This window comes from Silene latifolia, chromosome 3, assembly GCF_048544455.1.
Source record: "Silene latifolia isolate original U9 population chromosome 3, ASM4854445v1, whole genome shotgun sequence".
NCBI lineage: Eukaryota > Viridiplantae > Streptophyta > Magnoliopsida > Caryophyllales > Caryophyllaceae > Silene > Silene latifolia.
The window spans coordinates 44,881,170-44,953,258 of NC_133528.1; the positions used below are offsets into that span (position 1 = coordinate 44,881,170).

Here is a 72,089-nt window from a genome sequence, read left to right on the forward strand (position 1 = left end):
GCTGCGTTCCATTCGGATTATCTTAGCGATTTCCGCTTTTCATGACTATGAAATTTGGCAGATGGATGTGAAAACCGCCTTCTTAAACGGTTTTTTGGAGGAAGAGTTGTACATGGTACAACCCGAAGGTTTCATCGATCCTGAACATCCTAAGAAAGTATGCAAGCTTAAGCGTTCCATTTATGGACTTAAGCAAGCATCTCGGAGTTGGAATCATCGCTTCGACCAAGTGATAAAAGAAAATGGATTTACTCGATCGGTCGAGGAACCATGTCTATATATCAAGTCGAGTGGGAGCAAGATTGTCTTCCTAATATTGTATGTTGACGACATACTTCTGATTGGGAATGACATACCTCTCTTAACTTCGGTAAAAGTATGGTTGAAGAACCATTTCCAGATGAAAGATCTGGGTGAGGCGCAAAGAATTTTGGGCATCCGTATCCATCGAGATAGATCGCGTCGGATGTTATCTCTCAGTCAGGAGTCTTACATAGACAAGATCCTAGAGAGATTCAGCATGACTAACTCCAAAAAGGGGTTTCTTCCTATGGCTCCAGGGGTGCATTTGAGCAAGTCTCGGCACCGAGACACAGAAGAGAAAGAGCGCATGACACGGATTCCTTATGCCTCGGCTATAGGATCAATCATGTATGCCATGATATGCACACGTCCGGACGTGGCATATGCATTGAGTATGACAAGTCGATTCCAACAGCATCCAGGTGAATCACATTGGATGGCTGTCAAGAACATTCTTAAGTACCTACGGAGGACTAAAGATTGGGCATTAACTTATGGAGGCGAACAAAAGCTATGCGCAACCGGTTCTGTGAGATGCTAGCTTCCAAACGGATCGAGATGACTCGAAATCTCGTCCTGGATTCGTTTTTACTCTTAATGGCGCCGCTGATCGGTGGAAGAGTTCCAAACAAAGTGTTACAAACAGATTCTACGACCGAGTCCGAGTACTATGCCGCGTCGAAGCCGCAAAGGAAGCGATATGGATGCGTCAATTCTTACAAGGACTATCCGTAGTGCCTAGTTCGAATGACCCGATCACCATCTATTGCGACAATAGAGGTGCCATCTTCCAAGCTAAGGAGCCTAAGTCTAGCAACAAGTCTAGACATGTACAACGGAAAGCTCATCTAATCCGAGATTACGTGGAGCAAAAGGAAGTAGTGATAGAAAAGATTGCTCTGAGATGATAATATAGCGAGATCCTCTCACTAAACCATTACGACAAGATAAGCATGAAGGGCATGTTAATTCCATGGGAATTAAACGTGTTCCTAAGTTGTAGTACTCTTTTATGGATTAGATTCATTCTCTTTTGTACTCTATACGACATCATCGTTTTGATATTTATATATTCTTTTTTTCATGTGGTATTGTACGACAATTTTTGAACACCACAAAGTGAATCGAACAAACATTATATTTTGGTCCTTAATTGCCCACATGAGCTGATAACTCGGCAATTATTTTGTGACGTTGGTTGATGGTGGGTTCAACGAGCCATAAGTCAAACGGTTGGTGACCAATCACGAGAGGCGAGTTATACGGATATCTCGTAGGACACAATTGTGACATCGACGTGGAGTCCTAAATGTTTTATAGCATTCGGTGCCAGGTCGTGGATAGGACCTCCATGGTGATCCTAAGAGTCGATTCTTTTGACTATCGACTGTCTCTTGAGATTAAGGCAGATTTTGGGTGACTTTGGTTTCTTTCTCACGGTCATCCGTAACAGGGGGCCAAGTAGATTTTTTCGGGTCATTTCATCTTTGTGCTTATATCGGCGGGGGTCGAGTTGAAGGAAATATTCAGCCTTTATCGGTACTCGATATTTCTCGGGGCCACTCGAGGAGTCAGAACTAAAATGCATGGCCATGCTCGAATACGAATTCGTTTTATCAGTTAAGTTACTCTCTAGTCGGGGAAACCACTCTTGATACAGATCGATTGTAAAATACGACCTTTGCGGATCCGGATCTGCAAATTGTTTTACATTGAGTGGAGAAATTTTTAAATGAATATGAGAATCGGTTATCGCACATACACTTGTACGGACAAGTGGGAGTTTGTTGGAGCTGTGTCCTCCAGTTAGTGCGGATAACGTTATTACACATACACTTGTACGGACAAGTGGGAGCTTGTTGGGGCTGGTGTCCTCTACAGTTAGTGCAATAACATTTAAATCTCTAAAAGGATCAAAGGGTATACTTTTGTATTACTATCAGTTGGTCCACGTTTATCAATAACGGTTGGCTTGCTAGATAAGTTTGATGTTATTGTCATACAGATGGCGGTGATCAACTGGTCCCTAAAAGTCACACCTATAGGATACGTTTGAGAGATGTGACGGTATGAAAATACAATCATGTTGATGCCCAAGTTGACTAAACAGTTAGTCAGAGTTATTGACTAGTAATTAGTCAAACGTGATGATTGAGATATTTATTTAATACGGATTAAATAATAATGGCTAAGGCGAATTAAGCAGTTAATTCGTAAATTAAATATAGACGATTATATTTAATTAATGTATATTGAATTCATTATACAATATTGTCTTTGTCGGACATGTATTAATATGTCGACTAATCCTTGTTACTAGTCGATATTTTAATTACCGATAACCGATGACGATTTATAATAAAACCGCGTCATATACATTTTAGCAATTTCGTGTCGGACCATGAGTTAAAAATAAAGAGGAAGTGAAAGCCCACTTCCCTTAAGCAAACCCACGATTTGGCCGAGCTCAACAAAAGGAGAGCAACTCTCTCCTTTTGCCCTAACTGATTCATTTGAAACAAAACTAGGGTTTTGAGAGTATTTTCCTCTGAAACCTAGATCTCACATCTAGCAAAACTCACACAAAATTCTCTCAATATTGCAAGGCAATTAGAGAATACTTTCTAGCACAAGGGGCATAGTCTCAGACGGTCTTGGGTGCAACGATTAGGAGGAAATCTACTTTGATTTCTGTTCTTAGGCTGCATTCACAAGGACCCGAGGTTGATTCTTATACCTTTATCGTTTCTATTGTATTTTCGTTTATGACCATATTCACATGTTAAATTTGCGTTATAATCCTTAATTATAAGGGAATTTTACGGATATTTCCCTACACAAATTACCAATCGTAACCAGTAATCCACGCCGCCAGTGGGGAGCCGCAACTGTACTGGTTTGGCGGTATTTGTGTGTGCTTAGTCGTTATCGCTACCAACCAAAACAATATTTATATCTTCACAAACTACTCTTAGTAGAGTGGTAAGTAAAGGTCAGATCCCAAGGGACGGGTATCGATTTAAGATTTTCAATTGCAAGTAGTTATGTCTTAGGGTGTCACAAATTGGGTTGAGATGAGATGTGGTCTAAACTAATCAACAAGATGAATGTAAATTAATGAAAACAAAGTAAAGCAATTAAAGGGAATTGTAAACAATTGATTAAAGGCACTAGGGTGTCATGGGTTCATAAGGGAATCATGGAAATAGATCATACAAACATGTTCTCAAATATAAGCAAGCACTTATTGTTGTGATAGAATCGAGTTAGTGTATGTCTTACAATTCCTAGGAAGATTTAGGTCCCGGAGCCGAGTCGATTAAGACTTTACAACACCTACAAGTTGACTTAGTATCTTCCTATTCAACTCTATGCATGGTCTAATAAGGCTTGAGTTGGTTTATATCTTACAAGCCTCATTGAAAAGATGATAGATGGGTAAAAAATACAAGGTTTCATAGTTTAGCATTTCATCAAACATAACATGTGCATAAGTTGAAATCACAACAAGCAAGCAATTAATTATGAAAGAATATTAATTTAAGCATATATCTAATCCCATGATTGGTTCCCCTAATTCCCCACTAACCCTAGCTAAAGGACTACTCACTCATGATCAAGTTTAGGATGCTAATAAGGTTGTCAATCATACTAACAAAGCAAAACATGATGAACAAATGATGCGATTAACAATAATTAAACAAAGGTAAAAGGGATTATACCTACTTGAGATGATCCAAATAATAAAGCAAAGAATAATAGAAGTAAACTTGATGATTGATGGAAGGTTGTCAATCCTGCAATAAACCCCAAGTAATCTTCTAATTACCCAACTAAAACTAAGAACAATTAAGAGATTAATGAAAGATTAAGATGTGATTAATATTGAAAATGTGTAGTACAACTTTGATTAAGACTAAATTAAGAGATTTATTATGATATGATGTAATGAGATGCTAATCTAGGTAGTACAATAAGGTATTTATACTAAAATTAAGTACAAGGATTAGGGTTACTAAGGATTTAAATGGCGATTAAGACCGTTGAAGAGTCTATTAATCCAAAATACTCAAAGAGGGGGGGGGTTGAATTGATGATTAAAACTTTTTAAAGCTTTTTCGATTGTATGAATATAATTAATTATTTAAAGTTTATTGATTAAACTTTAACTAATTAACTAATGAATGAACAGAAACAAAATAAACAAACGAACGAAGGAGAGAGACACACTGTTTTTGAAGTGGTTCAGTTTCACAAATCGAAACCTACGTCCACTATTCTCGATTAATAAATTTAGTATCTTTCTACGGATTACAAATTTACTAACCCAACTTGTACAACTAACTCTAGCTGTAACTCAATGAGTACCATTAAATACTCGAGTTACTAACTTACGCTAATAAGAAAGCACTAATGATTCTTGCAAAGGTTCACGTTAATGAACAAGTAAGAAATCTATTGAGCACTATTATCTTATAACGATAACTTAACAAATGAACATAAGAGTTTTAAAACACACGACCTTTTGAAAATAGCAAATCGGTTTTCTTGCTTGAAACACACGGTTTTGGTTTGAAAAATTAAATCAATTTTTATGCTTAAGGTCTCTAACTTAAAGTTGCAAAAGCAAAGTATTTATTGAAGAGGAGAGAGCAAGGCTAGTCGGTTTTCACGAAACCCTAATCGCCGAAATAAGAGATATGTAAACAAATCATATCTTCTATTATTTCTTTCCTTAAAGCCTTAAAGATAATAAAGAATATTCCAAAAGATAGCATATAAATTATTCTATTATTATCTTTTCCATAAATTCTAAGATATGATAAGATTTTCCATAACAAGAATATCTTTATCATAAATAATAATATCAAGTAAGATATAAAAGATATGTAAAGATATTCCTAAGGAATAAAATCTTTACAAAATATACCTTAGGTCACACGAGATATCACGGCTCATATGCCTCGTGACTCGTGTAAACCCTAGCTTAATATTAGGTTAGAATTTAGGTTTTAGGAGTAGCTATATCAAAATCCTAATTAGTAATATGGTCCAACTCATAAGTTGACCCAAAACGATTACTAACTAACGTTTAACATATAACCAAACTCCGCACTAAATCGGGCTTTATTTAATAAATACTTTTACTAAAACATTTAAAATAAACAAAAATGTTTTTCAAAAACAATTTTGAAACAATTCAAGTCGTGTAATAAAAACTCAGCATCTCAATGTTATAGTAGAAGAGCTATAACATTGAGCTCTTTTACTAGTAATGTTATAGCTGCAAAGCTATAACTTTACCAATACAAGAAATTCACTCTTAGTTACCATTACGAGATAATCACCTATACTATTATAATCTTCATAGGAGATCTTCTAGCATAGGCCACTTCATCATCCAAGCTTGATTAATCTTTAGACGGACTTCGTCTTCTTATAATACTTGAATGATTCTTAGAAAATTTTGATCTTCAATTGAGGCTTGATCACGATATACTTCCATCATAATTCTTCTTTATTGCTTGTAATAAATAAGTCTAATCTAAAAGACTTAACAAACGATTACGCGCAACGAGTATATAAATTATAAAGCACTCTTGGCATCAACAAAACATAAACATATATATCTATATGGTTCAACAAATTCCCCCTTTTTGATGATGACAAGTCTCCTACAATTGTGACTAAGTATAAAGTTCCCCCTCAATATAATACCGTCATCTTAATAATAAAGATTAACGCAAGATCAAGACGATTAACATAAATCAAAACTTAAAGTAACTTTAAGAGACAATAGGTCTTGACAAGGAGCAAGCTTACGCAAATACTAAAACATGGTCATTTCTTCCCTCTCTTGACATCATCGAAAAGACGAGAACAGACATAAAACGACTAGAATGATATCAACCGAGGCAAGAAATATATGTAAACCAAAGCATATATTATAGCATAAGAACGACTTCAACATAAGCAAGTCCTACATATAAAGTGTGTAATACAAACCAAGTTTAGTACAGATTTTGTAGGAGAGAAGGGAAGTAGTCACTCACCTAACTATGACCTACAAAAGCATGCATGCAATCTAACATGATAGATATCTCTAGTGACCGTATATATACACTCCTACCAAGCGAGGTGCAAAACACATGCCGAGGACTTACAAAGTAATGTGAGGTGAGGTAATTGGGTAAGAAGGGGCAAAATAATTTGGATATGTGGAGGTAAAAGCCAAGCTAGCACCGATCACAACCAAAAGTAACCATATTCCACTTTTCAACCCAACATGAAAGATGATGCACCATGCCAAGTATGGCACAAACTCACTTACATCAACAAATACTTCTCCTCAAGTAATATGGAAATGAATAAGAATAGGAGTAATAAGAGATTTTTGCCTTTCCATCTTTTATAGTATCACTTTTCTCCTTTTATTTTTTATTTTTTATTTTTGTTTCATTCCATCTTTTTCTTCTTCCTTCCAATATCCATCACAAAATCAACAAAATTGACCACAACAAGACTTCCAAACTTACCAACAAGACTAGCTTGACAAGGGTAGGCCATATGGAATGTAGTAGAATAAATAGGTAAAAATAAGGCAAATTTGGCTAATGTGAGGTTAGTAGGTAAAACGTAAAGGAAGGGTCGTCTCTCCACATGTGTCACCACCACAAACCGAGTGTATACAAGTAATAAGAGACAAGGGCGTGAAGCCACTCCCGCAAGTGACTCCACTCAGCCGAGGGCACACCTCGCGAACCATAGACAAATACACAACCAATTATACAACACCAACAACACCAACATCATATCAAATACAAACAACCACTACAACCGACATAATAGACAACCAACAATACTGAGTAAGAAAAACCTACCTCTAGTAAACCGCAGCGATTCCGCACATGACCATAAGACAACAAGTAACCACCATAACCACCTATAACAACCAGTATAACCATCTATTACTACTACCACAATCACAAACAAAACCAAGGAAGACGATGATGATGATGACAACATACCTATACATAGCACTCTGGCGACAAGACCGCTACCCGACTTATGCTTCCCATACCTATGGTGTCTCCACTCTCAAAAGCTCCAAAAAGATGAATCATGGTGAAGGAGAAAGGATATGATGACATCTAGGTTTAGAGGAAAGGAAAAAAAATGATTTGGGTTTCACGATATCATGATTTATATTTCCTCGCTGAACTCCCGTTACTCGATCGAGTAAGCAACTTACTCGATCGATTGACTAAGCTACTCGATCGAGTAGCCTCCGCTAGATCGAGTTACTAGAACTCAAAGGGTTAAACGTTACAAGGTTAGCGCGTAAGGTTTCCGAAGGTCTAGATAGGTGTCTAAGGTCAGTCAATGACGATTAATGGGTCTCTAAAAGGACGGGTATAACAATATCTAAGTCCCGCAACCACTCAGCTGCATTATCTCTCAAAGAGAAAGGAAAGAGAGTTTGTTTCACTTGGTCTTGAGTCACCCTAGCTGTCAAAGGAATAGAACAACAATAAGTAACAAACTTCTTCATATGCTTTGCGGGGTCCTCTCCAGCTCTTCCTCCAAACATATTTCTCTCTACTAAGTTTATGTAGGAAGGCTTGATCTCAAAAGTTCCCTTATCAGTGGTAGGGAGCTGAAGCCTTTAGGAATAGAAGCAACCGTGGGTTCGGAATGACTTGTCAATGTCGGCATCTTTGATGTTGTAGAAACCACAGGTTCAGAAATAAGGATGTCCTCTTCTAAGGACGAATCTTCTGCAAAAGTATACCGCTCGTAGTCAACTGTACTCAAGTCTTCCACCTGACTTACTTCTCTTTGACATTTTCGTCTGTAACGAAAAGTCTTTTCTGGCTCGGGATCGAAAGGTATAATCTCTAACCTGTTATACCTGGACATACACGAAAACAACAAGAAAAGATAAAACTGTCTCCAGGAACTGATACTCCCTGAGACAAAAGACAGAAATAAACAAAAACAAACAAGAAAACTGTTGCCTCCCCGGCAACGACGCCAAATTTGATAGTGCTAAAGTCGTATTACCTTAATCAAAGTAAACCTAAATTACTACTAACTAATAGCTAGCGGTAAGAAGGGTCGAATCCACATAGAGGCGAGGTAATTATTCTAGTTTGTTAATATTTAAGTCTGTCAAGTAACCAATTTTGGGAGTTTTGATTGTTTGATTTCTAGCAACTAATACCAATGTAGATAAATAAGACGAATTCAATAATATTAAAAGGTCTAGGGATTAGGTTGATTGATACGTGCATTTTATATAGTCCTTTTAGCCTATTTTATGCACGTATTTCTATGCTTTTATCGTGGTTTTATGCTACGAAATGCCCCGAATATGCTACTTTGGGTTACTTTGTCTTAATTGCAGGAATGAATCCAAAAGTAGTGAAAACAAGCCTAAAACATGTCCCTACGCATGCATTTAGGAGATGAGTTGAGTCGGAGCTTGGAAAGTACTATTTTGAGATGCGCATTGGAGTAAGGAAGTTAGGCGAGCTAAGAGAGTGCTTCAATTTGCTAGTTCCTGCTTGTAAGAGCCATATCTCGATTTCTACAACTGATATTCAGGTGATTCCAATTGGAGATGAAAGTTTGTCCTTTTAGCTTTCCAATGCCACTGGAATCACCCTGTTTGACCAAGTAACGAAGAAATGGCAGCCGTTTGAAGTTCAGTGCGCGAAGCAGGAATTACGCGCTGAGAAGTGCTCGATCGAGAACTACTTCTATTCGATCGAGAGCCAATTTGCTCGATCGAGAGCTACCTATTCTTGATCGAGTGATTTAAGGGAAAGAAGTCCTCGATCGAGAGGAATTGTTCTCGATCGAGAGGAATGCTAAGGAATACCACTCGATCGAGTGCCTTAGTTAGTCGATCGAGTGGATTTAGCTGACGGGTTGGGCTTTTTGCTCTAATTCCGTCATTAGGTTTAATAAGCCCTATTTTCTTATAAATAGGGAGTCATTATGTCGATGTACGACACACTCTATACTCTCCTTTTCTCTCTGGTTCGAATACATTGCTACTCTTTCTACTGTTACTTTTGTTCATTTTCCGGATCTCTTTAATTCAGTAATTCTTTCTTCCTTTCTCTCCTTTTAATGTTTATTATTCTTATTTCCTTTAATTTTGTTTCCCTTATTTCCATGAGTAGCTAATCCCCCCTAGTATGTTAGGATTAGGGAAGCCGTGGTAGCGATGCTTTAACTGTATTAAATAGATTAGCCTTGCGATAGGAATTGTATTAGGCAATTTAATTGTTATCCAGTCGAATGTATGCATGCAGGAGACCAATAAATTTAGTTAACCCCGACCTAGATCGAAAGATTGGAAGGGAAGGCTTGCTTAATTACAATAGAGTATTGCAGTGAGGGCGAAAGTTAAGCTGTTTACACTCTAGGGCGGTTTAAGGACCGAAAGGTGACGACCATAGCTCTTCTTATCAATAGTCTAATCGCCTTAGTATTCCCGATAGTATAAGATCTGATAGCTGCCACGGTAGACCGACTCCTAGCATACTTCCTTTTCTCTTACTGTTAATTTCTCTCATCTTTTTCCCTCGCTTTAGTCTTTAGTTTAGTCAACACAATCAATTCAACCCCCAATTGTGACATCAGACGGATAGAATAGACAAATAGATAGTACACCGCCTCCCTGTGGAGATCGACCCTACTTACTACTAGCTATTAGTTAGTTGTACTTAGGTATTTATTTTTGGTCCCCGACGACGGTATCATTGATCACTAGGTAGTTATTCGGGGATGAGATTTAACTTGTTGATAGAGCAATTTATATTATTTAAGGTCATAAGATCGGTCGATTCTAATATGTCCTTTAGATCTAATCTAACATGCAATCGCTATTATTAAATTAGTTCTATTCAGTTGTCGTAGCCTTTACTAGTCTTAACCCAATCAGTGAAAATCCTAGTTTATGGAATACTAATTAATTAACCCTGCAGAAGCTAATCAACTTGATTCAAACCAACAAACTGAACAACAATAAAGAGCACTTTAACTATTTCATTAATTTAATCCCCCTTCTAACAACCTAGATCCCCATTCACCCTAGATAAGAGAATTAGCTACTCATATTAAAAGGAATAACAACAATAATAATAATAATAAGAAACATGATGAACAATAATAAAGGGTGAATAAAGATTGTGACACCCCCATACTCCAAGTGCCTTACCAGGACCACTCAGGTATAGGAACGTCACCATCTCGGTTACCCGAGGCAATGAATATCATAAGACAATAAAGAAACGTACTTTAAAAGTAAATATAATTTAAGTGATTACATGTCTCAAACCAAACTGTAAAGTGAAATACAGCCAAACCAGAACTGTCTACTGATAAAACTGAATAACTAAAGGACATCGTCTGACACAGCGGAAGACTCTTCTAACTGCAAGTGATGACTCATCTCAGCTAGCCCATATGCATCATATCAAACCTGCTCAATAACTGCTCACCATCCCGAATGGATCACCACGATTTTACAAAACAAACAACGGGTCGAGTACTAATTACACAATACAAATCACGATAAAACAATGCCAAACAGCTCAATCGTCACATCAAACCCCAAACTCCATAATCAACCTCCACACAACTGACTACACACTAAAGTGTGTAGTCCTGCCAGAGTACCCATCGCAACAGATACTCCACACCGCCAGTGGGGGACCGCAGCCGTTCTCACCTAAGCCCCGCTCATCTCCATCGAGCAATAAACCCATGCTCCTTAATGTGCACATCCCATCTGTGGCGGGTTCCACAGAAGGCGGATCAAGGGCGTGAAGCCACTCCCGCAAGTTACTCCACTCAGCCAGAGACGCACCCCGAAGATCACAGACAGATAAACAGTAATCACAACACAAAATCAACAACCGTCTGAATCAATCAATAATACGAAACACCGTCTGAATCAATCAACAATCACTAACTACAGCACAATCACCACACATTATGTAATTAATACTGAGTAGGGAAACCCTACCTGGAATGCAATCACAAATCAGACGATCTAGCAGCTGTCTCAAAATCTCTCCTCTACGAATCCTCCTCCTATACATATATTCATACAATTACTACCTTCACCATATAAAACATAAAAACCCCCAAATCCCTAAATTAGGGTTTAACCAACACCAACCAAATGCTATAAAAGTGGTACGTAGAACTTACCCTTGACGCAAGGATCACAATGATATAAAGAACAAAGGAAACCGACTCCTCTAGCTCCAGGATTTGTCAATAAAGCGGAAGAACAAAGCAACGTAACTTAAAATCTCTCTTAATCAGTAAATTAGGTTCTGTAAAAGTGTTTAAGGAAGATGACGAAATTTATTATATACTAATCCGCCTTATTAACAAAACCCGTCAAATAACGCCCGATAACCGACTTACTCGATCGAGTAAGACACGTACTCGATCGGGTGCCACTTACTCGATCGAGTGCCAAGGCTACTCGATCGAGTACCCTACAGGCAGACTATTGTTTCGTATACCAAACATACTTACTCGACAGAGTAAGCCCTACTCGATAGAGTACCCACAGACTCATAAAACCGTAGTATTAAAAAGATTAAATAATAATAATTGAAGAAAGACTAGAACAATACCGTAGCTTAGATCCGGAAGTAAGAACAATAATTAAACTAAACTAAGTATTCTAAGAGATTTTTAGAGGAAATTCTACGAAACTAACGGAAAATAATACGTCCATAAACTAGGGTACGATATTAGGTATTTATAATAAAAACATAACCGACTTAAGAAAATTTGCGGAAATTACTGGAAACATTGGTTCCTCGATCGAGTGATGAGTCATAATTATATACATATTTATGCCTCCCCTTAATTACTTTTGATACGGTTTTCGTGCTAGTTTATATCATTTACATGCCTTTTATGTTAGAATGTTGATACTTCCGCCTTTTGATGTTTAATGCAGGAATGATGCATTTGAGGAGCAAAGTAATGAATTGGGCATCGCGGAGTGAGCATGAAGGGATACACGAAGCATGGCACGAGAATCCATAAGAATAAGGAAGAGAAGTTAAGAAGAAAACACGAAGAAAAGAGCTTCTTATTACAAGTGCCTCCTTTGAAGAGCCATATCTCGAGTTCTACAACATATTTTCAAGTGATTCCAATTGGAGGTGAAAGCTTATCTTCTTAGCTTTCCAACGCCGCAAAAATCGCTTGTTTCTGACAAGTAACGAAGAAATGGCGGTCGTTTGAAGTTCAGTGCGCGAAGCAGGAAATTGGTGCCTCGATCGAGTCAACATTGACTCGATCGAGGAACTTCATGCTCGATCGAGTCACTCTCGACTCGATCGAGGAACCAACCTAATCAACTAAATTTCGCAATGTCGAGAGTTGGGTGTTCTTGAACTTTGGTGCCTCGATCGAGTCACCCTTGGCTCGATCGAGGAACCTTCCAGTTTTATAATTCCCGCAACTTTCCTTAAGTCGGTTATGTATTGCTATAAATACCAAAACTCGTACCCTAGGTTATTTTATGCTTTATTTTCAGTAGGTTTAATATAGCTACCTTAGAAAACTCTCTAAAATACTTAGTTTAGTTTATTTATTGTTCTTACTTCCGGATCTAGCTATTTACGGTATTGTTCTTAATCTTTCCTTTATTATTAGTCATTTATTTCATTGTTCATCTTTTATGCTTGCAATCATGTTTCTTATTAATGTTATTGTTGTTTTTCTTTCTATTATGCGTAGCTAAATCTCTTATCTAGGGTGAAAGGGGATCTAGGTTGTTAGAAAAGGGATTATTATGAATTGATTGTTAAATTGCTCTTAATTGTTGTTTGATTATCGTATTACTTCCAATTAGTTAATTACTGATCAGAATTGATTAATTAGTCTTGCATAAACTAGGATTATCACCGACCGGGTTAAGACTAGTATAGGCCACGATAATTGAATTAGACCAACTTAATGATAGCGACCGCATGTTAGGTTAGATCTAAAAAGACATATTAGAATCGACCGATCATATGACTTTCGACAATATAAATTGCTCAATCAATGAATTAAATCCTACCCTTTGATCACTACCTAGTGAACCCAAATCCCTAGACTTTTTAATATTATTGTTATTCATCTTTTATTTACTTGCAATTAGTTGATTAGCATACAAACAATCAAACCCCCAAAATTGGTTACCTTAAGACGGAATTAAATATAAACAAACTAGATAATCACCGCCTCCCTGTGGATTCGACCCTAACTTACCACTAGCTATTTTGTTAGTAGTAGTATAGGATTTATTTTGATTAAGGTGATACGACTTTAGCCTTATCATCGAGCCTTGAGCTACTCGATCGAGTCACCTCTTCCTCGATCGAGCCCGGATCAAGTTGATCGAAGCATCACTTGTTTCTGCTCTTTTCTTCGTGTTTTCTTCTTAACTTCTCTTCCTTCATTCTTATGGATTTCCGTGCCATGCTTCGTGTGTTCCATCATGCCTACCCCACGATGCCCATTTCATTCCTTTGCTCCTCAAATGCATATTCCTACATTAAACATCAAATGGCGGAAGTATCACCGTTCTAACATAAAAGGCATGTAAATGATATAATTTAGTACGAAAACCGTATCAAAAGCAATTAAGGGGAGGCATAAATATGTATATAATTATGACTCATCACTAGGTTCACTATTCAATTAAATTAGAGAGAAAGAATTAATTACTAAATCAAATATCAATTTAACTATTTAGGCTAAGAGCACTTCATGTTATATCTTATGTCAATCTTAGGATCAATTCTATGTGGTCGCTACTTACCAGATTATTTACTTAGTCAAGCGGTCGCACTCGGGTTTTGGGTTCTTAAACGATCAACTAGTTCAACACCTCAAACTAATTGAAGGACAATGAAAAACAAGTAATAAAGAAATATAGATTAATTAACTAAGCATAATTACAATTCCCCCAATTTAATTAGGGTGTTGCTCTTTCACATACGCATTTTACTCTTTCACATACACAAATTACATTTTCTACCACTTTCATTTTTAAATTTTTCTCTCATCCCTATTTCTTAGAATGCATATATTAATAATAATTTAAAAAATCAATCCACCACCAACCACCTCTATGACCAACGATCCCGCCCACCGACAATCCACCTACCATAGACTGATCAGAGACACCCGCCGTTTTCCACATCTATCGACCGCAGACACAACTCCTCCAACAAACCAACCGTCACGCAACCCGTCAATCCCAATACAATGACCACCCACCAGTCCACCACCATGTGTAACACTACGGATTTTCCTTGGTGACTACTCGACCGAGTAGAGCCTACTCGGCCGAGTAGTGCTTTGGCTGTGGGTTATTTTGGTTCTGCCGAGGAATACTCGGCCGAGTATAGTGAATACTCGACCGAGTATTGGACACTCGGCCGAGTATGCACTTACTCGACCGAGTGTCCGGTTTGGCGGAGTGTTATTTCGACGGTTTGATTAGGGAATGTTTAGGGTATTTTATATTTCCGCGTCAGTTTCTAATATCATTTCAAAAGCTTTATCATTTCTACGTTACCCTAATCACACCCAAATCATTCCCTAATCCTTCTCTTAAGCATTTCGTGGCGTCATTGTGTGGGTAATCGTCGTGATTCTTGCGTATAAGTTCTCGTTTAATTGTTGGTAAGTTCTATCTTCGTGATTATTTGTACTTTTGTGGGTTACTGTACATTTATATGAGAATAAGATTTTGGGAATTGTACAAAGTGTAATCGTGTTGCATGATCATTGTATAGGAGAAGACTTCGTAGAGGAGCCTTTTTAATTGTTCGTGTTGCATCTCTTTGTTGATTGCTAAGGTAGAGTTTCCCTACTCGGTTCTTCGTGCTTTGCATGACATGTTGTTGTAATTATCGTGGTCTGTTGATCATCGTAGTATGGAGGTTTTTGTGACAGTGTTGGTGTGAGGGGATTGAGATGACTGTGATGTCATGTGATTGTGATTGTGGTGGAGTCACTTGCGAGAGTGGCTTCACACCCTAGTTCGCCCTCCGTGGAACCCGCCACGGGAGGGGATGTGCACATTAAGGGACAGGGATCGTTGTCGCTCGTTGAGGAGCGGACTAGGTGGGATCGGCTGCGGTCACCCATTGGCGGCGAGGATTACCTGTTGCGATGGGTAATCTGGCAGGGCTACACACTTTGGTGTGTAGTCGGTTACTATGTGAGCTTGGATGTTTGGGAATTGGTGATGATCAGACGATTATTGCATTTGTTTGTCTTATTTGTTGAGTAATACTGACCCCGTTGTTATTTGTGGAATCTGCGGTGATCCATTCGGGGATGGTGAGCAGGCTTGACATGCATTGCTAGTGAGAGCTTGGGGATTATCTTGGGAGATTTGCCACCACGAGTCATAGCATCACCGTCTGAGTCTTAGTGGATTTTCCTTTAATGTTAAGACTTTGAAGTTGTATTTTGTTAAACAGCATTTGGTTTTGGATATTGTAAACTTTACATTTCACAGTACTTTAATAATAGTGCTCAATTCAGACGCTTTTGGTATGTACTAACCTCGGGCAACCGAGATGGTAACGCACTTTCATGGTAGGGTGGTCCTGGTAAGGCACCTTGGTATGAGGGAGTGTTACAAAGTGGTATCAGAGCCGAAGATTCCGGCACCTAAACAAATGAATTTAATGAACCTAGGGAGTCTAAATAAAATGAACCCGGGGAGAGTTGTTTGGAGCTACCGCAAAGACTCGGGAGACGTCCCGGAGTCGCACATTGGCCCTTACTAACTCGAGCCGGTAACATGGGGGAGTGTGATGAGAACTAGGCTTTGTATGTGCACGTATGTGAAGATGCATGTTGGTAAAAGTCGATAGTTGCATATATGTGTGATGAAGTTCTTAATTGTTGTGATGGGAGGAGTGGTAGATGAAACGGGTTGTGATTTCAACGTTGGATTTAGCATATGTGCAAATTGGATGTTGATATGGTTACAATATGGTATTAAAGTTTTAATATATGCGTTGCATGCTGACGTGATTATAACATGGTTTTTAAGTCCTTACGTATTTGCTGCGGGAATAGTGAGCATGATAGGGGAATCGTAATCTGTAAACCTGTTTATAGCGTAACTCGGCCGAGCAGGGCAGGTACTCGACCGAGTATGGAGTACTCGGCCGAGTAGCCAAGAACTCGACCGAGTGTTGTTTGATGGAAAGTAGCAGTCGCTACTGTTTGTGATAACTCGACCGAGTATGAACGTATACTCGACCGAGTAGTGTTCACTCGGCCGAGTGTTGTTACACTCGACCGAGTGTTGTTTTTGTGTTTTGACGTTCGCTTCTGGAGTCGATACTCGACCGAGTATCTGGGAGGATACTCGACCGAGTTATCTTTACTCGACCGAGTATGATGTATACTCGGCCGAGTGTTCTTATGGCGGAAGAGTGTTAAATTTTGAGCATGTGTTTACATTTCTTTCATTCTTATCAGCTCAAAATGCCGCCCAAAAGAACTCCCGCGCAGATCCAAGCTTCAGAGATGACTCTTGATGAGGTTGCTCGCATGATTGAGCAACAAGAGGCTCTCCTTAAAGCTCTCAAAAATGTGGGAAAAGGGAACGAGAAGACGATGGATGCAACCTTGACTTAGCATCAACATTGCTCGTTTCCACCCTCCCACATATGACGGGGTAGGTGAACCAAAGCTGCTCGAGAAGTGGCACCGTGAGATTGAAGCTCTCATGGAAATGGTTAAGTGCCCCGAGGACATGATTGTTGAGCAGGTAGTGTACTACCTAAGAGGAGAAGGCTGAGTTTGGTGGCGAGAATGTCAAGGATGATGCTAGAGCTTACTACCGGGCGGAAGGGGCTATTCCGTGGTGCAGGTTGAAGAGTGCTATGAGAGAGCGGTTTGTGCGAGCATATCCGACACAAGATGAGATCCGACTTTGATTCTTTCACCATGACTGAGGAGATGACAGTCACTGATTACTATCATCGGTTTTTGGAGCTATCTCGTTATGTTGAGGATATGCAGCTCGGGCAAAGAGGTTTGGCTCTCTGCTTTGAGAGGGGTTTATCTGCTAAGATCGTGAGTCGTATGCCGGCTGGGGTTGCTACTGACCTCAAGGAAGTGTATCTGAGAGCGGGTCAAGCTGAGAGAATGGTGGATCTCTCAAGGGAGATCGAGAGAGGATCGCTTTCTGAGAAAGAGGAAGGCCGATAGCGGGAACAACAATCACCAACCAACAAGAAAGGGAATTTCAACCATGCTAAGGCTTTTTCTAGTGGAGCCTGGTTTCTCCGGGAGGTTCTCGTGGTGGGGAAAGAATGGAGGTCGGGTGTAAGTGACAACACCAACCTTACGTGCTTCAATTTGTGGTGGGATAGGCCACAAAAGGCGGGAATGCACGAGCTACAAGCCCGGCAATGGTTCAGGAGCTCGATCAGGAAATTTTTCTCAGGGGCCGACTCAGAGTTTTGCTAGCAACCGACCGGGAGGTTCATGGGGCAACAGAGGTGGACAGGGTAACCAGGGCGGTTACAACCGCGGTGGTGGTGGATCTTATCAGCGCGAGAATAACAAGCGTCACCCAGATTGGCGGCTAAGCCAAGTACCTCCAATGCTTGATTCGGGGTGGAGGACAAAAAAAAGTGGAAAGCTCTTCATGATGGACAAGCGGGAAGCACAAGATGATGCTCATGTAGTTACCGGTACCTTTCTTGTTAATAATGTACCGTCCTTTGTTTTGTTTGATTCCGGGGCTACACATTCTTTTGTGTCTAAAAGTCATGCGGTGTCTATGGGTTTGGGAAAGTTTGAGGTTGTAAAAGATGATGTGTTCATACCTTCGGGGGAGTTTGTGTCGTGTCTCAAGTTATATAAGGGCATATCTATGGTGATTGGAGGGGTAGATTTACCAAAGAGACTGTTAGAGTTTCCTAAGGATGGGTTCGAGGTGATTGTCGGGATGGATTGGCTAGGTAAGTATGATGCCAGGATAGATTGTAGACAAAAGAGAGTGTCTTTAAAGGGTCCCAAGGGTGTTAGGGTGTCCTATAGAGGGTTTGTGGTAAAGCCTAAGTGTAGGTTTATAGCAGTTATGACCTTAAAGTCATGTTTAAGGAAGAAGTGTCCCTTAATTCTTTGTCATGTGAGAGATCACCGAGTAGAGCCGCCGACGCCTTCCGAGATTTCGTGGTGAAAGAATTCGAAGATGTCTTTCCTGAGGAAATACCGAGTTTGCCTCCTAAGAGGGATGTCGATTTCAGCGTGGAGCTTAAGCCGGGAACGGGTCCTATATCTAAAGCACCTTACCGTATGGCACCTAAAGAGTTGGCAGAGTTGAAGAAGCAGATACATGAGTTGTTAGGCAAGGGTTATATCAGGCCTAGTGTGTCACCGTGGGGAGCTCCAGTTCTTTTTGTAAAGAAGAAATATGGGAGTATGAGACTGTGCATTGATTACAGAGAGCTCAATCGGGTCACAGTGAAGAATAAGTATCCGTTGCCGAGGATTGATGATTTGTTCGATCAGCTAAGTGGAGTGGTGTGTTCTCTAAGATTGATGCGAGGTCGGGGTATCATCGGTGAGGATAGCAGATGAGGATATTCCTAAAACAAACATTCCGATCTCGTTATGGTCACTACGAGTACGTGGTGATGCCTTTTGGGTTGACCAATGCGCCAGCAGCTTTTATGGATTTGATGAACCGGATCTTCACACCGTTTTTGGATAGGTTTGTGGTTGTTTTAATCGACGATATCCTAGTTTATTCTAAGACTAAGGAAGAGCATGAAGAGCACTTGAGGATAGTTGCAGGACCTTGAGAGAAAATCGGCTCTATGCCAAGTTGTCCAAGTGTGAGTTCTGGTTAGAGGAAGTGGCTTTTCTAGGTCATGTAATATCTAAGAAGGGGGTATCTGTGGATCCTAGTAAGATTGAGGCCGTTACCAAGTGGGAATCGCCGAAGAATGTTGCTGAGATTCGGAGTTTCTTAGGCCTTGCCGGCTACTACAGGAGATTTGTGAAAGATTTCTCTACCATAGCGCGGCCTATGACATCCTTGATGAGGAAGGAAGTCAGATTTGTTTGGGATGAGAGTTGTGAAAGGCGTTTCGAGACCTTAAAGGAACGCTTGACCACAGCTCATATCCTAGCCTTGCCAGAGGGTTGTGAGAACTTTGAGGTCTATACCGACGCTTCAAAGAACGGTCTTGGTTGTGTCTTGATGCAGGGAGGGAGAGTGATAGCTTATGCTTCGAGGCAGCTGAAGCAATATGAGGAGAACTACCCTACTCATGATCCGGAGTGGGTGCGATTGTGTTCGCTCTTAAGATTTGGAGGCACTACCTTTATGGCGCAACTTTTAAGGTGTTCTCTGATCATAAGAGTTTAAAGTATATCTACACTCAGAAGGAGCTTAACATGCGACAGAGACGGTGGATGGAGCTGATTGGAGATTATGATATGGAGATCATCTATCACGAGGGTAAAGCTAATGTTGTTGCAGATGCATTGAGTAGGAAGAGCGTTCATTCGCTATGTACAGCTATGTCCTTGCTGAAGTTGAGAGATGAGATGTCTAGTTTGGGGATCTTTATGATTCGAGAGGGGGATACCATCGGGGATTTGACGATCGAGCCAGAGTTGTATGAAAACATCAAAAGTAGGCAAGAGCTTGATCCTAAGATCCAGGAGTGGAAGTCTAAGGTAGAGAGTGGAGCAGCTTCTAGGTTCTCTATACATCCAGATGGGAGTGTTCGTTTTGATGGGAGATGGTGTGTTCCTGACGATGCAGAGTTAAGGAGAATGATCTTGTCAGAGGCTCATTGCACTCCTTATTCAATTCACCCGGGTGGTGACAAGCTTTGAGAGACCTTAAGAAGACTTTTTGGTGGCCGAACATAAAGAGGGATGTAGCTGAGTTTGTGGCTAGATGTTTGACCCGCCAAAGGGTCAAAGGTGAACAAGGGAGACCCCAAGGTAAGGTTGGTCTTTTGAGTGTGCCGAGTGGAAGTGGGAGTCGATCTCCATGGACTTTATTGTGGGGTTACCTAGGTCACAACAAGGTAACAACATGATTTGGGTGATTGTGGATCGGTTGACCAAGTCAGCCCATTTCGTTCCCATGAAGGATACTTGGTCTAAGATGCAGCTGGCTTTGGGTTACAGAAAGCATGTGGTTCGGTTACATGGTATCCCGAAAGATATCGTTTCTGATCGTGATGCGAGATTCATATCAAAGTTTTGGCAAGAACTGCGAGAGTTGATGGGTACAACGTTGAAAATGAGTACTGACTTTTCATCCGCAACCGATGGTCGACAGTGAAACGGACCATCAAGACCTTAGAAGACATGCTAAGGGCATGTGTTATGGACTTTGGGGGCAGTTGGGAAGACAGACTTGATTTGATCGAGTTTTCATACAATAATAGTTATCATACAAGCATTGGGATGGCACCTTTTGAAGCTTTGTATGGCCGAAAATGCCGAAGTCCAGTTTGTTGGGATGATAGTTCCGAGGCGGTGGTTTTAGGGCCACAACTGGTTCAAGATATGGTTGAGCAAATCCAGTTGATTCGCCAAAAGATGAGAGCGACTCAAGATCGCGAGAAGCTAGCTACGCCGACTTACACCGCAGGACATTGAGTTTGCGGTAGGTGACAAGGTTCTTTTGAAAGTGTCACCTATGCGAGGTGTTATGAGGTTTGGGAAAAAGGGTAAGCTAAGCCAAAAGTTTATAGGTCCTTATGAAATTTTGGACCGCGTTGGCGAGGTAGCCTACAGGTTAGCTTTACCACCAGCTTTGGATAGAGTGCACAATGTTTTTCATGTATCTCAACTCCGGAAGTATGTGAGTGATCCGTCGCATATCCTCGAGATGGAGAACATCGAACTTGATGAATCCTTGTCCTATGCCGAGATTCCTAAGGAGATTCTTGATCGCAAGGTTCGTAAGACCCGGAATGGTGAGACGGTCTTACTCAAGGTCCTTTGGTCTAATCATAATGTGGAGGAAGCCACATGGGAACCTGAGGAAGCTATGCGAGAACGTTTTCCTAACCTTTTTGATCAGGTATGTTTGGTTACGGGGACGTAACCGTTGTCTTTTTAGGGGGGTAGGAGATGGTCGCGATGGTGTTTTGTTTTGTTTTTCTTTGTTTGGTTCGAGTCGGGATATGATTTTGTGGTAACTTGTTGTGGTGCTTGTATAGTTCCTTGGAGTTGTCTTATGTAATTGGTATAGTCTTGTGACGTAGTGTTGTGCTTGCTTGTATAGTAGAGTGTGAACTACGAGACGAAGTTCTTTTTTAGGGGGAAAGATTGTAACACTACGGATTTTCCTTGGTGACTACTCGACCGAGTAGAGCCTACTCGGCCGAGTAGTGCTTTGGCTGTGGGTTATTTTGGTTCTGCCGAGGAATACTCGGCCGAGTATAGTGAATACTCGACCGAGTATTGGACACTCGGCCGAGTATGCACTTACTCGACCGAGTGTCCGGTTTGGCGGAGTGTTATTTCGACGGTTTGATTAGGGAATGTTTAGGGTATTTTATATTTCCGCGTCAGTTTCTAATATCATTTCAAAAGCTTTATCATTTCTACGTTACCCTAATCACACCCAAATCATTCCCTAATCCTTCTCTTAAGCATTTCGTGGCGTCATTGTGTGGGTAATCGTCGTGATTCTTGCGTATAAGTTCTCGTTAATTGTTGGTAAGTTCTATCTTCGTGATTATTTGTACTTTTGTGGGTTCTTGTACATTTATATGAGAATAAGATTTTGGGAATTGTACAAAGTGTAATCGTGTTGCATGATCATTGTATAGGAGAAGACTTCGTAGAGGAGCCTTTTTGATTGTTCGTGTTGCATCTCTTTGTTGATTGCTAAGGTAGGGTTTCCCTACTCAGTTTACTGTGCTTTGCATGACATGTTGTTGTAATTATCGTGGTCTGTTGATCATCGTAGTATGGAGGTTTTTGTGACAGTGTTGGTGTGAGGGGATTTAGATGACTGTGATGTCATGTGATTGTGATTGTGGTGGAGTCACTTGCGGGAGTGGCTTCACACCCTAGTTCGCCCTCCGTGGAACCCGCCACGGGAGGGGATGTGCACATTAAGGGACAGGGATCGTTGTCGCTCGTTGAGGAGCTGGACTAGGTGGGATCGGCTGCGGTAATTTTCGAAAACCCTAAATCTCCATTTCAATTTAGGGGTAAATTTTACTTCAGATTCTGGGTGGTTGTGGAATGGCGGTGTTATTATGGCTGTCAGAATGGATGCACAGGGGTGAGCTGCGCTAAGTACAGTCAATTAAGAGGGGAATTTATGGCACTGCCCTGGAAATGCCATGAGACTGTGAAAGGAGGGGAGTGAATTTTCTTTGGCAGAGGGCTTATTCAGTTTGGAAAAGTGAGGGGTCGGGCTTTGGGAAGTTACTACTTTGAGCAACAAACTTCATAGGTAGTCATATCGTAATTACTGCATCACTGGGTCGTGAATTCGAGATAGGTGGTCGTGGATAATGGTGGTGGTGGTGGTGATATAGTGAGAGAGACCATTACCGGTTACTTGTATGAATTTTGTGAGGTATAAAACTTAGATGTAAATGGAGGATACCTTATTTGTTTGTGTTGATGAGGGTTCTTGGGTAGTAGCTTATTATTGATTTAAATGATATCTTACTTGAGATTATTGATTAACAATTAAGGCTGGAGTTAATAAATGAATATGAAAATGGAGGAAAAATTAAGGAGAAAGGAGAGAGGGGAAAGTTGCAGGTATTGAGGAGGAAGATGAAAAAAATTAGAAAGGGGTAAAAGTGGGACCGATGTAATGGAGAGGTAAAGGGGAGGGGATGAAATTTTAAATAAACAAAAATAAAAAAATAGGCCCCACGTCATGGTTACCTGCTGCATCAGGTAAAATAAAGGGGGATTCTGTTTTAAGAAAAGTGGTACAATAGTTGGTGATATTCTTAGTTAATCTATAGGTCATAGTATTTTAAGAAGGGCCACCATAGATCATAGTATTCCTATTAAATAACCCTATTTTATAGATATATTGTATAGATAGATATGTATAGGGAGTGACATTGCTTTGTGACGTGGCATTTTCATAATGCCAAGTGGCATTATCTATGTGGCCTTTTTTAACTACCCTTTTAATAATATTGTATAGATAATTAGAAAAAATAATTAAAGAAGAGATTAGAAATATCGAACAATGATTAAATTAGAGATCGATCTTGTAGCAAATAACATGAGAGAATTTCTTGAGAGGCAAACTAAATTAGAATAAAAGCCAGGTTTGTAACAAATGAAAAGCGTATATAAAATAAAGTCGAAATTTAAATATTTATACTTAATAATGGGCCGAAATAGAAAAAACCCGTAGAATTGATAAAACCGATCAGTTCTTTGCAATGCCGACCGGTTCATAACAAAAACGACCGGTTCTCAAGAATACTGATAAGTATTTTCCCTATGACAGCAACCACATATTTTCACTAGTAGAAAACCCCCTACGATGGCGGTTATAAAAGACCTTTTGTGGCGGTTTTTAGAGATTTAGGGTCCGTCGTTTATCACGGCGTCGTATAAACTTTACGGCGGTTGTAGGCGGTTGTTGAACCGTCACAATAGCTCTCCTACAATGGCGGTGGTAAATAAAAACCGCCACCATAGTCTTACCTAAAACGACAATTGTTGGTAAAGAAACGCCACTCTAGGTTTTTCAATATGAACATTATAACACAAAACCGCCACTAAAAGTTACTTATAACGTCGGTTGTAGATACATAACCGCCACTAAAAGTTACCCATAACGTCAGTTATGGGTTAGGAACCGCCACTAAAGGTACTTATAACGTTGGTTTTAGGTAAAGAACTGCCATTAAAAGCGGACTAATTTTCGTAATATAGGGTAAAATAGTTGACCCTTTGACGACGTTTTTAGAGAAACCGTCGTAATAGGTCAATATATTTTTTTCATAAAAATAAATATTTGCAACCAAAATATCAACAGCACCTCCCCATAAATTTGATAATTCCGAATATTATAGATGAACAACTAAGACCAATAAATAAAAATGCAACTACCAAAATACTATTCTAAACAATACAAGCCTAAAAAACTTACATCGATCATATCCTTATTCATCAGATTAATGAAACTCCCAATTATACTCATAAAAATAACGTACAATTTCGACAACTCTTATATATACAATACCAGTTTGCACACTCCAATTTTCATATAAAGCTTCCGCACAACTACAAACAGGCAGCTCACACCATGGTCTGCTCGCCGCATCTCCTCCAAGCACCATCACCGTGACAATATATAAAGGCTCTCCAAATCCTCGTGACAAGCAAGATAGCTCCAAATACGATCCAAAATCGCTAATTCTTGCAAAACATAAACAAACTACCGCACATAGCAAATAATGGGAAAAAGCTAGTGAAATGGCATCCTAAAACATATAACTAATTTAAATCAAGGCGAGATATGGGGCTATAATTGCATATAAAATACACTTATCAAAGTCATATTTCATCATAAATTCTCTTTTAAAATGGAAGGATCCGATTTAAGAATGAAACGGGTCATACACCTCCAGTTTTTGTGCACATGAGTCGTCTTAAATGAGAATTCGTGTTAACATTGTCCTACAATCCTGTTAGTTGGATCCGCCCCTGATGGTGCTATAACAACATATTAAAAATTAGTAGATTTTGACAAATTTGCTATCACAAATATGTCATTTACCAAAAATATGAAATTAGTAGATTGATTAATTAATGTCGAAGTCTTAATTTCACTTATATGTTGTTTACTAAACGAGTCAACCTAATACGATATACTCCCTCCACTTTTTAATATATGACGTTTTGCTTTTTCGAGGCGAGCCTTTGACTTTAATATTTACAACAAAATATTTGGTAAAAAATTATAAAAATTATACCATTAGATTACTTATGAAAAACTCTTTCATATGAGTATACATATCACTATATTTAAGTATATAATTTGAGAGATATTGAAGAGAGAAGTGTGTGTCTCGAAATGTGAGAAAGTCATATAAAGAAAAATAGAGGGAGTATATAATCCGGAAACTAAGAGAATTCAACGTAATTACATAAATTATCCAAATTCATTATACTATATAATTTAGGGTTATTTAATAACAATAATCTATCCTAAGCCTCTCTTTCCCCATTTAATCCATCCTATCGATTATCCCATATTAATCTTATCTTTACTGGCCCTGTTTGGTACTTAGCAGATTAATAATAGCAGAAGCAGATTGGTCAAGCAGATTATAAATGACAGATTGGATTGACATGTTTGACCAGTATGTTTCAATTAGCAGATTCAATAAAAGTGTTTGGTAATTAGCGGATTTAGGTTAATAGATTGTTGTATCTATATGTAAATGGTTGACATATTCAATTTTCCCAATCTACTAATATGAATATGCTGGGTGGAGCAGCATATTGGAAAACAATAGGTTGAAGCTCAATCTACTGTTTCAATATGCTATTTACCAAACACGTAAATTAGTAGATTGGTGAGTCAAATATGCTAAAAGGCTTGAATATGCTGAAAATTCACCAATCTACTGATTACCAAACACCCCCACTATCATTTAACTCTTTTAATTGACATTCTAAGTTAATATTTAACATTTATTTAAATATGTAAGTTTAATATAATTAGATAATCAACTGATTTAAAAAATAAATTTGATAAATTAATAAGTAATAGAATGATTTAATGCAAAAATAACTCTGTTTGTAATAAAAAACAGCAAGTCTTCCTTGTGACGGGTATATCCGTCACAAGCTTGCGACGGATCAAATACTACCCACATGGAGTAAATAAGACAAAATAGAATGCTACTCCATAGGAACTTTGCTTTTGTCTTATCTTCCCATGTGAGTATTATTTGACCTATCGCAAGTTTGCGACGGATATGCCGTCACAAATGAGAATTTGTGGAAAATAATTGTAGTAATATTGGATGTTGTAAATATGATAATAATCACTAGTCATCTAGTCATATTAGTAGTAGTAACAATAATAGTTGTGGGATTAGTGAAAGTAACAATAATAGCCGCAAAAGTAGTGAAAGTAATACTAGCAACAATGAGAGTAGTGAAATTAACATTATTAATGCAGCGTAGTGAAAATAACAATAATGGCCACTGGAGTAGTGAAGGTAACACTATTAACAACAAATGTAGTGAAAGTAAAATAATATGTACAATGGAAGAAAGTATGAACAATTAGCTAACCAAACGACTTAAACAAAATATTTTATTTATTGAAATATATAAGTTTGATAAAATTAACGGGAGTGGTCAATTTAACCATAAAAATTGCGAGATTATTGAAAGAAACAATAGTATTCGCGGGAGTAGTGAACATAATAGTATTAAGTATTAACAATGAATATCGAGAAAATAATAATGTTAACGAGGGGAGTGTAGTGAATACTACCTCTTTTCTAGTTTTCTACCGATTATATTTTTCCATTAACTAACGTTATAACAGGATTGATGATTTGAAATAGGATGATTATTTAGGGATATAGATTGACCGTGTCATGGTTGTTGCGGTCTGCATGGGAAAGAAACAAGGTTGCGCTCTGCATGGGTAAATTTGTATTTGGATCCTACTTGAAAGCCGTGAATCTCTCATCTTGTTTATTTATTCAACTCCTTTGTATTTCACCTTGTTTTATTTTTTTACTTTTTTTGAGAAAATGTACACCGCTTAATTATTTTACCATACACACTGTTATCACTAAGCTAGTTCAAAACAAAGAGCGTATGTTATTAGAGAGATAAAAGGGTACTCTAACAGTCAGTAAATTATAATGAGGGTTTTGGTTGTTTATTTCCTCGTCTTTCTAAGCCTTGGTACTACACAGATTCAAGGATCCAACGACAATGAAAGGAAGGTAATACGCGACAATAATAATATTCCGTCTATAATATACATATATATCGATCAAATTAATTCAAATATGGATCATTTGTTGTATAGACATATTGTGATGTTGTTGTTGCAAAACATTTCTAGACACAATATTTTAAATGTAAATTTTATAATAATGTGTCATCTTCAAACTATTTTATATTTTCAATAAAAGAAAAATTCCGTTTTAAGTTCAGTCCGAATCTGTATAAAGTATGATTCCAAGAGCGAACATTCCCCCACAAAATTTAACAGAGACGTACTCGAATGAATCTAACTCAATATAGATGCATTGAATTGTTGTTTAAATTACAAAATACTAATTATAAAAGTAACAAGATTTAATGTTTTGTTGGAATTTTGTGGTTATAATGCAACAGCCATACATTGTATACATGGGGGAGAAATCACCACAAATTCAACAACTAGCCAGGGTTCAGCATCATCACTTGTTGCTTGTAGACGCCATTGGAGAGTATGTATATAATTTCCACCTCCATTTTATTACTATTTATTTATTTATTACTCGTCGTCATTTTTATTATTCCTGATATTACATCGCTTATCTAATCGGATCATTATATTTTTCTAATAATAATAATGCAGTCTAAGTATAGCAAAGGAAGCAAGAATACATAGCTATGGAAGGAGTTTTAACGGATTTGCGGCTAATTTATTGCCTAGTGAAGCTGTCAGATTATCAGGTCTTACAAAACATTTTGGGTACATTCAGTAATTCAGTTACATATTTAAAACAATTTTACACAAATACTAATGTATTAGGTACATGTTCAGCTGCACTTAATTAATCAAAATGTTACATTATGGATTATGGATACAATGTCTTTGTATTATACAGTTGGTTGTTTTTTAAGACAAACATATTTATCTTAAAATTAAAACGGAAAAATAATAGCTCAAATTAATTTGTAAAATGCAGAGAAGAGTGGTGTTGTATCAGTATTTCCAAGCACTATAAGGCAAGTTGTTACGACAAGATCTTGGGATTTTATGGGAATGCCGGAAAACTTGGTTAAAAGAAACCATAAAATAGAAAGCGACACCATTATAGGTGTATTGGATACTGGTAAATATATTTACTCTGTTTTTGAAGTACTTCCCATCTCAATTACAAGTATTTGTTTACCTTCTATATTCTTTGTGATGATATTTTAATTGAAGGTAAACAAATGATTGAAACATAGGGAATACACTAGTGTACTACGATTACGGAGTACATACAACATTGATTTCAAAGAATGATCAGCTTGTAATTTTAGATGTTTCCTCTTGTGGACTTGTGGTATAGGAATTTACATTGAGGCGCCAAGTTTCGATGACAAAGAGTGTGGCCCTGTCCCGCGCAAATGGAAGGGTAAATGTGATAAAGGACTAAATTTTACGGGATGCAACAGGTACGCTTTTTCCTCCCTTGAAAAACAATAGGAGTAAATGTTTTGTAGCTTAGTAATACGATAATTTAATTTGGATTAAAAAATGTTAATGGCCATGCAGGAAGGTGATTGGAGCAAGGTTCTACAATCTAGGGGAGTCCACGGGAATGGACCCCACACCGGCTGACACTGACGGCCATGGGACCCACACATCCTCCACAGCTGCCGGAAACTCGGTCAAGGGTGCGAGTCTATACAATGTGGCCAAAGGCACGGCCCGTGGTGCAGTCCCTAGTGCCCGCGTTGCCATGTACAAAATATGCGGGACATTCGGGTGCTCAGACGTGAACATATTGGCAGCGTTCGATGACGCCATTTCGGATGGAGTAGACATAATATCTGTATCTATAGGGGGTCCCACCAAAATTTTCTTGGACGATGTTATTGCCATCGGATCGTTCCATGCGATCAGGAAAGGGATATTAACCGTGTGTGCGGGGGGCAATTTAGGGCCCGATGAAGGGACCGTGGGAAATGTCGCACCATGGATATTCACCGTTGGCGCAACCAATATGGATCGTGAATTTCGAACCGTGGTTAAGCTTGGCAATGGCAAGACGATCAATGTAAGTTAATCCATCGGGTCTAAAAGTATCCTCGTTTATAGTGTCCACCCTCTACGGTCTTCTCTCACCAAGACCCGGACAACTATGCGCGTCTGTAATTAACCGATTTAACATCATTTACTAGGCGACATTCTAGCTAGCTATCATGCGTTTGATATTGTCTGTTCTCGTATTTTTCAGGGAATCTCGATTAACACCTTTGCACCCAAGAAATCCATGTTTCCCCTAATAAGTTCGGCTCTTGCATTCAATGCAACCACATATCCTTATACGAATGCTAGGTATTATGAGCTTGATACAAATGACCCTTTTAACTTTACAAAAACTATTAGTGTAGTGTGATTTGAAACGGTGGTCTTACACAAAATGTACTGGCTTGGTGCAGCGCATGTACCATAGACACACTACAAGTGAAAAAAGTGAAAGACAAGATAGTATTCTGCAAGGGATACTCGGGTGCAGATTATAGCGTAAGGATGAGCCATGGCGCTGGCACTATTATTTCCCTTGATGACCTTACCACCGACATGGCTTCCACCACTCTTATCCCTACTACTCTTGTTTCTGTTAGGCACGGCGCAATCATTGACCATTACATCAACACTACCAAGTAAGTCTCTATTATTTAAAACTTAGATGATTTAGTACTACTCTTCTATACAGCAGCGTTAACTCATTCAAATCGATGTTATAGATCACCTCAGGCATATATATACAAGTCGATAACTGTACACACGACTAAAGCTCCTGTTGTGGCAGCATTTTCCTCAAGAGGGCCTCAAAAAGTTGCTGGAAACATCCTTAAGGTAAAATTACAATGTTTTTTTTCATCTTGCCAACGGTCTTTTCATTAAATTTACCAAAACAATCCAGAGACAAAAAGAACAATACCGCGTAAGCCATACTAACAGTTGTTCGTTCAACCAAATGCCTGCCTAATCAACTGAAATGAATTGCAGCCAGACATAGTGGCTCCTGGGGTAGACATCCTAGCTGGTTATTCAAAACTAGTGTCCATTACTGGAGAACCACTTGACACCAGAATGAATGTCTTCAACATCATCTCCGGCACCTCCATGTCTACTCCTCACGTCTCTGGTGCTGCTGCCTATGTCCGGACTTTCCATCCTAATTGGTCCCCTGCTGCCATCAAGTCCGCTCTAATGACCACTGGCAAGTATTCTTTCCTATCTACTTACGAATTTCTTCCTAATGAGTCACATAATTTGTTTTTATGTGTACTCGAGTCCATCTCATAAAATTCAGACAAGTTTATACAAGACGGTTTCACATGTTACACAAACCAAATGCTAGTATTATAACATATCAACACAATATATATAACATTAAACTGAATCTCTTGTATTACCCTTGCAGCTAGACCAGTTAATGGCGAGGGAAACGAGAAACCACTAGATTCAGGTTCAGGACTACTAAACCCAGTGGACGCAGCTCATCCCGGGTTAGTCTACGACCTGTCGAACAACGACTATGCCCGCTACTTGTGCAAAGAAGGAATCAACAGCTCCACTATAGCAAAACTCTCATCTGACAAAATTCCTCATTTTGACTGTTCGAAGTTCAAAAAGGGCAGAGGTTCCGATGGCATCAACTACCCATCATTCCACTACCAGCTGGGCTTTGGTGAATCCAAGATGTCTGTACGGTTCCATCGGACTGTGACTTATGTTGGGAATGGGCCGTCGGTTTTTAAAGCCCGAATATTGACAGGTCAAAAAGGTGCATCTGTCAGAGTTGTTCCTGATGCTTTAGTGTTCACAAGGCAACAGGAGAAGAGATCATTTCGAGTTGAGGTCCAAGGGCAGATTCCTGAAGGTGCGATTAATACATTTACAGCTTGGGTTGAGTGGACTGACGCTAAACATAGAGTTAGGAGTCCTATTCTTATCTATAGACAGGGTCTCGACTAACATTGTATCAATGAACTACAGTTTACGAACATTCCTGTAGTTTTCCATATCTAACAATGTTGCATTCCATCCATGTTTTATTCAGTAAGTAGCTTGAGTTAGGTCCAGATATCGCGAGACAAACAAAACACATTATCGGAAGTGCAAAGCGATGTAACATAACTATGACAAAAGCCAGAAGATGGAACGACAAAACAAAACTACAGAAAGGTAAAAACACCTATCAGAGAACTTCAGTCCCCCATTATCACAGACAGAGAGAACATGGATCAAGTAATCAATAGCAAACTGGATATTTCACAATGTTAGAACACCCAAAAAAAAAATTACAGCATTAAAATCTAACATAACTTATTCCCGGCTATATCGTCTCCTAAAGGTACTTTCTCATTAAAAATACAATTACCAAACTGGATATTTCACAATGTTAAAAGAGCACTGTAGACATAAAAATATGTCTCATGTATTAAAAATGGGTCAAAGTCAAAATGTTGACTCATGTGAAAGTATATCGTCTCAGAAATAGGTCGGTGGATTTTAACCTGAACAGATATGTCTGTACTTAGTCCATTTTGTTAAGAAATAAAATCGGTCCACTCGAAAGATGGGTTGTGCTTTATTTCTAATACTAAGTACGGGACGTAAATGGCAAGTCCAAGAGAAACGATGCTAAGTCCAAATTGGACCCATGATTTAGCAGCCCACGAAATGAAAGACGAAGAGCCCGTGAAATTCTCCAAAGAAAGCAGGACTATGCATTATTGATATTGGACTAATTGAAGTTGTTGGCGTTATGATCTAATGATTGGGTTTTTTCCAAAGAAAAAGAGAAAAGACTCGGTCAATTAGTCAATAACCAAATGAAATTATGGTTCCACTAAATATGGGGAGAGTAGGATAAGTCCAAGATTGGTTCCAATAAACGTGGAAAAAGAGCACAAGTCCCGGAAGCTAGTTAACAAGAGAATAGTGGAGATTGTATGCATGTGGGGAACCGTAAACAAAAATAAGAGCAAAGCCTTATAAATAGAGATGGTACACTTTCATTTAAGAAAAATCTTCATAATCACAAAAAATCACATTCTCACATAAAACCAAAAAAACCTCTCTAAAACAAAACCCTCTTTACTAAAAAAATCTCTTCTAAGAGAAAGTAAGGGAAAAGAAAATACATTTGCCTCTCTACAAAAAATCTCTCCCAAGAGAAAACAAGAGAAGAAAATACATTCATTTCTAATCATCTAGATTTGAATATTAAACTACTCTTTCACCCGACGTCAAGCATCCATCGCAGTCAGTAGAAGAGAAGCAGATCAAAATCGTCACAGGAGAATCAAGTCTTCAAATCAAGACCCTCCTATTCATTCAGTGCGTAAATTGAATCAGTAGAATAACTAGTAGATTGTACCCGAAATCTTTTGAATTAATAAAATCATTATTTTGTTGCATTCTTTTGTGTTTTATCTCTTGTTTGCAGATTAACGCAAATTTGTTGTTACAAGCACCCAAAAATTCTGGACAGCCAAAGTCAAATAAAGCATAATCTCCTCGAAAAATAAAACAGTACATCATAAAAACACTAACATAACCTAGTCCCGGCCATATCGTCTCCTAAAAGCAGAATCATAGTGAAGGCTCTTGAGTTTGATAACCTCCCTTCGTCGTCTCCTGGCCTCTGCCCCAGCTCCTGTATCACTTTTCTTCCTACTCACCTCGGTCTTCGTAAGTGGGCTATTGGTGAGACAGCAATCGGAAATCCCTTGTTCGAGGACAGTGCTGGGGGCTTTTCTTGATGAACACAGAGACGGGGGTATGACTAAAGACGGGCTGCAGACATGTCTAGTATCGAGCAAAGTTTCTTTGTCTTTGTCTGATAATTTCAAAGAAAGGAGCCAAGGGTAGGGTAGTATGCACCAGGGCGTTTGTTGTTGGCTAGCGTTCGCTATGGGGTTTCCTTGCTCGTTCGACATAAAAGGGGGTAGCACTGTAATTTCGGATGAGAATGGCAAACCCGGTGGACCTGGCTGATTTGCCTGTTGAGGCATCATAGAATTGGGCAAGAATTGGTGCCATTCGGGTGGATGAACACTATGAATTCCCGTGTTATTTGCTACTTGAGATTGAGAATTTTTCCCGAGTTGCAATCCTGTTATTTGAGTTATCTGGTGAAATACAAGGAATTTCAAGGTTGATACAAGTAGAATCTATGTTACTTGGACTTAACTATAGTTGTTGGTCGCCTCGGAGTGTGTCCAACCCGACTATTTTAAGCAATAACTTTCATGTTTTGACCCAAGAGTCAGAACACGATATGCAGCCAAGGTAAAGTTATTGGATGCAACACTTGTCAGAGGTTGGACACGACCATTTTGGCTCAAGACAAAGTTTCAAAATGTCGTTTATTTGACACGGAACATGAAGCCAACTTCTTTGTCTGTGGTTTTGAAATATATTGTGTGGTTAAATTCACCTTGTCCTTGAGATTGTGGTTGGTGGTTTGTAGGGACTGAAACTCTTCAACTGCCAACTTCTTTGTCTGTCAAATCATAGTCACGAGACGGAACAAATTAAACTTGGTAAGCATAACCCAAGGGAAGTAATCCCCATGTGTAAACACAAAAGAACAATATTTAAGAAATTGAAAAATTATAGAAAACAAAAACAGACTTACTCTTTTAAGATCCTCATTCTCAGATGCCAATTCTGAAGATTTCCTCTTCAATTCCTCATAGAGTGCCTAAAAATGCAAATGATTATCAAACTCATGAATGTGATGGAATAATTAAAATATATACTACGTAGTTGATTAAATTGACTCTTTAATTCATTGATGCAATTTTCAACGCAATTTTTATCATTTAGAAACGACGTCCATGTGTTTCTATCAAGGATAAGAAGGTTGCGTACACTGAAAACAAATTGTCCCCATTCAAAATACGTATGCAACATATATTAGGCTTTAGGGATGACCACAAGATGAGAGTTGATTCCAGGAATTGAAAATGTTTAAATTTAAAACTACCTGTCGACGACGAATTGTCTGTCTTGCAGATTCTCTATTAGCTAAAATCCTCCGTATTCTGCGTGCTTCCTTTTCAGCCTATGTGAAGGGAGTCAAAGCTTATTCAAGTCAATTGTTACATAGTGGTGTCATTGCGGCCCAAATATGCTGTGCATGAGTCGATACAAGTTATTGAAACTAACAATTTTAAACATCTCTTTTAGAACGTTTCGATCACATTTAAGAGAGTATCTGGTGATCATAAACGTCATTGTCATTTCATCATAAAAGTTCAGTGACGTTAAATGAGATGAGATGATGAATTGACGAGTGTATATTTCAAAACTTACGTAAAAACTGAATAATTTCCGTAACACTACTACGGTGCTATAATCGTCTTTACAACAGTCTCGCTAATACAATGCTCATATGTTCTTGGAGGATTGATACTACTTTGACAGAAAGTCATATAAGATTGAGTGAAAATATTGATGTCAATTGTGGAATACAAAGTTAGGAAAGTACCTCGGAGATGTCATGTTTTGACCTAACACCAGTCCGCAGAATGGCAGTCGGTCCGGCTGGCTCGTACTCATCCTCAACTTTTACATTGGTGCTTGGCTGGTCATCGTTCTCACATTCTTCTTCATGCAGAGCGTTCTGATCCTGTAATAATATAAAAGGTTAAAGATTCTACAAGGCCTTTGAACAAATTAAACTTTTAAAAATAAGAGAATTTCGAAACTCTATAGCGAGACGTGACTTGTTGCGCACAGAAGGATCAACAAGGATTGATAATACCACTTGAGTGATAGACGCCACTACTTGTTGGAGGAGATCCTAAGATCAAGAGGACGATATTTCCTGGTACCAAATAAAACTTTCTGGGTCCTAATCACATCATTATCAAGGTATAATCAAATTATGTAAATAAATAATTACAACAATACAACGTATGATTGTATGAAGGAAGGTATATCTATATCTATAACACCATTTAATCAACAATCCTACAATACCACCACTGTTCAATCAGCTTTTATAGTAGTAACTATTTTGTAAAATTCTTTGCTTGTACACCGAGCGTGCTAATATTATAATTTATAATATAATATACCCTAACAACTATAAATTGTTGATTTATATTTTACTTAGACTAGGTTTAGTGCCCGGCTTCGCCCGGGCTACCTCTATTTACCGTTAAATTTTATTTTCAATGAAATAAACTATATTGGAGTTGTCTAACTCACACGTTTACTATTAGTAATATATTTTTCTATGTCATATCTTGTAATTATGATAAAATGTAAAATTTATTTTCAAATTATGAGACACGTTCTCTACCCCGCTATTAATATTATTACTTTCACGACATTCTTTGTTAATATCATTACGTTCACTACTCCCGTGGTTACTATTGTTTCTTTTACTAATTCCTCTATTTTTACTGTTAAATTCATTATTCCCGTTAATTTTATCCGCCCTATATTTAAATAAATAAAATATTTTCTTGAGTCGATTGGTTATTTAATGTTCACACTTTTTCTCATTGTTACCAGTGTTACTTTCACTACATTCTTTGTTATATTTACTACTCTTACTGTCATTATTATAACTGTCACTACTTTCACATTAATACCGTTAATTTTATTAATCCCGTTGCTGCTACTATTACTTTTACTACATTTAATTTAATTTATAATTCTATGATGATACTAATTAATTCCATAAGTGGGGCATGTTAATTTTAAGGAAAATCACTATATTATTGTGTTTTCTAAATTTAATTACTTTAATTTAATGTAGTTTCCATAAATATTCTTCATCAAGGCATCTTTTTATTATACTTTTAACCAAAACTATATAATATTTACATTGAGATCCCTTTATCAGGTCCATCACACGGTGCTATCGATTTAAAACTATATAGTATATTTAATTTGTATAAATTTCTTTAATTACATTGAAGTCCCTTGGTTTCTAGAATTAATATATAGTATTGATTGATTGATTTTGATTAATTATTTACAGAAATTGGTGTAAATTTCGTAACTCATTAGCTTACCCTTTGTGAGGTGGTGGTACATCAACGGCAGTACCAAAGAATTTCTAAATATTTGAAAGGAAAATGAAAGAGTGCCACTGAATGACACCAATTTGAGCGTCACCCTCTCACTTGGGTGAATTGAGACCCCTTCAATTAAGAATGCATGTGAGAATGTGACACCCTAAAAAAAGTTGACAATTCGTTTTCTCAAATAGATTATGGCGAAATAATTATTTAAAAAAAAAGAAAAAAAATTCCTGATTCGGGATTCCTGACTAGGAGTAATGCTCGACTGAATTTTTTTATTACGAAAAACAAATTGTAGATTATGGCGAAATAATTATTTACAAAAAAAAAAATTTGCTGATTAGGGATTCTTGTCTAGGAATAATGCTCAACTGAATTTTTTTAGGGTTTATTACTATAAAAAGGCATATGGTGCATGAAACTCAAACATAGAGGATACCATTACCCAAACTTAAAATGAAAATGAGTTAGCGCCACCGGACGGCGCTCAATTTCGGCGCCACCCTCACATACAATAATGCAATAAATGTAGACCCACAAAATAATGGATACATCCCATAGAATAAGTGAGGACCCCAATAATAAGGGGTGAATGTGAGAGGGTGGCGCTGAAATTGGGTGCCACCCGATGGTGCGCCGTATCATTACTGGCTACCAAGCGTATTGTGTGCGAAGTGCTAAAGTTCAAGAAAATAGTGAATTTTCCTAAAAAGTAGCTTCTAGCAACCGACAAGACCCGAATTCTAATTGACCCGAATTGACCCAGCTTGCACCCGACTGTAGTGGATCCCTTAGCCATATCTATTTAGGGCACTCGATAAAACCCTAACCAGAAAAATCAGAAGATTATTTCACTAAATATACATGATAAAAATGAGTTATCACTTAAAATTCTGATTATATTATATTCTCATGAATCCTTGTTCAATTTAGAAAAAAATATTTGGTAATTAAGGGATGAATAATGCGTGCCATGAGAATAAGAATATAATTAGGTTGTGAATAATGACCCAAAGAGGCAAAGAATACGAAAGTAAGGCAGAAGATCTGAACACGTCTAGCGTGATACAACTGTTTTCAAGGAAAAAAATTCCGGTATCACTACGACAAATGTCCAAATATTTTCCTTTCTTCCGACCTATGTGTACAAATCCATTAATCTGGAAGAAAAACCGTACCATATTAAGATCGAAAGGCAAGGGCAACGAGTAACCACCAAATTCAACACTTTCAGACTCGCTAACTCGCTTGTTACTTGACCGTCTACCTTTACTCCCCCACCCAACATTATCAGCACCAACACCGCCACCGCCCAAACTCGCCAACACCTCCGCCGCCTCCACCTCGCCGTAGCCCATATATCCCACCCTTAACAACGGAAGGTACGATGCACTCGAACTACTTACACTCATTTTGCAAGACAGCATATTATGACTGTCTGTATATGTGATATTTTGTAGCCTAAGCGGCTTACAATATTTTCATTAGTAAATAGTAGTATGTTAGAAATGGTATCAAGTGTGATGAAGGGAAGTGTGACATACAAGTGCCAGTTATTTATAGCGGCAAACTGTAATTTAAGCAGAAAAACTGTTGGTGTGTTAGCCATGTGTAACGTAAGACTTAATTTTGACACGTGGTGTTTATGGAGTAGTTTGGTGTATCTGCGTTTGACACGTGTCTTTTACTAGGTGCTGGACACTTTGTTTTGCCAATACCGTGCTATACTACTTGCGTCATCCTTGTTACTAGATATTACATTTTAACTTTAAAAATTATTGGAATTTTTCATTTTATTATTGCTAGATATTTAGGAGGTATATTCCTTGTATTTGTAGGTTACCTTGGGTGTGAGGAAATCGTTTGGGAATGAGAATTTGCACACATAATGTAATGGCTTGGTGAACATGGTGTTAAGGTCCAATGGGATCATGCATGGATCAATACGAGTACTCGCCAACTTGTCTACCGTCTACACTCATCTTTCAGCTATTTGCGTTACAAACATTTTTGTTTTTGTTAAAACGAGTTAAATATGAGATACGATTTATATCGTGTACAAAAACTTTAAAAACAATTAAGTAAAAAATATGTCTCAATTATTTAAATGAAATATTATTTTATCTATTTTTATATTAAGATGCGCATATCTTTATCTTGAAAAAGACCAACTATTTGTGCAAAGCTTACAGCTTAGTTCTTAGTTTTTACTAGTACCACAAAAAAAAGGTGTTTTGGAGAGCGGAAAGCACCATCTTCCATCCATATTTTTTTGTTTTGACAGTCAAGAGAGAGTATTTATGCCCTTGCATCTCTTGCAATGGCATGAACAACCTTATTAAGATACCTAGGGCAGTGACTTATAGGAAAACAGTGACATGAGAAAATAGATCAATAATACAACGAATGATGATCTTTATATCATGGTCCACGGCTACAACTCCCCCAACTTGTAAAGCTAGACTCAGACAGTCCGTATTAGCATCAATATGGCGAAAACCCAGTGAGATGGCATCTTGGATAGCAAATTTCAGGGCAAAAGCTTCAGCCTGTGTAGCGGAACCAGCCAAAAAAATGGTCTGACCAAGATGGAACTTGTGCCCTTTCTTGTATAGAAGAAACCAACCCGCAGAAGCTTTAAAATCATGAGTCCAAAAAGCATCACATTTGATCCTAACATGACTCGAGCAGAAAGAGCCCCAATAGTGAAAAAAGGGCAGTGATTTTTAATACGGTTGTAATCGCTATCCTCAAGCAAAATAGAGAGCATCTGATTAGCCCCAACATATTTTGTTTTCCGCGCTTCAATGTTAGTGATGACATCTGACAAAAGTTGATTCAAAGAGCCATGAAGATTAAAGTTCAAGCTATTGAAGATCCAAGTACACCGCAAATACCAAATTCGCCATATCTGTAACACCCCTTCGTGCCCAACCAAGGTAATCGGAAGATGTCACCATCCCGGTTTCTCGAGGCAGTGAATCGGAACTACAATTAAGTAACATTTTATATAAATAACATGTTTAATGGATTACATACATAATAAACGAATGATACAAGTCATGACTACTATAACCTCTCTAATACAACTATGTCAACTACCAAGCGATGACTCAAATGAACTCAAAAGCTCGTGGCTCGGCTCGTCCCACTCGTCACTAAAACCAACTTGTACTCAAACTGCTCCCCATATGATCGGACATATCATATGGATCAACATAAGCCACTCCAATTAAAGCAGGTGACGATTACACACAACCAACACACGCAGTTCCAATGATATTAGGACACAACCTGAGTATATAAATATGCAACATGTCACTGGAAGGCACAAGACACGACTCTCCATCCACTACAACTCCGCAACCACCTCACCGGTACCAGGAAGGCATCCATGGTACCAATAACCCGGTGACGGCACCGCAGCACCACCCACCAAACAGCCGGACCGCAGTCCGTAATACAGGCACTCGGGACAAACCCGTTGTACCGAGCCCGAGCACTAACCGGACCCCTGCCAGGCGTCGTGACATCACACGAGTCCCTCCGTACTCTAGTCATAAACGTGCACGTCCCTCTTGGAGTGCGAAGCTCCAAGAGGCGACCAAGTGTAAGACGGTCTACCGACCCATCTTACGACTCCTCAACAACAAAATATCACCACCACAACTCCACCCCATTCTCCAACATATACGACAATCACGATGAATGCAAAATGCAACACAACATGCTAATATACGACTCATCGTGGGACACATCCAAAAATATGTCATGAACACCAATTCCTCAAATATCCCGACTCTTTAAGTCGCCATAACTCAATATCATGCTATTATTCATTTTCGACAACAACATGAGACTCACAATACTCCCAATATCATACTATAATGCAATACGACTTATATCATGAAAACAAGGACAATGGACACACGAACAAGCATTCATATTACTAAAACCGAGTAGGAAAATCCCACCTTTTTGCATACTCCATAATCAATCTGAGACAAGCAAGATCCCGTCTCGTAAAACCGTCTCATCCTACATAAATTACATAATAACCATCACAACACATCCTATATACTTTTATTATGTAAAACCCCTTATTATTACCCATTAATTACCCATATTACTCATAATAATTATCAATTAATTACCCCATCAAAAAACCTCAAAAATTCGGGTTAACATAAAAGAAAGAGAAAAGGTAAATTCTAACTTACAAGGTGAAATGAAGAAGGAGAAGGGTATAGATCTTCAAACCCAAGCTTAGCATCCATGGAAAAGGTTTTAGGAGAGTTTTAGAGAGGAGAGAGAGGATTTGGAGGTTTAGAAAGAAAGAGAGAAATGATTTAGGGTTAGGTGGAAAAGGGATCCGACATAGCTTATATCGCATTCTGTCACAGTGCACTCGGTTGAGTACTGAGTCCACTCGGTCGAGTGCTACTCACTCGGTCGAGTACTGTCTGTACTCGGACGAGTGACACCCACTCGTTGCACTACAACTCCCACTCGGCCCACTGCATACTCACTTGGTTTAGTACAGTTACACTTGGTCCACTGTTTAGCCATTCCTCACTCACAAGTAGCCTCTCATCTAGCCTAAAGTTCTCTCACACATCCCAAGGTTCCTTTGGGTATTACAATCTTCGCCCCTTTAAAATGAACTTCGTCCCCGAAGTTCGTCTCAACTCTCTCTTTTCACAACTACTTACTCAAGTCCCACTACCTGCTCTTATGCACGCTCTCATCACCTCCATCGTCCTCTACTCTCTCGTAACTTCCGTCATAGTTCTTACCATCATCATCACTCTTATTATGTCAACATCGCGTACCTTTCGCATATCCTCACCATACACACTCTCTTATACTCATCACACTGGTCCCAATGTTCTCCTTATTCTGTGTTCGTTCTTTCCAAATTGTTACATTCACTCCCTCTTAAAGAGAACTTTGTCCCGAAGTTCACCGCACAACTTTTATGATAACACTCTCATAATCCTCATAAAAGGATCCAAAATTAATTAAGTTCCGGATTTATCACACTCCCTTACTAATTATAATTCCCACAATTAAATCTTGTCTAACCATAATAATATCGTTTATATAACTTCTATACTACGGGTCTCCCAAAAGTCAAAGTATAAGGTCGAACTCACGATTTAACGTTCTAATATCATAAACAAGTCCCGACTAGCGGCATTACATTCATACAACTCTCATGACTATACACATGTATGTATGCGTACATACGCAATAAATTTTGTATCAACGTGACAATAATATGATTTTACAAAATGATTACCAAAAATGACCAAATATTACTCGTAGTATGGATTCATTTACGCCCAATATTATCACTTCCATATACATCATGCCACGTGTATACCACATCAAAACCATCACACATGATCACACATGTTTCTCCATACCTACTTACATCCATGATAAACACTTTCGTTTGTAAAGAAGATTACCATACTCAATCATGCATTTAATAACCACTATATGACACATAAATGGCACTCATCACGTAATATTGTGTAACACTCATGCTTTTAGAGCCTTAATCGGTCAAAGCACTCGACCGAGTAATGTCTCACTCGACCGAGTAGGGGTCTACCCGACCGAGTAAGTCCGTCAGTTCTTATGTAGGCTACGGGAGATCGTCACTCGACCGAGTGAAGCTCCACTCGACCGAGTGAACTGGTCACTCGATCGAGTGACCTGTCGTTGTTCAGCTTTTGTGCGAGAGTGTTGTAGGTGGCCTATCACTCTCAAACCCTTATCTTTTCAGATTTACTTCACTAATATCATCCTCACCTTACCCTACCACTCTCTAAAAACCTCTAAAAATATTATACATCTTATCCTTCAAGATCTAGCTCACACATTTGGAGAGTTGTCTTCCATTTCTTGTTCTTGCTTACTTGTTAGCATTTGTAAGTTTATCCCTAACCTTTCTCCCTTATTCTTATTTTAGTAGACCTTAATTTCTCTTGTGTGTGATCTTCTAATTAATTAGGGTTGTGACTAATTAATTAGGGTTGTGACTAATTAATTAGGGTTGTGACTAATTAAGCAGGGTAATTAAGGGAGTTAATTAGTATCGTTGTTGTTGTAGTAGTAGTTAGTAGTAATAGTAGTCATAATTTGTGTAGGACGAGACTTCATGGAGGAGCCCTTCTAGCTTGGTTGGTTGATTGATTGAAGACTAGCGAGAGGTAGGGTTTCCCTACTTAGCTTTGATGATATAGATGTTTATTTGTGCATTAATTAGCATTAATGACATTGTAGTTGCATTATAACATGAGTAATGGTAATTAGGATTTGATGGTATGTTGTTGTTTGGGAATATTCTGTTGGAGTTAGTGTCCTCCACAATAGTGCGTTTACATCATAAATCTCATTAAAGGAATATCATCAAGATATTTATTTTATGATCCTCGTCAGTTGATAACGTAAATCAATAAGGGTTGGCTTACTAGAGTTTGACGTTATTGTCGTGAGACGGCGGTGATCAACTGACCCCTTTCGGCCACACCTAAACGAACGAACCCCAATTGACAACTAATTAATTGTATGAGATACAATTTATTTAGTCCCTAGATTATTGACTAAAAGGTTAGTTGATTCTTTTTAGAGAGATTTCGAGTTGCGAACTCGAGGCGCGTCAGTTATTATTTAATTATGCGATAATTGAATAATAAATTTTATGAGACAGGTTTTAGTTAATTAATTGTTAATTCACTAAAATTGTACTAATTGATTAATGTGATTAGTATTAGTACGTAAATAATATGTGTAGCGGTACACATATATTTACGGAGTGTTTTGGACAAAATTAATCGGGAAGCATTTAAACATAAAACGATGTTTAAATAAAATTTACACGTATTTGTGCGACAAATATAAGAACCAATATGGACCCGTAAATGGGTCATGGAAATCGTGTAAATGAGATTGTGTGTTGCTTTAGTCATAATCATTCCTCTTACACAATTTCAGTTCCCATATTATTTCGTTCTTTTCTAAACTATGCTCCATTGGACATATTAAAATAAGGCAAAAAAACACTCCACTCACCCACTTAAAAATCCGGCCTCCCCTCTACTATAATCTATCATTTTGGTTCATTTTTACACAGTAACTTGAACATTGCATTTGATAGAAAAAGTGTAGAAATTTTTTTATCTCTCTAAAAATTAATAAAAATCATTTACTAAGAAGTTAGTAATCTAAAATATTTACTAAGAGTGTTAGTAATATTTACATATTATCAAGGGAAAAATTTAACAAGTATCTAGTTAATACTTGTTAGATTATTGGGTTTTGTTCTTGGGTGCATATTGAAGGAGATCTTCTAATTTGAAGATTTGTTCTAGGAGGATCTTCCATCATTCAATAGCACAAGAATAATCTAGATAGGTGATCTAGATTGTGCCCTTATTACCATCAAATCAATGTAAGGAAATTGTATTTCCTTAATCTTTATTATTATGCTTTTATATTTGCATGCATGTTACATAGATCACTAAAATAATATATTATGAGATAATTTGTTTTTAATTAGAGAGTCTAATATGGATCTATGATCTTTCAAGTGGTATCAGAGCTAGGCTTGTAATTTACATGTTGATTTTAAGCATATTAAACAAATTATGAGATAATTTGGAAAAATCAAAAATTGTGTTAGAAGAGGTTTTAGCACAAAAATTTTTGGGCATGCATACCTACTGATCTTAAAAGGTTTGTGGTAAAATTTGGTGACTTGTGAAGTTATTTTGCCATTTTTAATGATTTTGTTGAAAATCGAGTCAAAAATGCCGTATTTTGGTTAAGAGTTAACTAAAAATAGTTAAAGTTGATTCGGGTCATGAAATTTTTATATTATTTCATATATATTTTCTACAGATTGTATGTAAAATTTCGAAGGTTGGTTTGAAGTTTTTCATGTTTATTGATTTTATGAGATAAAAGTCGATAAAAGTGAAATAAATTAATCATAACTAGTGTAGAACCCGCGCACAAATGCGCTGTTTTTTAGATAATAATACACAAAGACGTCAAATATTATAGCTTGGTAAGCGGATAAGAGCGAAAATTTAATAGTTTTCACACTAAATAAGATTGATATTTAACTAAAACTAATTATATAAATTATTACGTAATTATTAAAAATAATATTATTATACAATTACATTTACCAAAAGAATAACCTCAAGTAATGACTTAAATATACAATAAAATTAGAGAATTTGCAATATGAGATAGTCAACTTGTAGAGTACCTTTGTAGCAAAAAAAGGGAAATAGAACTATGAAAAAAATTGTGGAGAATATTTTTCTCATATCATCCTCATTATTAATGCAATCCCACATGTATAGTAAATCAAAATATCTCATTAATGTGTATTTACAAATTAAAAATTAGTAATAGTATCTCCTATTTATGGTATATAATTAATACTTGTATGATATAGTGCGAGGACCAATACAGAACATTTTACTTCAGCGGAAAAAATTGAGAGACATCTTATTCTTTTAGTAGAAGGGAGATGTGTTAAGTTACTTTCTAAAGTAATCATTATTATATTATGAAAAATTTAGCAATTTATAGTTTATAGTTTAATACCAATTTTATTTTATTATAATAAAAAAAAATCATAATTTTGAATTTAATTAAAAGATTAGAGTATAATTATAATTATAATAAAATTATATTTTAAGGAAAATATAAATATTTTATTAAAAGAAAGGTTTAATTGTTTCCTTTAATAAGACAAATGCATTTTGGAGGGAAAACTAAGAGAATTTTTATTCTCTTAGTAGTAGGGGGATTAGTAGTAGGGGGATTTTGAAACTGATGATTCTGCCCTTGATAAATTTATGTACATTTAAAAATATGTTTTAAAAGTTAAAAGTGAAATTTAAAATGTGATTTCACCTTGTTTTGATGTTTATTGGTTTTAGTGGTTAAAAACCGATAAATATCGATCTTTTTCTTCATAAAATTTATCCGAAATTTTTGGGCATTTTTTATGATATTTTGGTGTTCTTGGGAGTGTTCCAGAGTACTCAAAATTTTTAGTTTCAATTTTTGGTAATATTTTCAATTATTTTGGATTTATTACTTATAAGATATGTGTTTACCAATTAAATTAGCAAAAAAAAAAAAACACCAAATCATACTAATTATTCATCATCAAATTAGTGAGGACTAATTTTTGAGGTTCAAAATATTTTCGATAATTAGTTTGGACTTAAATGAGATTTAAGTGTTAATTATTGATTTTTAACAAGTTAAATATCGATTAAATCCACAAACCAAGCAAGATACCAACGATTGTAAGATAGGGCGATTTTGGCATCATTTTACAGCATTTTAAGAATATTTATTTATGTTGAATGAATGGTTGTCATTTATTTAAAGTATTTATTTTGTTGTACCTAGTATGACCTAGTCATTTTTAATCGTTATTACCCGAAATGAATGGGAATAGCGATTTGTTTGTAATTTAAATACGATCTCGTATCGTCGGTTTGTAATTAATTAATAGTTTTATTTATTTTAATTAATTAATGTATAATAGGAATAGCTATGTAATTTAATTGTAATAGTTATTTTTACCGGCGTTTCCAAAAGACGGATTTACATCAAGACGGAGTCTATTTTTGGAAAGGTGTTCCAAATCCCACAAGAAGGAGCCACTTTTGGAATGAAGAGGCAAGGGACCAAGGAGTTGGTTTCCGATATGTAATAGTCTAGTTTTTTTTTAACTAGGAGGCCATACTAGGATTATTCATATGCTTGCTTGCTTTTAGTTTTCCGCGCATGCCAAAATCGCCATTCACATGTATTTTATTTTCGCGGTTGTCAATTCACGTCATTTACATTCACCGACTTAGTTCACTTATAGGGAATTTATGACTAAATTGACAAGATCTCTCACATAACTAAAATTGAGATTAGCCTTACCAATTAGTAACACCTATGAATCCCTTGTTCATTAGAGCCATGCTCGCCCAAGCGGGGTATTCTCTTTTTACCTCGGGTAAGTAGGGTGATAAAAGGTTATCACGCACCAAACTTGGTTGGACTCAACGGGATATAATACGGTCTTGTGTTCCGGGGCTAGTAGATGAATTTAAGGAAATTCGTCGACCAAGAGTTCTAGAGGTAGAATTAGTCAAACGTTGACTTACCGAATTTACACGATTATGGGATGTTTCGCCCAAGCGATGCTCATTTTTGTTTAAAAATGGATTTTGGAATCATTTATATAATTTAGTGGGAGATCGTTATATAAATGTTAAAACTTGTTAAACATGTTTCACAAGTAAATTTTAAAACAATGAATGTTAATATTTCCTTATTTTGTTGTAGCATTTTAATTCGCAATGGCAACTTCATCAACTCCATCGACTACTCCACTAGGCAAAGATTCATGGCTAAGGTCCGTAATGGACAAATGTACCTTAAAAGATGACGGTAGTAACTTTCTTGAATGGGAATCCAACATCAAAAGTGCCGCGTTATTCGACAACGTAGTTGATTACTTGACTGATGCCCCTCCCATCGAGCCCGGTCCAAGGGCTTCATCGGCGGTGCGGACCGCCTATGATGACTACATGAGGATGTCCAATGATATCAAAATTGTGTTGATATGGTCGATGTCCCCAAGTCTCAAGCTTTCATCCATTTCTTTGAATACGTACGAGATATTCACTCGTATGACTACTATGTTTTCACAAACACCCAAAGTCCGCCAATACGAAGCGACGACACGCTTCTTTAAAGCAAAGCTTGAGAGGGGCCAAAAGGCTGGTCCTTGTTTAGGTATTTTTACCCAAATCGATTAATTAGGGTCAATGTAGTCTATATTCGTTGGTTGAATGTATGTTGATAAGTAAATAGGGAAATAAAGTGCGTAATGTAAATTGACAAGTAAGATTTTGGTGACGCGGAAAACCCAATGTGGGAACAACCGCGGGAGGGACGATACCCTGCCAAGTATTGCACTATATGAATAGGAGGATGATTACAATGATAACGTTTATGCTAATCTTGCTGGCGTTCGGTGTCAGGCCTGCAAGATCTCAGACGGGTGTATATTTGTGAGTGATATGCCGTGATGTGGTGGTCTTGAGTATAATCTTGAATGAATGTATGGATGAGTGAATGCCCTTCTTGATTCGCTTCCTTGGCTATTTATAGGGTAAGAACCCTAGATATGTCCTACCTCGAATATGGAAAGGGAATATTATTTCCATAAAGACTTCTTTCCAAACCCGGACTCCCTTACCAATTCTCCCCGATCTCCCTAACTTCTCCCTAACTTCTCCCTAACTTCTCCCTAACACTCTTTAACACTCTTTTTCTTAACGCGGGCACCTTTTATGACGGGCTCTTGATCCTTCTCAAGCCCGTTCCCCCTTCTCCTGACCGCGGGCTCCCTTCCTCCTCATCTCTTCTTTGTAATCTTTATTTTACCAAGTGGGCTTTCTTTATTATGCTATTTTTAGCCCAAACAGTTTGCCCCAAATTTCTTGCGAAGTACGCTTTCAAATATCGAGCAAGGAATTTACATAACCAAATGTTAAAAACCCTACGCCGTCTTTTACTTCTTCCCATGCAACCCATCACTTCCAGCCGCCCTATTCCTCTTTCTCCGCACCCAACTCCCTCTCTCCTCTTTATAACCCCAACGTCTCTCTTCCACTTTCATTTAATCACTTCAAATCATTTCAAAAGCTCTTCTCTCTTAAACCCTCAATCTTCCTTCTTTTTTTACTCCTCGCCGGCTTCACTGTTCCCCTTCTCCGTCTTCATCATCAGGTAATCCTTCTTCCCTTCCCTTTTTAATCTTCATTTTCTCTCTCCACTATGGGCAAAACTCGACAATCCTCGTCAACCTCAACACCCTCCGACCGTAATCTTGACCCCACTTTCCCTTCTCGGGGACTTTTTAGACATCCACATGACTGCGATTCCGCCCTAACTCCGGCCGACATTCCTAGGATCAAGAGTCTGCTTGGTCTTGGTGATGGGGTGGATATCGCCATCCCTGAACCGGGACAGAAAGCTGACGCCCTCCGTCCGGGGTGGGTTTGTTTCTATCTGTACCCATTTAAATATGGCCTTCGTTTTCCTTTCCCTAAACTCGTCCAAGATTTCATTTTTACCAACAATTTCGCCATGGCACAAATTTTTGCTGCCATATGGAGAGTTCTTCTCTATTCTCGGCCGCTGGTCGAGTCTTGCAAATCTGTCACTCGGGCGATCTGGCCCACATGTACAGCATCAGATCCCTGGGCAGGGGTCAGTTCTCATTCCGGGGCCATGGAGAGGCTCCCTTCAAACATGCGTCAAAATCCCGTGATGAGAAATGGTTTGAGGACTTCTTCTACATGAGGAAGGACTCCATCCACCCTCCTGCTGATTATATTTTCGAGAAATGGGCTCTGACTTCGAGTAAGTAGCCTCCCTGTCGCCTGAATTATTTTATCTCGCTGCTTACTAGCTTACTTCATCGTCTTCGTGCAGGCCCCTGTGACCTTACCCGCATTGGTGCCAAGATCCCTGCCTGCAGCAAGCTGTTTTGCATCTCTGAATATGAGAGAAAGTTTCCAGACCTGCTTCCTGGTTTTTCACCTGCTTCCTCCTCCAATCCTCCTCAATCAGCTCACAGTATGTCTTCTGGTAAGGTTTCTGTAACCACTTTCATTTGCATGCTGTTGTTGCTGATGTTTTAAGCATTCTGCCGTCTGAGACTGTGTATGCTTGCAGGTTCAAAAGTTGATCCATTGGAACTCATCCTCCAAAGTGCTAAAAAAAAGAGACCTTCTGCCAGCCCTGATGTGGCCTCTGCCTCCAAGAGGAGTGCTCCTGCTGCCTCTTTTCAGACTCCTCCTGCAGTTTCTAGTTCTGCTGCACGTGAGCCTTTGGAAGTTAATCCGTTATCTCGCCATCCGCCTACTCCTCCTGCCAGTCCTCGTGCTTCGTCTAGTGGGGGCATAATTGCTCATTTCCCAGAAGGCTTTGGGAATGTGGACAAGGTGCCGTACTGGCCGGAGATTGATCAGCTGCTCTTTCCTCCTGTTGAGGAAACGTTTTCGGAGTTCACTCCAGAGGAGATGGCTGAGAACGACGTGCACAACGCCTTCATGGTAAATATTCTTCGTCTTCTACCTGTCTGTCCATCTGCTTCTCGCTTAAATTCTGCCTCCCAACTCTTTTGCTGACTTCTGATTATTTATGTCCCAGACTCTTCAGTCTGCACTCTACAATAGGAAGATGATCAACATAGTGCAGACCACCAGCCGTGCTACCAGCGCCAAGAACCGGGAGTCGAAGGAGATCACATTGCAGATCGGCACAGGCGGGTTGATCGAAGGAGCGTGTGGTGGAGGAAGACCGAGCTTGCTCTCACCAAGAAGAAGTTGAAGGAGGGGGCTGATCGGTGGCTCGAACCCGGGCGGTGTGCAAAGACTTTTCTCGACTCTCGAAGCGATCGAGGAGAAGATCAGCCGATCTCCCGACCACTAACGTTGTCGCCTATGCCACCTGGCGGGGAAAGATCGGCGGGATGCGTCTTGCCCTTGAGGAGGCTCCCACCCCGGCTATAGAGGAAGAGGAGAAGTGTGGAGATGCTCTACCCCACCCAACCCGATTTGAGCGTCGATGCCGAAGTTGGTGAGGTGAATTCTCTGCGTTGGCCGAGCCGAGGCTTTGGGGGTGATCTTTGGAATGTCCCAGGATGCTGCGACGGAGCTCGGGGATCTATGGCGGCTGAGGATACTCAGGCTGAAGCGGTACCTGAAATGAGAGGTCAACAGGCAGAGGGGATGCCAGAGGTGGAGGTCATTAATGTGACCGATAATTAAATTTTTATGTTTTGGTAAAAGTTTTGGCGATCCGGCCGAGAGGTGGCGGACTTTGTAAGTTTTAAACTTGTTCTTGTGTTTGCTCCGCCGGGGTGGCGGTTAAACTTGGGGCCGTATTTTGGCCAAATTTTGAAATGCCCCTTGTCATAGTTTGGCAAGGTTTTAGCTTACATATCGTGTGTTTGTTTTTATTCTCCTGTTTTTAGGAAGTCGTGCCGTGTCGGTCTGCTTGGCGATTTAGGCGAGTCTTGTCACCCCGAGAAGGCTAACGTTCGACTCGGCTAGCTGCCGTGTCGGACTGATGGTGATTTAGGCGTATCGCAATGTAAGGAGGAGTGGCCGTGTCAACCCAGGGGGCTGATTTGACCGGCTGGTCACCTGAAAAGACCGATCCAGACCAAGCTAGGCTGCCGTGTCGGCCCATTTGGCTGATTTAGGCGTATCGCGATTTGTGGACTACTTAACCTTGTTCATGACGCAAGGTGTGTTCGTCTCGTTTTATGCCAACAGGGCGTCATTGAGGCATGTTTATCGTCATTCTAGGACGGATGGAGACGCTGCAGGATTACAGCAGCACAGATATCCCTACGTTCCATGTTCGTTTTTGCATGCATCGGGCCCGATTTAGGTGCGATTAGTGCGAGCTACGTCCGGGGGTGGTATCGGGGTGTTTGGATAAGCGTATTCGGTGTCACCAGGCTCCCTTTCGTATGTTCCACGATCACTTTGGTGAGGGTGCTCCTTGTGGAGAAAATAGGTTGGGCATGTTGGAGTGCCGTGTGCCTTGTCACCCCGCGTTGGCGGTTGTGATCTGCTAGACATCCTTTCAAAGTACCATAGATACTAGGAATTCAAAGTGATGTACTTAGAGAAGCCTAAAAATAAGAAAAATCTATTAAAATGATGTGAAGTACCTGTCGCCATCTCATGGGGTACTAGAGCAATTGTGGTCCCGGGACGCGCGGACCACACCATCCAATAGCGATTTAAAGTTTCAAAAATAACTTAAAGATACCAGAAATAAGAGTGAAACTAGCAGTATGCCTACTACCGAATTTTTATTTTATCTTTAAAAATGATTTGGCTTCTCATAGTACATTATTCTGAAAACTAGAGTCTACTTATTATTAAAAGTAATATCTCTTCGGGTGAAGTATGTTCCATGGGCGTTGTATGATTTGACCGTCCATAGTCATCAGTCAGTATGCACCATGGCCAACAACTCCTTCTACCTGGTATGGTCCTTCCCATTTGTAGGCGAATTTGCACCTTTTCGATTTTTGGTGTTTTGAAACACCTCTCGGAGAACAGGTCTCCTACCTCCAGGAGCCTGACTTTCACATTCTTGTTGTAACTCTTGGCCACGATTGTTTGTAGGCGGCCAGGACGGATTTTTGCGCTTGCTCGCGGCTCGTCAATTGTGTCCAGGCTTCGGTCATCTCGCATTGTTCGGTTCCTTGTCATATTTTCATTCTGTGAGTGGGAACTAGAACTTCGATGGAATGACCGCTTTCGCGCCAAACACCAGGTGAAGGGTGTTTGCCCTGTTGCTATCTTTGGCGTCGTTACGTCGGACCATAACACTAGTGGCAACTCATCGCCCACTTTCCTCCTAACTCCTGTAACCTCCTTCTCGGATTGTCCATAATAATTTTATTCTTTGGATTGACTTGTCCATTGGACTTTGGAGTCTGGGTGATGACTTTTTAAGGTGATATTCCCACGGCGCAGTATCCCTCGGTATCGTTGGAGATGAATTATGAGCCATTGTCACATATGATTTCTGATGGGATACCAAATCTGCAAACGATGTTTCGTTTTATGAATGAAATGACTTGTTTGTCTTTTACCTCCGTGAATGCTTCTGCCTCTATCCACTTGGAGAAGTAATCTGTCATTGCTAGCATCCGGTTTACATTTCTGTGGCCCGTGGTAGGGGGCCTACTATGTCCATGCCCCATGCCATGAATGGCCAAGGAGAGATGATATGGTGCAGAGGCTCTGCTGGCTGGTGGATCATGGGCGTTGAGCGCTGGCAGGCATCACACTTTCGTGCATACTCTGCTGCATCTGCTTTCATTGAAGGCCAATAATATCCCTGTCGAGTGCTTTATTTGCGGACTCCGCCCCCTGCATGGTTTCCACATTCGCCCTTTGTGGAGAGCATGTAACACGATCTGTGCTTCTTCCTTGTCCAGGCACCGTAGGTAGGGGCCTGCTAGCGACTTTCTGAATAATATATCATCAATAAGTATGAATCTGGAGGCCTTTATTCTAAAAGCTCTTACTTCCTTCTTATCATCTGGTAGCTTGTTATGGCGCGGCCCGATCTAGGTAAGGTGTGCTCAGTCGTCTAAATTGGATCAATTTTGCCGGTCGAGGCGTCGCCCGTTTGACCGAGAGCTCTCACCTTCCTCTCAGAATCGCTTGGATTTCCTTTTCGCTTTGTGGATCCTCCAGGTCACCCCTATCTATTTCGCCTGCCTTCTGGATAGAAGGTTTCAGCATATGTGCTATTGGAATCTTTGGATAGCTCTGTTGGCTTGAAGGTTGCCCCCGGGGTTGCTAGGGCATCCGCTTCCACGTTCGATCTCGGGGATCTGTTTAAGCTTGCAAGTTTCGAATTTTTGTTTTAACTCCTTTGCTACTTTTAGGTATGCTATCATCTTGAATCTCGGCTATAAACTCATCATTCACGTGGTTGACTATTAATAGAGAGTCGTTGAATATGAGCGGTGTCGACCCTAACTCCGAGCTAGCTTCATTCCCAATATCAAGGCCTCGTATTCCGTTTCATTGTTGGTTGCCTTGAATTCACATCTCACATGACTTGTGCTATCGGATCTCCCTGTGGTGATCGCGAGAATTAATCCTACACACCGCCCCCTTTGGTTGGAGGCTCCGTCGATATGCATCGCCCGGACTTCATGCGCTTGCTTCCTTCTAAAGTGAGGATCTCGGTATCGCGATTTTGGATGGCGGACTGAAGTCGACACGAAGTCGACCGATGCTGTGATTTGATTCTTTGTTCGGGTCGTATTGGATGTCGTATCCACCGAGGTGTACGAGACCATTTAGACATTCTTCTGACGATTCGGGCTTCCTCATGATAGCTTTTAGCGGGTAGTTTGTCACAACATGTATGATGTGTGACTCAAAATAGGGACGCTTGATTTGCGAGATGCTACTACCAATGCTAGTACTAACTTTTCAAGAGATGTGTACCTGGTCTCTCGGCGGCGAGAGACTTGCTTACGTAGTACACCGGCTTTTGCTCCTTTTCTTGCTCTCGACCAGGACAACACTCTTTGCTACTTCTTGTGACAGCTAGGCATAGGAATAATGGTTCACCTGGCTTTGGTTTTTGACGGTGGTGGTATTTCCGAGATAGTGCTTGATTCTCGAAGGCTTGCTCGTGTTCATTTGTTGCATCTACCATTGCATCAATATGAGGCGGCGGGAATGGATCTTTAGGACATGCTTTGTTGAGATCGGTGAAGTCCACACATACTCTCCACTTCCCATTCTTTTTAGGCACCACCACTACATTAGACAACCATTCAGGGTATTTCACTTCTCTTATCTTCTTTCTTGCATGATGTCCACTTCTGGTTGATTACCTTATTTCTCTCTGCTGCAAACTTTCTCCTTCTCTGCTGGATGGGTTTACACTTTGGGTCCACGCTAAGCTTATGTGTTATGATGGATGGATCTATGCCTATCATATCATCGTGTGACCATGCAAAGTAATCCATGTTATCTTGTAAGAACTTGACTAGCTGTTGTCGTAAGCTTCTTCTGTACATCCCTGCTCCAATGAGCACGGTTCTCTCTGGGTGCGGCTTGTCCGGGTTAATCGATCCGGCTCTTCTTGGGGGCTCGATGTATTCGTCTGGATAGGTCTTCTGTAATTGCTATGCGGGAGGGTGGCGGTGCACTTGAGTGCCTTCTTGTAGCGACCTCTAGCTTCCTCCCGATCTCCTCTTATCGTTTCTACTCCCCATGGGGTGGGGAACTTTATGCACTTGTGATATGTTGAAGGACTGCTTTCATCCGGGTGCGGACCATGGTCTTCCTAGGATGACGTTGTATGTAGAGGGGCCATCTATAACAAGGTACCTGACTTGCTTGTTGACTCCTCCCACATAGGTGGGGATGATTATCTCACCTAGCTTAGTGTTGTTTCTCCGCCTGAAGCCTACTAGCGGGATAGTCTTCTTCTGTAAATCCTTCTCACTGAATCCCATGTTCTCTATGGTTTTCAGCATGATTAAGTTGACCGAGCTTCCTGTATCTACCAAGACCTTTCTTACTGTGCAATTGGCCATTGACAAGGTGATAATAAGTGCATCATGGTGTTCTCGTTCATCGTATGTATCTCCTTCATCAAAGCTACTTTGGCGGTGTTGTGAGAAATTCTACAAGAGTTGGCCGGCCTGTCTCCTTTGGTCTCGGTGGCATGTCTCTTGGCTGCTGAGTATGTCAGGCCGCTTAAGTCTGAGCCGCCTGTTATCACGTTTATAATTTTAGTGCATGTGGGTGGGTCCGCTGGCTTGGCGGAACCTACCTTATCCTGCTGCTTGCCCCCACGTGGTAATAGGTGGCTCAGCTTTCCTTGTTCGTACAGGCGCTTGATCTCTCTTCTCAATGTGTAGCAATCCTCAGTGTTGTGTCCGATATCACGATGGAATTCACACTTCTTGCTATCCTTTCTCCAAGCTTGCTCTCCTACTGGTGGGTTGGGCCACCTGACTCCGTCTCCCATCTCTCTGAGCGCCTTCAAGATTCGTCCTATACCTATAGTGAATCCATACTCTGCCAGGGTGGGGAGTAGCTGGTTTTCCTCGATTCTGTTGACTCCCCTCCCATATGGTCTGTATCTCTCGTCCTTCTTGTTGGTGGTTTGCTTTCTTCCTGATTTCTCCACGGCTGAAGTACTAGAAATACTTGGTGTGCTTTGTGGCGGCTCGGCTAAGATATCTTCCTCCGGTCGATCGCGGCGCTTTTTGCCTTTTCTGCATCTTTGCTTGAAACTATGGCAAGGATGCATAGTGTTGCTTGTATAGGTCGAGTCGTGATGGAGGCCTCTTCGAAGGCTTCTCTCTTTGTTGAGATATCACATTCTCGTCTCGCTACCTTCTCATTGTTAAATCGGTATTGTATTCTCCAATGCTCTCTCCGCCCCCGGACGATTCGCATGGTCTCTGCGTGCTTTCGTGGCTTTCTGCGCTTGCGAACTGTTGAGTAAATGCGTTTACCAATTCAAAGCAAATGTAGATATCGACCGGTTGGCAGGCTTACAAACCATCGAAGTGCGGTCTGTTAAGGTGGACCGAATCCTTTGCACATGCAGGCTTCCTTAACTTGTCCTATGGTCATTACCGTCATCATTTTTTGTTTATCTTTGGATGATATGATCAAAGTGTCTGTGTCGTCGTCGAGAGGCATATTTGGGTTTGTGAATCCATTTGGCATGGTTTGTGATGGATATGGCGTCCACGAATGGTGAGTCGGCATAAGCGTCAGAGTGCTTTCTCGAGTGGGGGTGGTAGCCCTGGAACCCGCTCAGCATCTCCTTTAGCTCAATACTGGCGATTAGTTATATTGGTGAGTCTGGGGTCCCTTTGTCATTGTCTGCATAGTTCCTCCCGATCAGGGCTCTTGAAGGTTACGATAAGTTAAATTTGTCGGGGGTTGCAGCAACGATTGTCCCCTGCTTTGCCAGTTCACTTTCTTTGGTTTGACTCGGATCTGCTACGAGGTGTCGATCGCTCGCTGCGGGACGATTGGGGGGGGGGGAACTGTTTGTACCCTTTACGCATGGCGGCGGGCGCCCGACTATCGGTGTGAGGTATCCTAACCCTCGTGGGGTTATCCTTCCATCTGATGGTGTCGTAGCTAAATCCAATCTTTTAATTATTTCAGCTGGTATCTGCTTGTTGCCTGCTGCTCCTTGTGTCAGATCTACCAAACGAAATCTTCCTTCACCTGTCCTGTTTGCGGGAGTGTTGGACTGCTGCTTCAGGAGATCAATTTGTGCCCAGAGCTCTCTGTCTCTCCTTCTTACCTCAGCATCTGCTCTCCTTTGATCTTCTCTCATGTTTTCCATAGCTTTCTGAAGATTTTCCACGCCGGCGAGCGAGAATCTGCGTGGGGCCCAGGCGGTGGAGTGACGCCTGAGCTTGATGTTCCTTTGTCTGATCTGGTCTGAGCTGAGACAACAGGGGTCCTGGGAGGTAGAGAGGCTTTTGTTGTTGGTATGATTCTTGAGGTATGTCCGAGAGCCTGTGTGACCACTGTCGATACTGGACTTTGGGTAGACGGTGGTGGTGGCGATGGTTGCCTACTCCCTGACATGGCTTCAGATACTTGCTTTTCCATTGTATATCTGGAATATCAACGATTGACGACCACAATGCCCCACGGTGGGCGCCAAACTGTTTAGGTATTTTTACCCAAATCGATTAATTAGGGTCAATGTAGTCTATATTCGTTGGTTGAATATATGTTGATAAGTAAATAGGGAAATAAAGTGCGTAATGTAAATTGACACGTAAGATTTTGGTGACGCGGAAAACCCAATGTGGGAACAACCGCGGGAGGGACGGTACCCTGCCAAGTATTGCACTATATGAATAGGAGGATGATTACAATGATAACGTTTATGCTAATCTTGCTGGCGTTAGGTGTCAGGCCTGCAAGATCTCAGACGGGTGTATATTTGTGAGTGATATGCCGTGATGTGGTGGTCTTGAGTATAATCTTGAATGAATGTATGGATGAGTGAATGCCCTTCTTGATTCGCGTCCTTGGCTATTTATAGGGTAAGAACCCTAGATATATCCTACCTCGAATATGGAAAGGGAATATTATTTCCATAAAGACTTATTTCCAAACCCGGACTCCCTTACCAATTCTCCCCGATCTCCCTAACTTCTCCCTAACTTCTCCCTAACACTCTTTAACACTCTTTTTCTTAACACGGGCACCTTTTATGACGGGCTCTTGATCCTTCTTAAGCCCGTTCTCCCTTCTCCTGACCGCGGGCTCCCTTCCTCCCCATCTCTTCTTTGTAATCTTTATTTTACCAAGTGGGCTTTCTTTATTATGTTATTTTTAGCCCAAACAGTCCTCATGTACTCAAAATGGTCGAATATGTTGACATCCTAGAGCGTCTAGGGTGTAACATTCCTAAGACTCTTGTGGTGGATCGCATCCTCCACTCACTTCCCACCAAGTTTGCCCACTTTAGGGTAAACTACAATATGAATGGCATGGATAAGAGTTATCATGAAATTCATGCACTCCTCACCCAAGCGGAGAGGGATATGGAAGCTAGTGGGAGTGACAAAGGGGATGTTCTAACTATGAAGTTAAAGAACATGTCCCTTGGAGTTAGGAAGGGTAAGGGGAAAGAGAAGTCCCAATTCAAGAAATTGTCAAAGAAACAAGACAAAGGAAAGGGGAAGGCCATTGAGAATGGCAAACCCAAGGCAAAGAATGTCAAACTCTCCGAGGCCGAATGTTTCCATTGTAATGGGAAGGGGCATTATAGGAGGAGTTGCCCTAAATACTCGGAGGACCTCAAGGAAGGGCGTGTGACGCCTATTGGTATGATTTCCTTGTGGGTTAATATCCGTATAATACCCTTTAAATTTAGGACTATAACGTAAATTTAACATGCGAATATCGTCATAAAACATAAATACAATATAGAAATGATAAGGAATTAGAATCAACCTCGGGTCCTTATAGTGCGGCGTAAAGAACAGAAATCAAATGAGATTCCCTCCTAATTGTTGCACCCAAGACTTGTCCGAGATATGCCCTTGTGCTAGATGGTGTTCTCCGATTGCCTTGCAATATTGGGAGAACTGATGTGAGTTTTTCGAGATGAGAGATCTCGGTTTTTCAGAGGAGAATGCTCTTCAAAACCCTAGTTTGTTTTTCCAAATGAATTCCGTTTCAAAAGGAGAAGAAACCTCTCCTTTTGATGACCTCGGTCCGCGGGTCACTAGAGGGGGGAGTGGGTTTTCCACTTTCTCCTCATTTAACTCGTGATCCGACTGATCCGACTCGTCTCTCTAAAGGTATATGACGCGGTTTCTTATTATAAATCGTCATCGGTTATCGGCTATTAAAACATCAACTAATAACACGGGTTAGTTGAAGTATTAATACATGTCCGACAAAAACGATATTGTATAATTAATATTCAATATACATTTAATTAAATATAAAACGCTTATATTTAATTTTACGAATTAACTGGTTAATTCGCCTTAGCCCATGATATTTAATCCGTATTAAATATAATATCTCAACATCACATTTTGACTAATTACTAGTCAAATAACTCGGACTAACTGGTTAGTCAAATTTGGCATCTACATGACTATATTTTCATACGGTCACGTCTCTCGAACGTGTCCTATAGGTGTGACTTTTAGGGACCCGTTGATCACCGCCATCTGTATGACAATAACGTCAAACTTATCTAGCAAGCCAACCGTTATTGATAAACGTGGATCAACTGATAATAATACCAAAAGTATGCCCTTTGATCCTTTTAGAGGTTTATAAGTCCTTGCACTAACTGTTAAGGACACCAACCCCAACAAGCTCCCACTTGTCCGTACAAGTGTATGTGCAATGACGTTATCCGCACTAACTGGAGGACACAAGCTCCAACAAACTCCCACTTGTCCGTACAAGTGTATGTGCGATAACCGATTCTCATATTCATTTAAAAATTTCTCCCACTCAATGTAAAACAATTTGCAGATCTGGATCCACAAAGGTCGTATTTTACAATCGATCGTATCAAGAGTGGTTTCCCGACTAGAGAGTAACTTAAGCGATAAAACGAATCCGTATCCGAGCATGGCCATGCATTTCGATTTACAACTCCTCGAGTGGCCCGAGAAATATCGAGTACACGATAAAGGCTGAATATTTCCTTCAACTCGACTCCTTCCGATCTAAGCACACGACATGAAATGACCTAGAAAAAATCTACTTGGCCCCCTGTTACGGATGACCGTGAGAAAGAAACCAAAGTCACCCAAAATCTGCCGTAGTCTCAAGAGACAGTCGATAGTCAAAAGAATCGACTCTTAGGATCACCATGGAAGTCCTATCCACGACCGGGCACCGAATGTTATAAAACATTTAGGACTCCACGTCGATGTCACAATTGTGTCCTACGAAATATCCGTATAAATCGCCTCTGTGATTGGTCAGTCAACCGGTTGACTTATGGCTCGTTGAACCCACCATCAACCAACGTCACAAAATAATTGCCAGAGTTATCAGCTCATGTGGGCAATTAAGGACTGAAACATATAATGTTCGTTCAGTTCACTTTGTGGTGTTCAAAATTTGTCGTACAAATCCACATGAAAAACAAAATATATATATAAAATATCAAAACGATGATGTCGTATAGAGTACAAGAGAGAATGAATCTGATCCATAAAAGAGTACTACAACTTAGGAACACGTTTAATTCCCAGGGAATTAACATGCCCTTCATGCTTATCTTGTCGTAATGCTTTAGTGAGAGGATCTGCTATGTTATCATCTGTAGCAATCTTTTCTATCACTACTTCCTTTTGCTCCACGTAATCCCGGATTAGATGAGCTTTCCGTTGTACATGTCTAGACTCGACATAGTACTCGGACTCAGTCGTAGAATCTGCTGTAACACTTTGTTTGGAACTCTTCCAGCTGACTGAAGCGCCATTAAGAGTAAAACGAATCCAGACTGAGATTTCGAGTCATCTCGATTCATAAGTCAATGCCCAATCTTTAGTCCTCCGTAGGTACTTAAGAATGTTCTTGTGACCATCCAATGTGAATTACCTAGATCTTTGTTGGAATCGACTTGTCATACTCAATGCATATGCCACGTCCAGACGTGTGCATATCATGGCATACATGATTGATCCTATTGCCGAAGCATAAGGAATCCGGGTTCATGTGCTCTTTCTCTTCCGGTGTCTCTGGTGACTGAGACTTGCTCAAATGCACCCCTGGAGCCATAGGAAGGAACCCCTTCTTGGAGTTAGTCATACTGAATCTCTCTAGGACTTTGTCTATGTAAGACTCCTGACTGAGAGATAGCATCCGTCGTGATCTATCTCGATAGATACGGATGCCTAGAATTCTTTGTGCCTCTCCCAGATCTTTCATCTGGAAATGGTTCTTCAACCATACTTTCACCGAAGTTAAGAGAGGTATGTCATTCCCAATCAGGAGTATGTCATCGACATACAATATTAGGAAGACAATCTTGCTCCCACTCGACTTGATATATAAACATGGTTCCTCGACCGATCGAGTAAATCCATTTTCTTTAATCACTTGGTCGAAGCGATGATTCCAACTCCGAGATGCTTGCTTAAGTCCATAAATGGAACGCTTAAGTTTGCATACTTTCTTAGGATGTTGTGGATCGATGAAACCTTCGGGTTGTACCATGTACAACTCTTCCTCCAAAAAACCGTTTAAGAAGGCGGTTTTAACATCCATTTGCCAAATTTCATAGTCATGAAAAGCGGCGATCGCTAAGATAATCCGAATGGAACGCAGCATGACTACAGGTGCAAAAATTTCATCGTAGTGCAAACCTGGCACTTGGGTGAAACCTTTAGCAACTAGTCGTGCTTTATAGATATCTTGTTGACCTTCCACAGAATGCTTTATCTTGTAAAGCCATTTGCATTGAAGGGGACGAACCTTAGCAGGTAAGTCAACAAGATCCCACACGTTGTTCTCATACATGGAGTCCATCTCGGATTGCATGGCCTCAAGCCATAGCTTTGAGTCAGAACTAGTCATGGCACCTTTATAGGTTGCGGGTTCACTACTCGTTAAGAGTAGAACGTCATCTATGTCATGTTCCTCGACCATACCAATGTATCTGTCCGGAGGAATAGAGACTCTTCCCGACCTCCTAGGTTCCTCGGGAATATTCACCGCGGTAGGGATTGAAGGAACAGGTTCCTCCAATGGTTGCTCGGTGTTTGGTTCTGGAATCTCCGACAGGTCGAAGGTTCTATCACTCTTTGCATTCTCGAGAAATTCCTTCTCTAAGAATGTCGCACTAGCCGCAACAAAAATACGTTGTTCGGTTGGCGAATAAAAGTAATGACCAAGTGTTCCTTTAGGATAACCTATAAAGTATGTCTTGACCGATCGCGGGCCGAGCTTATCCTCGTGTCTCCACTTGACATAAGCCTCGCAGCCCCAAACCCGTATAAAGGACAAGTTAGGGACCGTTCCCTTCCATAGTTCATATGGAGTCTTGTCAACAGCTTTAGACGGACTTCGGTTTAGTATTAGAGCGGCTGACAAAAGAGCATAACCCCACAATGAGTCAGGCAACACGATGTGACTCATCATGGATCGAACCATATCAAGTAGTGTTCGATTTCTCCGTTCGGACACACCATTGGTGAGGTGTTCCAGGTGGAGTTAAGCGTAGGGCAATCCCACGAGTCCTTTAGGTGTTTATCAAACTCGTGAGAAAGATACTCGCCACCACGATCCGAACGCAGTGTTTTAATCTTTCTACCTAATAGGTTCTGTACCCTATTCTGGTATTCCTTGAATTTCTCAAAGGATTCACTTTTGTGCTTCATTAAGTAGACATAGCCATATCTACTTAAGTCGTCCGTGAAAGTGATGAAATACCTATAGCCTTCTCGTGCGGTGATTGACATAGGGCCACATACATCCGTGTGTATGAGCCCTAATAGGTCAGCAGCGCGCATTCCAACACCTTTGAAGGAAATCCGAGTCATCTTACCGATGAGACATGCTTCACACGTGCCAAATAATTGAAAATCAAAGGCCGAGATAGCTCCATTCTTGATGAGCTGTTTAACGCGTTTCTCATTAATGTGTCCCATACGGCAGTGCCATAGATACGTTTGATCTTTGTCACCAACCTTTACCTTTTTATTCATTACGTGTAATATTTCGGTGGTCTGATCTAAAACATAAATTCCGTTCATGGAGACTGCCTTGCCATAAATCATATCGTGTAAAGAGAAAATGCAAGTATTATTCTCTATTACAAATGAAAAACCAAGTTTGTCAAGTGCAGAAACTGAAATAATGTTTTTCGAAAGACTGGGTACATAATAGCAATCATATAATGATAACTCAAATCCGCTAGGAAGCTGGATCACATATGTTCCCCTCGAGACGGCATCCACTCTTGCTCCATTCCCGACACGCAGGTCAACCTCACCCTTTACGAGAGGCTTGAGATTTCGGAGGCCCTGCACATGATTACACAGATGAGAACCACAACCAGTATCAAGTACCCAAGTTCCGTAACTTGCGTGGTTAATCTCAATCATATGAATAAAAGTAGAAGAAGAGGAAGACATACCAACAGGTTTAACACGACCTGCCTTTAAGTCCTCATGATAAACAGGACATGTGCGTCTCCAATGCCCAGTCTTGTGGCAATGATGGCATTCCATGTTTTCATTCTTGCTCTTTGTCGCGCCCGATGAGGTGCTCGACTCACCAGGCCCACTCTTACCTGAACCCGACTTCTTGAACTTCGCCTTACCTCGCTAGGTTTGCACGAGCTTTGCCCTTACCCTTTCCCTTGTTTGTCACAACGAGAACATCTTGTTTCATGCTCCCACCGAACTTCATGTCCTTCTCGGTCTGTACGAGGAGGGAGTGCAGTTCATGGGGAGTTTTCTTCAAATCATTCATATAGTAATTCGCTCTAAATTGCGAATAACCATCGTGGAGTGAGTGAAGTATGCGGTCGATGACAATGTTCTCGCTGATCTTACAATCAAAGGTCTCCAACTTCTCGACATTCTCAATCATGCTGAGAATGTGTGGGCTAACCGGTTGTTTCTTTTTCGGAGTCTCGCATCAAAGAAGCGAGTGGTATGCTCATAGGTCACGATTCTCGGTGCTTTCGAGAATTCCTTGGTGAGCGTGGTGAAAATCTTGTTTGCACCATGGGCTATGAAGCGTTTCTGCAAATTGGGTTCCATTGCAAAAATGAGTACGTTTTTAATCGCACCCGCTTCCATACAGAAATCATTAAACTTGGTGATTTCAGCAGCTCTAGCCGTGGGACTTGGGTTTGCCGGGATGGGCTCTAATAGATATTTGAGCTTCCGTCGCCAGCGGCAAGCATTCCGTAATGCCGCCTCCCGGTCCGCGAAGTTTGATCCATCATTCTTGATCGAGTGGACTGATTCATCGATTCATGAAGATCCGAAGCCAGGACTCACGGTCCAATGTGGCACTTGGCATTGGGTTATCGTAGAACCAGACCATTTGTTATTTGCGAGTTTAATAAAACGTGATCTACACTGAAAAAGAAAGAAAAACAAGACGAAATAAGCAACTCATCGAGGTGATTTAAGTCTATTTTAAAATTCATTTTAAACATGTAGACTCTCGCACTTGCATAATTGATCTCCCTCAAGAATGATACAAGTGATCCCAAGACTCAATTTCTGTAAATTGATAAGCCAACTGTTTAGCTAATTCTTCCGGAAGAACTCTTGGTCGATAGATTTCCGTAAATCCTATCTATAGTCCACCATAGTCACAGGATCGTACGAGTGACCATAGTGTTGAGATAAAATAAGTCAATCGGTTCCAACTTACCCGACGTAGAAGGGGTCATATTATGCCTACCGACGAAGAAGGGATTCATTGGAGTTTGACCTATAAAGACCGTTCTCAATTTTTGTTTATACGAGGAAGATCCCATCAACTAAATTAAAATTCATATTAAGTGAACGAATAACTAGCGTCTGCGTGAATGAATTAATTTGGGTGATGGCTTAAAAAAACGTGTGACATACGAATGTCAAAGAAAACTAACTCGTGACCTCTATATGTGTCAGTTTTCATGCAATTATTAGGTGGTTTGGTTTTTAGGCGGAATATGATGCATACTATCGTTACGATAAAATAAATAATTGAATGCAATACGTAAATAAAATTTCCTAGTGTGGCCTATCCTAATAAAAAGAACAAAATACAACTTTGGAATCCACCGTTGGACCCAAGAAGCTTGTCTTGTTGTTCCATCTTGATCCAGTTAGCGGGAGTGAGCATCTGGTCTCCGTCTTTGGTCTTTTCAAAAATTACAATTAAAATTACAAAATATAAACCTAATTACATTCTAATAAAAACTGTAATTACAAGTGAAAAATCCAAAACGGAGATACGAGATCTCAAAATACAACCAAGACCGTGTTCCATCATTACGGTAACACGTTCTACTAAGGCCACACTAAGTTACAACCGTTTGCAAAATAAATAAATACGTAATAAAAGGCATTCAAGGCATTCAACAAAACGATAAATAAATGCATCAACTAAAAACAAATTCATTCGTGACATAATTCCGTAATTATGTTAAATTTATCCAAACCACCTTTTAATGATTAAAATTCATGTGATAAAACCGCTTCTATCATTCAATTTTAATCCATTACAATCCGTTACTTTAAATACGCTTTAAAATAACTTAATGGTACGTGTGTGAACCGTTTCACAATCATAGCGAGTGTACAATATCCGTATAATGTACATTTTGTAGCCAAAAGGAAATTTAAAGCAAAAAGAATAAATTTTCAAAGTCAAAAAGTAAATCCTCGATCCAGGGACACAGGTGCTCGATCGAGGAACGAAAGGGCTCGATCGATCTGAACGCAAGTCGATCGAGAGGTGTGCTAATCGGGAAGTACTCGATCGACAAAAGCGGTAGTCGATCGAGGACTTATATCAAGAATCTTGCTTGCTCGATCGAGTACGAGGACTTCTCGATCGAGCAGTGGGGTTTTAAAAGCAGGTCGATCGAGTACAGCAAGGACTCGATCGAGTAAAAACATGTCAGAAAAACCATTCGATCGACTAAAAACATGCTCGATCGAGGGAAAAAGTTTCTGGAAAACATAAAACCCTCGTGAAAACAGTTTGACAAAACAAAATCAATTGCAATTTTGATCAAAAACGCATCAAAAACAATTTAACAATTGACAAAACTTGACATGTTGCTGTAATCTCCGTATAAAACAACAATATGCATAAAAACAAATCGAAACCAAGATGATAAAACCGTGTAAAACATGTCACGGTTTCAACAAGAACAAAAACCGAATCAGCCGTGTATACATGGCACGGAATTCGAGACAAAACAATCGTTTCAAAATCGGTTTTATGAAAAACACATGGAAAAATTTACGTGGCCTCGCTCTGATACCACTTGTGGGTTAATATCCGTATAATACCCTTTAAATTTAGGACTATAACGTAAATTTAACATGCGAATATCGTCATAAAACATAAATACAATATAGAAATGATAAGGAATTAGAATCAACCTCGGGTCCTTATAGTGCGGCGTAAAGAACAGAAATCAAATGAGATTCCCTCCTAATTGTTGCACCCAAGACTTGTCCGAGATATGCCCTTGTGCTAGATGGTGTTCTCCGATTGCCTTGCAATATTGGGAGAACTGATGTGAGTTTTTCGAGATGAGAGATCTCGGTTTTTCAGAGGAGAATGCTCTTCAAAACCCTAGTTTGTTTTTCCAAATGAATTCCGTTTCAAAAGGAGAAGAAACCTCTCCTTTTGATGACCTCGGTCCGCGGGTCACTAGAGGGGGGAGTGGGCTTTCCACTTTCTCCTCATTTAACTCGTGATCCGACTGATCCGACTCGTCTCTCTAAAGGTATATGACGCGGTTTCTTATTATAAATCGTCATCGGTTATCGGCTATTAAAACATCAACTAATAACACGGGTTAGTTGAAGTATTAATACATGTCCGACAAAAACGATATTGTATAATTAATATTCAATATACATTTAATTAAATATAAAACGCTTATATTTAATTTTACGAATTAACTGGTTAATTCGCCTTAGCCCATGATATTTAATCCGTATTAAATATAATATCTCAACATCACATTTTGACTAATTACTAGTCAAATAACTCGGACTAACTGGTTAGTCAAATTTGGCATCTACATGACTGTATTTTCATACGGTCACGTCTCTCGAACGTGTCCTATAGGTGTGACTTTTAGGGACCAGTTGATCACCGCCATCTGTATGACAATAACGTCAAACTTATCTAGCAAGCCAACCGTTATTGATAAACGTGGATCAACTGATAATAATACCAAAAGTATGCCCTTTGATCCTTTTAGAGGTTTATAAGTCCTTGCACTAACTGTTAAGGACACCAACCCCAACATTCCTCTCTCTATGTGATAGACGTTAATTATGCTTGCACTTCCACTTGGGTACTTAATACCGGATGTGGCTCTCATCTTTGTAATCATTTGCAAGGTTTAAGGGACGTGCGAGCACTAGCAAAAGGTGATGTGGATCTCCGCATGAGCAATGGAGCTAGAGTAGCGGCCGTTTCCGTGGGGACCTAAGTGCTCACTTTAGCTAATGGTTTAGAGTTGTTTTTAAATAAGTGTTATTTTGTACCAACTTTAACCAAGAACATCATCTCCATTTCCGCGTTAGATGCGGAAGGCTTTTGTTTTATGATTAAGGACAATTGTTGTACTTTTTCGTTGAATGATTTGGTTTATGGCAAGGCCATTTCAATTGGAGGTATTTATGTTTTAAATGATGTTTTTTTTTTTTTTTTTTGCAAAAATATTATCATTTCATTTCATAAATGAAAAGAAATTACAAGTTTTGCAAATAATATCACACTAAACAATATACCTACAAAACTAAGTACACAAACTATCCACCATTTTATGGAGTAGTTTGAGTACCTTTGAGCATATACATTCTAACACTAACAACAAACTTTATACGATCAATGAGAACTGTAGCAAGACTCTCCTTTTGCTGAAAAATCCGAGCATTCCTTTCCGTCTAAAGAGCATAAACAACAGCTGAAATGGTAACCTTGAGCCAAATGATCCTCCAATGGTGCATCCTCCCTTGTTGATGAATCCATCTTAGCACAGAAACAAGATCATGAGATTGAAGAAATTGGTTCATCCAAATCAGTAAACCAGTCCAAACTTCCTGAGAATATAAACAACCAAAAAAGAGGTGCTAATGATCCTCCTGACCCTGTTTGCATAGAACACAACGATTAGAAAGTTGAAATCCTCAAGCTTGAAGATTGTCAAGAGTAGCTAATTTGCTGTGAACTGCCAGAGAAGTGATAATCTTATGACTAGGCACAATTTTTGGGTGTAACAAGACCTTATACCAGTCCTCTAGAATAGGAGCATCCAGGAGAGAATCATAAAGAGTGCTAGTCTGAATATGCTGATGAGAACTACAGGAATACAGTAGATGTTGAGCAGCATGAATGGAGCCAGTGTGAGCTACCAGATAATCTCAAGCAGCTAAAATACCCTTGAAACTAGAGGAGAAGTAGGGTTTAGGCAAAATTGTCCATATATTCTCATGCGTAAGAACATAAGCCTGATGCCATTTAGCCCAAAGACCAGGGGGAGAATCTAGGAGCTTATAGACCCAATGAAGAAGCAAAGCAATGTTCCAAGTTCTAAGGTGTTTAATGTTGAAACCACCCCTTTCCCAAGGAGTACAAATGTGAGCCCAACTCTGAAAGACCAACCTTCGTTGCCCATCCTTGATGCCCCAAAAAAATCTTTACAAAGCCTGTTGATCCTTTTAACCACCTCCTGAGGCAGAAGACAACTAGAACACCAAAAATTTTCTAAACCAAAGACCACAACATTAATAAGCTGTGTTTTACCAGCATAAGAAAGCAGATTAGAAGTCCAATGCTGAATAGACTGTTGAACCTTAGTGACCAAAGGATCAAACATACTTACAACAAATCTGGTAGTGCCCAAAGGCATACCAAGATACCTGAAGGGGAAAAAACCTTCATTGAAACCAGTATTCTGGATAATTTGCATTTTAACAGCCTGAGAAACCCCTCCAAAGTACATGTTGGTCTTGTCAAGATTTGCTTCCAGACCAGAAACCTTAGCAAACTCAGCTAAAGTGTCTTTAACAGCCTTGACAGAGGGAACATCACCTCTGGTAAATATCATAAGGCCATCAGCAAAGACCAAATGAGTCAAATTGAGCTTACTACATTTTGGATGGTAGGACACTTGAGGTTTAGAACAAAGCACTCTCAAAGACCTCGAGAGAATTTCCATACTTAACACAAAAATATAGGGGGATAAAGGATCCCCTTGTCTGATTCCACTACTGCCTTTGAAGTAGCCAGACAAGCCACCATTAATCTTGAGAGAAAACCAAGTCCCAGTGTTTTAAATGATGTTAATGACATTTATCATGTGGAAACTAAAAAGCTCAAAACGGGTGATCCAAATGAATCCTACCTTTGGCATTGTCGTTTAGATCACATAAACGAAAGATGCATTAAGAGACTTGCTTCATCAAAAGTGCTCAAACCATTCGATCTCGAATCTTATGGTATATGCGAGTCTTGCCTTTTAGGCAAAATGACTCGTGCACCTTTTGCGGGAAAAGGGACACGAGCTAGTGAGGTTTTGGCTCTCATACATACGGATGTGTGTGGACCATTAACCATCACCGCTAGAGGAGGTTTTCACTACTTCATCACTTTTACTGATGACTTGAGTAGATATGGGTATATCTACTTAATGAAGAATAAAAGTGAAGCTTTTGACAAGTTCAAGGAGTTTCAGAATGAATTAGAGAACCAATTGGATAAAAGGATTAAGACCCTACGATCCGATCATGGTGGTGAATACCTAAATTCTGAATTTGATTCACACCTAAAAGATTGTGGTATAGTATCACAATGGACTCCTCCTGGCACACCACAATTAAATGGTGTGGCCGAAAAGAGGAATCGAACTTTATTAGATATGGCTCGGTCAATGACGAGTCTTATCGAGCTCCCTGATTCATTTTGGGGTTTTGCCCTCTTGTCTGCAATATTCTCACTAAATCGAAGCCCGACTAAAGCGGCCGAAAAGACTCCATATGAGATATGGATAGGGAAAGTCCCTCATTTGTCTTTCATGCGTATTTGGGGTTGCGAGGCTTATGTCAAGATCAAGTCTGACAATAAACTTGCACCCAGGTCTGACAAATGTCTTTTCGTAGGATACCCAAGGGAAACACGTGGCTATTACTTCTACAATAAACACGAGAATAAAGTGTTTGTGGCTCGTGATGTCGTCTTCCTAGAAAAAGAGTTTATTTCTAGAAGACAGAGTGGGAGAAAATTTGAACTTGACGATGTTCGAGAGCCACAAACCGAGAATGAGGTAGAGGAGAACGTGGAGGATAACGTTCCCTCCTCCTCTGAAACGGTAATCGTTCCTAGAAAGTCAAGTAGGATTTCTAATCCACCCGACCGTTACCTTGGTAACATTGATGAGGATGGTGTTTTGTTACATTTGGAAAGTGACGAACCCACTACCTACAAATCGGCCATGTCTAGTCCTGACTCCTCGCTTTGGCTAGAAGCCATGCGGTCCGAAATGGATTCCATGTACGAGAACCAAGTATGGGACTTGGTGGATTTACCTGAGGGAGTGCGACCCCTTCAGTGTAAATGGATATATAAAATTAAGCTCGGCGTGGATAAACATATAGATGTTTACAAAGCTAGATTGGTGGCAAAAGGTTTCACCCAAGTTCAAATTCTACACTATGATGAAACCTTCCCTCCAGTCGCTATGATTCGGTGCATTAGGATAATCTTAGTGGTTGCCGCGTTTCATGATTATGAGATTTGGCAAATGGATGTCAAAACCGCCTTCTTGAATGGGATTCTAGAAGAGGAAGTGTACATGATACAACCTGAAGGTTTTGTGGATACATCTAACCCTAAGAAGGTGTGTAAGCTCAAGAAGTCCATCTATTGTATTAAGCAAGCATCTCGGAATTGGAATCATCGCTTTGATCATGTTATTAAACAATACGATTTCACTAGAAGTGTTGAAGAACCGTGTTTATACATGAAGTTTAGTGGGAGTAAGGTTGCATTCCTTGTCCTATATGTGGATGACATATTGCTCATCGGGAATGATATTCTATCGCTCACTTCCGTTAAGGAGTGGCTAGGGAATCACTTCCAGATGAAGGACTTGGGAGAGGCACAACGAATCTTGGATATCCGGATCTATAGAGATAGGTCCAAAAGGATACTAGCATTGAGTCAAGAAGCTTATATTGACAAAGTTCTTGACCGGTTCAATATGAAAGACTCCAAGAGAGGATTTCTACCTATTGGCCAAGGGATTACTTTGAGCAAGTCACAGTCTCCCTCTACCCCTAAGGAGATTGAACACATGAAGACAATCCCTTATGCTTCCACTGTTGGGTCTATCATGTATGCTATGATTTGCACTCTTCCCGACGTCGCTTATGCCTTGAGCATGACAAGTCGTTATCAAGCCAAGCCTGGTGAGAGTCACTGGATAGCCGTAAAGAACATCCTTAAGTACTTGAAAAGAACTAAGGATTCGTTCTTAGTGTTTGGAGGAGAAACTGAGTTGCGTGTAAGAGGTTACACGGACGCAAGTTTCCAAACCGATCGGGATGATATGAAATCCCAATCCGGCTATGTGTTTATGCTAAATGGAGGAGCTATTTGCTGGAAGAGCTTCAAGCAAAGCGTTACCGCAGATTCTACAACAGAGGCTGAGTACCTGATAGCGTCTGAGGCTGCAAAGGAAGCTTTTTGGATTCGACAATTCATGGAGGGACTAGGAGTAGTCCATTCCGCCAAAGATCCGATCACTCTATATTGTGATAACAGTGGGGCTATTTTTCAAGCCAAAGAGCCAAAGTTTAGTAACAAATCTAGACACATTGAAAGGAAATACCATGTAATTAGAGATTATGTGGAAAGGAAGGAAATAGACATTTGTAAAGTTGGGACAGACGATAATATTGCTGATCCTTTAACCAAGCCTTTATCAAAGGCTAAGCATGATGGTCATGTCATCGCAATGGGATTGAGACGAGTACCAGAATTTCTTTAGATTATGGATATGTAATAATTGGATAGTGTATCACTTTTTATATATATGATAATCGCATTCATTGTTTAAGCATTCATTTATAAATTTTTTTATTTAGTGTGACTAAATTATAATACCTTGTTTATCTGAATAAGTTGTGGAGACAATGTTGAACACTATTCAAGTGAATAAGATGAACATTGTATTTTGTCCCTAGTCACTTAATGAGGTGACGTCTCAGAGTGACTAGATTGTAAGTCGATTGATGGTTGTTCAAACACCATGAGGTCATACGTGATGACTAGTCGATTACATAGGCAGAGTGTGTGACACTTTGCCGGACAATGACCATTTAGAGAGTCTCTTAGTTCTATTATAGACGCCTGGTCGTCGCAGGGATCTCTAAGATGTTCCTATGAGTCGATTCTTTTGACTGGAGACTATTGTCTAAGTCAGTGCAGTTTACGAGTGACTTTGGTTTTTGTCCTAGGTCGTGCCGTGAAAGGAGGCCAAAGGGCATCTTCTGAGTCATGGTGATCTGTATTGTGTAACGATAGATAGGGCATACATGAATTGTCCACCCACGTTGGGTTAATATATCTCAAGGCCACTCGAGGAGTTGTGACTATAAATGCGTGGCCACGCTTGGAAGTAATATGTGGGAGATTTTTCCGGTCTTGTAGTCACACTCCCGATGGAGAAAACCACTCACGATATGTTCATGTGCAAGTGCGACCTGAAAAACACCTTGCATTGAGTGGGAGATTAAAACGGACAAGAGAATTGGTAGCGCACACCTTGTGTCGGACAAGTGGGAGATTGTTGGAGTTAGTGTCCTCCAC

At 39.7% G+C, this 72,089-nt stretch overlaps 2 protein-coding genes across 2 annotated transcripts; one reads left to right on the forward strand and one right to left on the reverse strand.

Moving 5' to 3' along the window:
• The first annotated feature begins 27,103 nt into the window (after positions 1-27,103).
• LOC141647606 (subtilisin-like protease SBT4.15) lies at positions 27,104-31,364 on the forward strand. The gene is made up of 11 exons (XM_074455864.1): positions 27,104-27,329; positions 27,727-27,821; positions 27,953-28,050; positions 28,287-28,433; positions 28,656-28,761; positions 28,862-29,366; positions 29,547-29,647; positions 29,752-29,976; positions 30,061-30,172; positions 30,326-30,539; positions 30,744-31,364. Exons 1-11 carry the CDS (start codon positions 27,246-27,248, stop codon positions 31,295-31,297), a joined length of 2,241 nt encoding a protein of 746 aa, XP_074311965.1. The 5' UTR covers positions 27,104-27,245; the 3' UTR covers positions 31,298-31,364.
• A 202-nt stretch (positions 31,365-31,566) lies between these two features.
• LOC141649014 (uncharacterized) lies at positions 31,567-37,730 on the reverse strand. The gene is made up of 7 exons (XM_074457717.1): positions 37,551-37,730; positions 34,824-34,964; positions 34,320-34,397; positions 33,969-34,034; positions 33,768-33,833; positions 32,803-33,459; positions 31,567-31,735 (listed from the first exon to the last, which is right to left on the reverse strand). Exons 1-6 carry the CDS (start codon positions 37,728-37,730, stop codon positions 32,887-32,889), a joined length of 1,104 nt encoding a protein of 367 aa, XP_074313818.1. The 3' UTR covers positions 31,567-31,735; positions 32,803-32,886.
• Positions 37,731-72,089: the final 34,359 nt, after the last annotated feature.

Excerpts from the sequence above, each read along its gene's own strand:
- LOC141647606 (XM_074455864.1), top strand. The coding sequence starts at position 27,246 with ATGAGGGTTTTGGTTGTTTATTTCCTCGTCTTTCTAAGCCTTGGTACT. Across the intron at positions 27,330-27,726 it reads CCAACGACAATGAAAGGAAG|CCATACATTGTATACATGGG; the intron begins GTAATACGCGAC and ends ATAATGCAACAG. Across the intron at positions 29,367-29,546 it reads GCAATGGCAAGACGATCAAT|GGAATCTCGATTAACACCTT; the intron begins GTAAGTTAATCC and ends CGTATTTTTCAG.
- LOC141649014 (XM_074457717.1), bottom strand. The coding sequence starts at position 37,730 with ATGGGCTACGGCGAGGTGGAGGCGGCGGAGGTGTTGGCGAGTTTGGGC. Across the intron at positions 34,965-37,550 it reads TGCCTTTCGATCTTAATATG|GATCAGAACGCTCTGCATGA; the intron begins GTACGGTTTTTC and ends ATATTATTACAG. Across the intron at positions 33,834-33,968 it reads AGAATGAGGATCTTAAAAGA|ACAAAGAAGTTGGCAGTTGA; the intron begins GTAAGTCTGTTT and ends ATGATTTGACAG.